General features: G+C 41.3%; 2 protein-coding genes across 8 annotated transcripts; one reads left to right on the top strand and one right to left on the bottom strand.

Moving 5' to 3' along the window:
* Nucleotides 1-3251: 3251 nt before the first annotated feature.
* On the bottom strand, nucleotides 3252-20800 carry tpd52 (tumor protein D52). 2 transcript variants are annotated; one of them, XM_018698077.2, is made up of 6 exons: nucleotides 20642-20800; nucleotides 9803-9930; nucleotides 9077-9225; nucleotides 8392-8493; nucleotides 6382-6430; nucleotides 3252-5325 (listed from the first exon to the last, which is right to left on the bottom strand). In XM_018698077.2, the coding sequence occupies exons 1-6, from the start codon at nucleotides 20658-20660 to the stop codon at nucleotides 5203-5205; spliced, it is 570 nt and encodes a 189-aa protein (XP_018553593.1). In that variant the 5' UTR covers nucleotides 20661-20800; the 3' UTR covers nucleotides 3252-5202. The 2 variants fall into 2 exon arrangements, with proteins under 2 accessions (XP_018553593.1, XP_018553594.1); XM_018698078.2 differs by lacking the exons at nucleotides 3252-5325; nucleotides 6382-6430 and having other exon boundaries at nucleotides 8388-8493.
* Nucleotides 20801-22804: 2004 nt separating this feature from the next.
* On the top strand, nucleotides 22805-45340 carry zbtb10 (zinc finger and BTB domain containing 10). Of its 6 annotated transcripts, XR_001963407.2 has the most exons (7): nucleotides 22805-23753; nucleotides 30731-31763; nucleotides 37103-37168; nucleotides 39846-40021; nucleotides 43876-44059; nucleotides 44426-44675; nucleotides 44798-45324. XR_001963407.2 is itself a non-coding variant. In XM_018698074.2 (6 exons), exons 1-5 carry the CDS (start codon nucleotides 23076-23078, stop codon nucleotides 44008-44010), a joined length of 2088 nt encoding a protein of 695 aa, XP_018553590.1. In that variant the 5' UTR covers nucleotides 22805-23075; the 3' UTR covers nucleotides 44011-44059; nucleotides 44798-45320. The 6 variants fall into 6 exon arrangements, 3 of the variants coding, with proteins under 3 accessions (XP_018553590.1, XP_018553589.1, XP_018553588.1); XR_001963405.2 differs by having other exon boundaries at nucleotides 43876-44670; nucleotides 44798-45340; XR_001963404.2 differs by having other exon boundaries at nucleotides 43876-44675; nucleotides 44798-45340.
* The last annotated feature ends 15608 nt before the right edge of the window (nucleotides 45341-60948 follow it).

Genomic DNA, 60948 nt, shown 5'->3' with positions numbered 1-60948 from the left:
TACAATGTGCAAGCTGTCATACCTCATGCATTATCAACTGGTACATTGACATAGCATAATAAACCCCCCCACCCCTGCTGCTGCTTATAAACGCAGGCGTCTGCAGAGCATCACCCTCCATCAGATAACCAAAATGGCATCTAAGTGAAGGGATTTCACGATGCTTACGATGCTTAACGTGAGGTCCCGTTACTGCTGGTTTGAGCTCACTGACATTTTTACATGATGCAGTGACTGTGGTGGTGCTTTTCCAGGCCTTGGACACTTGCTGTGCACTTGTCTGGTGTTTGAGCAGCAGGTTGAGGTGCAGAGGAGTCGAGGCCATCAGCTCACAAAAGACGTTTGCCGTCTTAGTGGAGCACGGGGGAGCTGTTTATGTGTATGTGCGCATCGTCTTAAGTCGCTGAATAATTGATGTACAGCACATGTACGCACGGCTCCATCTGTGACCTCAGTTGATAGGAATCGTTGGTGTCCATGAAATCGGCAGCTTCCCTTCACTGTGAAGGCACAGGGGGGAGGGGGGAGTAAGAGGCTCATATGGATCAGTTTTATACAAGCAATATAGCTTCTGAAAACTCAAAGAGTGATATTTTGCTGCAACAGCAGGGACTTTAGCTTTGAGAAGGCCAACAGTTAGAAAGCAAATCGATTCTGCCTGTTCACACCACAGCGGAAATGTCTCAAATGTCTCCATGCCAGTGGTCACGAGACCTGTCTTTACACCGGGGCCATAATCTCACTTGTTAAGAGAGGGGAGAGGATGAAACGAGAACTGATTATGGAGAAATACTCTTTTGCATGATTCTCGTTCTGTGTCGTTATTGTAGAGAAAGGCACAAATGATTCCCTGCCCCCTGCAAAGAGTTCAAACTTTAAATTAACAGTTAAACATTTTGGGAAATTCGCTATTTTGCTTTCTGACTGAGAGTTACATTATAAAATTGATACCTACTCAAGTCTGGGAGTTAAATATGAAGCTACAGCCAGCAGCTGGTTAGCTTAGCTTAGCTTAGCTTAGGGGGACACAGCTAGCCTGCCTCTGTTCACAGTTCAGAAATCTGCCTGCCAGTGCTGCCATACTGGACTTTTTTCAGTGTGTGTTGAGAAAATTGATACCACTCTTACAAGTGGTCAATAAATACAAAGTTACTGCTAGTAGCTGGTTAGCTTAGATTAGTAAGACTGAAAGTTACTGGTCTGGCCAAGAAAAAGGCTAACCACCGATAAATCCCCAACATGTTGTTTTTATACTTCAGTTTTTGTACAGATTAAACAAACAAGATATATTGTGTGAATTATTTTTAGAGGTGCTGACTGACACCTATTATTTACCAAAGGACAGAGCCAGGCTTTCCCCTTGTTTCCAGCCTTTATGCTAAGCTAAGCTAGCTGACTGCTGGTTGTAGTTTCATATTTCGAACTCATGACTCGTGACTCGTGTTTCCCAGTCTGTCAAACCGTTTCTTTAAGATGGACATCAAAGTGCGCACACATTTCACCGTATGCAGGGATGGCAAGTAATTTGGGACAATTTCTGAAGGTTTTTTTTGCCTTCTGAGCTCACACATACAAAGCCATGTTTGAACTGAATGTTCTCTTTCTGCACATTTAAAAGCAGGCCTGCTTCATCATAGTACAAACCTAAACAGTCGTCAGTGTCAAACACTGAGTTTATAAATGGAATTCTTTATTAATAACTCAACACACCACACAAAGCACTTGCAATATGTATCTGCTCTGTCACAAATGGTATACTCTATTGCACCAATGATGTTTTGTTATATTCTTTTCCACAGTATTATCAAAGGAATTCTATGAATATATGATGATTTTTCTACAAAAAGAAAAATCAATGCACACTGACTGTTAACTCCTGTACCAGTTTTTTTTTCTTATCTGATCTCTGTGTGTAGAAACTGCCATTGTTCTTGTTGTAAATGGTGTTTACTGACAAATTGCGTTCTGGTGCTGTTGTTGTTTGACTCGGTGTACAGTTTAGACCTTCTCCAGAGTGATCTGTGCGACTAGAAGACTCTGGAGGCATCTGGTTATAACTGAATAAAGATTTTTTGGCAGCTGTTTGTTAGCTGCTGTCATTGTGTCTTTCCTCATCTCTGCTGAGTTCAAAGAGCGACACTGCAATGGCATTGTGTGTCAAAACAAACGCTCCACAGTACAAAAGTAATTCATTTTATGATCGCGGTGAGTTACAGTCTCTGGTGGTGGAATGTAACTAAGTACATATACTCAAATACTGTACCTTAGGACAATACTGACTTACTTGTACTTTAGATTTTCTATTTCTTTATATTTCTTTACTACATTTCAGAGGCAAATATACTTTTTACTGCACTACAGTGACAAGACAGGAAGATTTTAGATAAAAACAATTAGCAGTTTATAAAATATTATTAATTGTTAGAGATTAAGGTAATTTAGATGTCATTCTTCTGCTGCTATCCTGGTAATACCTACCTTTCCACTGTCCCTCTTCAGTAATGCTTTCCAGAGTGGTAACAGTCTGGTCTTCATTAGAGATTACCTCATGTAGGATTCAGGTTCAGAGTAGACTTAAGTAGAGCATCGTCTCAGCCCAGTAAGGATGTAATTCATGGCTAAAACAAAAGTAGCTGTGCACAAATCTGGTTGAAAAGTAAGAATCTTCCCCTACAAGCTTTATGCAGTCTTCTTTTGCATCATGTTTTAAGGTAATTACATCCCAGTAAATCCTAAATCTTAAAATGTCCTCTATTGTTATCAACATTATTTGATTTGCATATTGCATATTGATTTGATAACACAACACAAACAGAAATTGCACATGTGAAATAATCCAAACTGTTAAAACATTGGCTGAAAATGCTGTGTTTATGTTAAACCCCCACTCTGTCAGAAACTTGACTTTTAACTGCAGAGGACTTTAAGCTCCTCTTGGAAGTTGGCTTCTAGAGAGATCTATTAAATATAATAGCCACCAGCTCTTAACTGTGAGTCAGTTCAGTGTTGATACTGAGAAAAATGAAGTCATCATTTTGTAGCTTATGTTCTTGGTCGCCCTCTTGTGTTCAAATCAGACACTGCAGTTGAGCGAGGTTTAGTGTTGTCCTTAACCACAAAAGAGTTTTACTACTCACATTTGTAACAAATGTGTGTTTCCCCACGTTAGACACATCCTTGCACCTGAGGAACTCCCCTTGCAGAAAAACAAGACTGTCATTTCCATTCACTCAAATGTACACTGAGTCAGGTTACTTCAGAGGTATTTTTAATTAGAGTAATTTTCTTTAATCCACCATTCCAATTAAGAACCAAACGAATCATACGTGTGTGTGTTGTATGTATGACTAATTACAAATGAAATCCTCATGCCTGTGATAAAAGACTAATGAATTTTTAATGTGATCATAGCTGGAAAGTGATGTTACATGAGGACATGAGATACTGTGTTACTGTTAAAACCCCGCTGCTGTCAGGGTTGACTCAGAATAGCAAATGCTGTTGTGTCACGGTTGGTAAGAAACCCCCCACCCCACACTCCACACCCCCTCTTGATTTGTTTTCTCACTGGTGTTCTCCCAGGACACTGATCCACTGTCAGCGTGTGGCAAATTGCATCAGTAATGGTTAAGACCGCCGATGGGAGAGCTGGTTCACATTCATGTTTAGCTGGTCGTCTGCCAGCAGGGGAAGACTTGCACCAGGCTTACTGTGCCCCAGCAGAAGGGGGGGGGGGTGTTCCTCCTCGGCCGTGCTCAGATTGGCTCTGTTTGCCCTTCAAGTGTTGTTTAACCTCCATCAGTAGCTCTGTGCATATTAGTCAACTAGAAAAGTCTGCTGAGGGGAACTGTTCAGTAGTTTAATAGTTTAATCATATCAAGCAGCATGAGATTGTAAAGCCCACTCAAGAAAATTGTGATTGAAGATGTAACATTGATTTGACCTTGTTCAAACATTTAACATGTAGAAAATGTGTTTGGTCTGTGTGAAAGCAGCTTTTTCAGCAAATACTGTGAATAATCCTGCAGTCTTTGATCATTTTATGCAACTTCCCAGAAACTTCTTAACAATATAAGGAGGTGGGGGGGGGAGTGTTGTAAAATTTGGCGTACCCTGCTCTACTATATTATCATCCTGTATCAGTGTACAAACATCCAGTGAAGTATCCTCTCGCTTTGGGGGAGGCTAGGTGTTGCCTCCCTCACAGGAACAATGGACAAGTGTTTAAACATTGATTCTGGCTCTGGAAGAGACACATTTATTCTGCTCTCACCTCAGGTCAAGGCTGAACCTTGACTGTGTGTTTGCTCTGCCTCAGTTCTGCTGATCTTGGCTGTTTTCCTGTTAACTATCTGAGCGTGGAGATTGCTTTCTGTCAGGGCTTTAACAAAGGAAACTTCTGAAATGTGTTTTGAAATGCCAGGTTTGGAGTCTGTGGGTAGTTGAGTAGTTTTATGGAAACTGTTGTACCTATTTGACACATAAAGGCATACATTCATATTTTGAACACAGTGTTAGACTACTTAATGATTGTGTGGTGTTCTAAAATTAATACAGTGAAGAAAACGGAAATCAGGTTAGCCCCCAAAATGGTGGCACACAAAACAAATGCTTATAATAATACATCCAACATATATTAAAGGGCCATGCAGAAGCAATAAGCCACCAACTGCCTGTTCACACACAGAGAGAAAAGGTTTTTAAGTGTAAATTCTTCTCCAATCAAATTTGTAAGTGTAAATTCTTCTATATTTGTGCAGTTTTCTAGACTCAAACAAACATAAAATGTGAAAAAAGTGTTACTTTGATAAAGAAAAAAAATAGGAGCACATTTGGCATCTGAGCTTTCCTGGTTAGACAAAGGGCGTAAAATAAGGAGTGCAAGGGGTGGGGGGGGGAGCACACAGCATGGAGGATTTCTCCCACAGCAAGCCAGAGCGGACTCAGAAAATACACAACCGGCACGAGACCACATGCCTGCACCTATCCCATGCTTTCAGTTTCCACACCAGTTAACTAGCAAGCGCACATGTCAGACAAAAAGACCAGACAATTAGATCACAAAGAAGGCTGGGGTAAGTCATTTGTTTCCAATAAAAGGAGACTGGCACAAGGAGTTTAAGGGGGTGAGTGTTTGACGGTCCAGGGGTTAGGGGGTCAAGTGAGGAGGGGCGTGGGGGTCAGGAGGGGTCAGGGCAGGTCTCAGTGCATTGGCGCCTCCTGGGTGGGCGAGTCCTCTGGCTGGTTGGGCAAAGTCTCGGTGGCTGAGCCGGTGCTGTCCTGGTCGTCAGGGTTACTGCTGGACACTGATGGAGTCATCTTGGTCTGAAAAAAACAGGAAGAAGAAAACAGGAAGAAACAGTTATTTAAGTTACCTAAGTTTATGATGTGATTTACACACATGGATAAAAAAAGAGTAAGAGAAAAAGAGTAAGAAATAAAAGAAAAACACAAGTCTTTATTTAAAAAAAGACAAAGAAGAAATAATACAATCTTTTACAAATGAAAAGTTCATGAGCAATTGAATGCAGCGTCACCCCATTCAGTACACAGGAATTCTGCTGTGACGACCTTATGTGGTCTGGTATGACCAGTAGCTTATGGTGGCTAATCTTAGTTAACGTTAGAACTAATTTCCATTTCCATTTACTCATTTGGCAGACACGAGTGAGGGACAATACAACAGCTTCAGTGTAGCAAGAGATCTTGAAGTAAGTACTAAATACTAAATCTGTTCCATAAGACAAAGTGCAAAGAGGTCAGTTAAAGAAGTGCACTGTAAGTGCTAGTTAGGCATGTTAGGGTGTTAGCGGTGTTAGGAGGGGAGGTGCTCTCAGAAGAGATGAGACTTAAAGGGATCCTTGAAGCTAATGTGGCCACAGTGTTTATAGTGGTCGCTAGTTACACTTGATTTCTGTTTTCACTGACACTGTAAAGACTCAATGTGTCTGTGACCTGTGGGAAAGTCTGTTAATAGTTAACTAACAGGGCAACACGGTCGTGCAGTGGTTAGCACTGTCGCCTCACAGTAAGAACCAGGGCTCGAACCTGGGACGTTTCTGTGTGGAGTTTGTTCTCCCTGTGCCTACGTGAGTTCTCTCCAGGTTACTCCGGCTTCTTCCCACTGTCCACCAACCAAAGACATGCACATTAGCTTGATTGGTGACTCTAATTTGCCCATAGGTGTGAATGTGAGTGCGAATAGTTGTTTGTCTTTATATGATGGACCTGTGATGGACTGGCGAGCCTGTACAGGGTGTACCCTGCCTCTCTCCCAGTGACAGCTGGGATAGGCTCCAGCACACTGTTTTGTGCTCTTAACCACTGCCGCAACATTTCATTAGTGTGTGCCTCAAAGTAGTGCTGTTTCTAATCTATTACCTTCAAAGTCTCCACTTTCTCCTCAAATGACTTGAAAGTTGGTGCATTCCTGTGGAGAAAAAGACATAAAAGAGTAGGTGACAAGATCACAGAAAGACCCACACTGATTAAATTTATCTGTGCTCATGCGCTCAGACAAAAGTTTGTAGAAAGTGAGCATGCAGACAACAAGTCTCCCCTTGAAAAGGAAGAGGGAGCAGGACACCCACTGTAATCACACCTTCAGAGGTCATGTTATCTGATACTCAGCACAGACAAAGTGGGATTTTCTAAACTGACCCCATTCTATTGTGCTCTACTGAAAAGGTGCTAGGAGGTGTTGATTTCATGAAAACAGAATCAAGATAGTGTAGAATTAAAAGTATGAGAGGAGAAAACAGTCAACATATTGATTCAACTTAAAACAAGTACATCTAGAAAAAAAAAGCATTTTGGTTCTCCAGAAGCACTGCACTGCAAGAATTTCATGTTTTGATGCAGTATCCTCAAATAGAGCAGAAACACTTAATCAAAATCAGTGACTGTTTTGAAATATCCAAAATTTGCTGTTTCTAGTCCTCAAATATTAAATTTGTGCTAAGATATCATTATATCAAACATTTAATTATGTAATAGATTAAATAAAATAATCAGCTGATAATAACATTTAGTTGCAGCTCTAATGTCACACAACCAGACCTCTGCCTAATCAAACTCATCAATCAAAATCTTGACAAATTAAGCTATAAAATGTGGTAGAGACAGTCGTTGTGTTGTTATATTTAAAACCAGCAAAGCACACTGGGCAGAACTTGTTGCTACTCGTCCAAAGAACCAACCAGAAGAGCCATTTCTGCAGGTGGGCGTTTCCAAACTCAGCTGAGTAATGCTAACATTTATCTCAGTATTTCTGACATGATTTTTGCATGACCTCTGTAAGCTTGACAAAACTACGGCCTGGCTGTGTGAGATTATTAAAGCTGCAGCTTCACTGATAGCTGATAAAGCAGTTGTCTCTTGGTATCCTCAAGCTACACCCTCAGACCTTTTTATGCCATGCATGTTATTCTGTGACATGAATACACAGAACTGAGGCCTTGTAAGTTTTTTTTCCTACAACTAACAAACAAACCTTGTGCAGCATTTATCTCTTTAAGGTTTTATTCAACATTTGTAGCTCAGAGGGCACCACTGTGTGCCAGTCACACTAACACAAACTAGCTTGGATCCCCTTACCTCATGACAGGCATACTAGCCGAGTGTTGTAATGAGCGCATGCTATCCGACAGCGTTATGGAGAAGAAAGGGGGCATTAGTGGTGGTCTTAGCACAGTAAAGACAGTTTTACACAGGAAGAACAAGACAGAAAGACGGGCAGGAACAACATACAGTACAAACCCTCATTTATTCTGCTATATGCTCAAAGAGTGAGTGTATAAATCCTCTAAGTCGTGCTTTATCCTATTAAGATTGATTGTGTATTAACACAGTGGCTATGTGCTAATCCTTTGTATTAAGGGGGGAATATCTTGTCATCAAACACATGCAAGCTAAACAACCACAACGCATATACATACACAAAAGCACATGCTACCCCTTTGACCCCTGTCAGGTCCCTCCCCACCACCTCCCACCACCAGCTCTGTGGTGTAGCTCATCCGTGAGGCTACATTTCTCAGCACACCACAGCTTTGACAGGCCTAATAATCTTGTTTGCAGCTCAGTAATCCAGAGAGAAGAAGGATGACAGGGGAGAAGACAGATTAGGATCTTAGGGGTGGGGTACTGGTGGTGGTGGGAGCTATATCTCAAATGGGACAATCTGTTGTTGGTTTTAAAGCCAGGAAATATTAACAGTACTGTGTTAATAGATATTAAATAAGGTGTATAATGTGTCTGAAATAGAAAATCAATTGAGAACATATGTGGCTATCCAAGACAAAAAATAAATAGGTGTATTTCAAAAATGTTGAACAATTCCTTTAACTTCAAAGTTGCAGGATATGGAGTCCCACTGGTGTGTCCTCTCACCTGACGTCCTCGAGCTTCCGGCTGATGGCTGAGCCCACGTTAGAGAAAGCTGCCGTGGCCTTCAGACCCGCCTGAGAGAGCGTTTCAGATGTCCTCCTATAGCTGAGAGAGGAGACAGACAGAGGGAGAGAGTGAGCGAGGAGTGATGGGCAGGAAAAAGAGAGGATTTGAGACTGATGAAAAGAGTCTGAGAGATCAAAGACTGTAAAGAGGCATCAAGGTCAGAACTAAACCCCTCTGTCTTTTTCATTTTAAAAGGCCTGAAAGCATCAGAACGCAGCTCATTTCCTGTAATGAAAAAAAAAAGCAACCTAGAAATCAAACAGTTTCACCCACACCACAGACAGCCTGTCAAGAGCACTGACATCTTTTTTCCTTCTTGTTCAGATGAGAAAGTACCTTCTTCTCAGTCGTACTGACAGTTAATCATGTTTTCAGGGCATTCAGATACAGAGGAAAATCTCATTTTCAAAGAAGTAGAGAACCATGATACACATGTTGGAGGATGTGAAAGCTGCTGGTCACAAGGTTTCTGTTGTTTTTTTTTTTTTATGAAAGGCCAAGCAACAAAAAGTGACTGTTAAATTGTGTAATTAGCTTATGTCAACTGACAAAGGCTTGACAGGGAAGGCTTCTTGTGTAATGAGGGAAATACAGCGACATGCAGCGGTGGGTGAGCACTTACGCAGTGGAGGTGGTGACCTCCTGCCAGGTTTTGGTGATGTTCTGTTTCAGCTCATTGAGAGGTGTGATGCCCAGCTTCCTCTTAATGTCAGCCAACTGCCTCTCTTTGGCTGCAAGCACCTGGGACAGAGTCTGGATCTCATCCTCTACCTGAACACACACACACAATTATAAAAGTGTCATATTAGAAGTTTTCAATGTACATCAACCACTTTTTTTATGAGTAAAATGATCAGTGATCAGACCTAAACCAAAAACAAGTGTGTATCCACAGCACTATGAAAATAGGCAATATAATTTATTTGGAGTCCATCCCATACACACCATTCAGCTGCCTTATACACTAGCTAGCACATGAAATCTGCACTACTTCCCCAAAAACAGGGAAGGAGTGCCACATGTTAAGGTATAAAAACTTTAAGCACCCAGCTGTTTTAGGACATTAATTAGCCTTTTTTTAATTAAACTATATATTTATGATCTGCTTTAACCCAGTGAGCTTGGGTTGAGTTCCACAATATGTAAAAAGCACAACTGTATGTGTGAACATAGCTTGGCTTTGTTTGAACTGAAAAGACATTGTAAATAGTAAGTTAAAGCCAGGCAGAAAAACTGCGTAATAACTCTAATCCCTCTCCACGGCTCTGTTTAAGTACAACCAGTCATGTCCAACACCTGATCTTGACTCTTAGAAACATGGCCTCTTTAATCCCTGATCCTTCCTGACCTTGACCAACTCTTCCTGCAGCTCCTGCCGCTCCTCCTCTGTCATGGCGGGTGGAGGGGATGCGGAACCAACGGACGTCACGGCATCCTCTCCCACCTCTGGGACTGAGTCTGGATGCTGCTGGGAACCTGGGAGGCAAAATAAGAAAATGTTAGATACAGCTGAGCTTCTGACTTGGCATGTCGTGTATGTTTCTGAGCGTGAAGTGATATTTTGTTAAAGACACGTTCACATGTAGGTGCCCGTGTTTGCTGTGTTGACAGCGAACAGGTGGCACGAGAGAGGAAGCTGATGCTGGTTGTCAAACCCAAGCTGTCAAGCCCTGCCTCTGGAGGATGAAGAGAAAGGAAGCTGGTAGATGATGAATATGTGAAGGATATCAGAGAGCAGGGCTAGAAAACTAAGGATGCTAACAATGCTGTTTGATGATGGGTCGTAGCCATGAGGCAGAACCTTTTCATGACACTAAGAACACCTTCTCCCTCTCAAGCACAAGGCCACATTTCCACTCCACAAGCACACACAGTATATAGTGTAGACACTTGGCTTTGATGTTGCCGTCCCTGAGAGCTGTGCCCAGTAGGAGCAGCAGTGCATCAATAATACAGAGAACTTTCTAGATGGAGACATCCTGGGCTCAAACAGCGTGAGAGAACACAGGAGCAGAGGGGTTGTTAGGATCTGTCAGTCAAGAGGACAACCGTGGGTGAGGATGTTCTAGGCCAGAACTGAACTGGAATCAGGGGCCCCAAAGTGTCCCTGAGGTCATTTTCCTTTTTATCTATCCTTTCTTTGTATGTCAGGGATTCAGAGTAAAAGTACAAATATAGAAAAAGAAGACCAGGAGAGGAGGAGACAGAACTATGACATAAATTGAGAAGAGCGACAAAATAGACCTGAGAGCAGATTTCATGAAAACAGAGGCATTGTAAAGGTCATTTAAATTCAGGCCCCAGTCCCATCATGGTACTAGTCAGAGATAGATTTGGATTGCCCTGGTACAATGCCCCCTGAAATTTCAGTAGGAAAAAAAAATGAAACGAAGAAACAACATCATTGTTTAACTGAATTGCCCACAGAACAAACAAAAATATCTTGTTCTGCATTTGCTGGTTAACTGGTGTTTATCATCTTACTATATATAGAAAAGATGTGGCATGCAAAGTGAGGAAACAGGAGGAAATGGCTGGCTTGGCTTTGTCAAAAAAAGTGGAAAAACTGTGAGGTTCTAAAGTCCCAGCAAAACCCCCCTAAAACCACATATAATCATTTTTACATTTTAGTGTTTAAATATAACATGTTAATTAGTGAGTCACTTCCACTATCCAGACACTATGACTACTGAACTGTCAGTTCTATTAGGTTCACAAATCCTGGGTCTTCCAGCAGTTTGTTAACATTTGAATATGTAGAGTTAAAAAAAAAGGCACAGCTTCATAGTTCCTCCTGGGGGCATCTCTGTTAACATCAGTTCTTCCTGCACATATTTGTTAGACCTGTAGCAATGATTGTTGGATAAAAACACATTAAGAAACTAAAATTAGAGTTACTGACATTTCTATTTTCATTAATTCAGTAATTTCACACAAGGTTGAAAAGCTGGTCTTTTTTGGCTGTAACCACACCCACCAGTGATGTCATGATGCTTACTGTGTCGCACTTATATATCTCACTGTATGTGTTTGTTTTTTTTCATGTTGAGGGTTTTTTTTTTTTTACATAACAAATTTTATTTTTACACGCTAATAGGTCCTTTCTATGATCTATGTCCCTGCGAATATCTTTTTTTCACTCAACAAACCGCATATCCTCTCCTCCCACCTCATTCCACACACTTGGCACCCAGCCCCTCTTTCATGTCACACACCAATACTCCCAGTACATTTTAGCTGAGACAGCTGGATGACCAAAAATCACAAGAACCTAGCAATATCTACTCCCACGAAGACAACACTGGAATTTCCACACAACCGCCTGGAGAGCTGCTGGTGAAATAACGTTTCTCAGCTTGCCAATCGCACAGCGTTACCTAAGAGCTGGGCTGTGCCATTACTCGTTTTTACATTTAATTAATGCCATGGGAATAGGAAGAGCTAATTGGATACATCTCAAGGGCAAATATTTATGTGTCAAAACAGGCTGGAAATCAGTGATAAACAATTTCACAGAGGAAATAGAGGCAGGCATTACAGCAATTAGTTGAGAATAAAAATGGAGGAAATTCTCCACAAGCACGGTTCCTCTGAAGTGTTACACTTCATCTGCCCTCAAACACTCTTTCCCCTCATCTGTCTCTCTCTCTTGTCTTACATTTGCCCTCTCTTCCTATTACTGGTGACACAGTAGTGAAACACACACACACACACACACACACACACACGCAGAACATACAGACACACACCTGCTTACAGAGACAGAATTGTGTAATTGACACTTCCCTTTTTAACGGCTGTGCCTGTGTCACTAAAAGGACAAATCTCCCTCTTTATGAAATAAAATACATTATTCTTTTATTCTGATGATCTTCATTATGCTGCACAGGAATGGTGTTTCTATCTGATTTGCTCCAGCATCAACTCAGGGTGAGAACAGGCTGACAGAGTTACTCAGAGTGACTGAGTTATCTGCTGTGTAAAACTCAGTAATACATTCCTCTAGGCAGCGATGTGAGATCTGTATGTATGTGTGTGGAAGGTGCTGAGAAGAAGTGAGAAAAAAAACAGAGAGAGAGAGAGAGAGAGAGAGAGAGAGAGAGAGAGAGAGAGAGAGAGAGAGAGAAGTTTGGCTTGCTACACCAAACCACTTACCCACCCACATTACTGCCCTGCCCCTCTGGCTGTTTTGCCCCATAACAGCCTAAGCCTCTACAGTTGTCAAATCTACAACAAATAATTGGAAAAGCTAGGTTTTAAAGACAAGGCCTGAAAAAAAGGCCTGCAACATTTTCACAGACCTGCCAAACTGCCAGCACATAATCATCTCTTTTTTGTTATAAGTCAAAAGAAATGCTTTGCATTTTTGCTAAGGTCCACTCAACTAATTTAGCCTTATCACTTGGTAACTGCATTATAGTAATGTTGTTATTGTGACTAAGCCAGTTTTGTTATCTACAAGTGGCAGAACACAATGTGGTAATGACAGATTACTTTCTTTAGTCTGGAAACTCATTTAAGATGTATGAGTATAATACAATCACATTACAGTTCAAATAAAACATGACAAGATTGAAATAGTGAATACATACACGTCCATAATCTGACACCTAAAAATAAAAACAGCACAATCTGGATTTATTTAACAGATTAGAGTGTGATAGAAATACAAAGGTGGCTGAAAGTATTACAGAGTGGATATTATGTGGTCACTAGGCTCTAACTAGTTTCTGACACACACAACATAGACCAGGACTTCAGTGAAAATTTCTAAACATGTCACTCAACATCTGCCCAGTACACCATGTTTTATTCACCAATGTTTTTGCTTATCTTGGGATCCATAAATATTAAGACATGGAGGATATCTGTTTTGAAAGCTGAGTTAGAACCATCCTGATGAAGGCAAGACAGCTGAAAACATTTGGTCACCAAAGCAAAGAATCAGAACCACAGAAAAATAAACAGAATCTCATTTACAAGTATGATAATTTCCTAAATTAAAAAATACATGGTTAAAAAAAACAGACTAGAGGTCGAAATGAAAGTAAAACGAAAATTGTCGAAAGCTGCTGTCACACACCACCACCAATTACCGCTTGTTCCCTCCCCCTTCCAGTTTGTGTTCCCCCAAATTCTTCCCGTCCAATGAGCCAAACCCATGTTTTGTCTGTTTCTGTCCAGCGCGCGTGCACACACACACACACACACACACACACACACACACACACACACATACCCCGCTCGGCCTCTCCCTTTCCTCTTTGTGATTACCTCTGGTTTTGACAGCTGGCGAGCTGGGTGGCGTGTCGCTGTAGGCTGGGGAGAGGTAGAGGTAGCTGGTGTTGACTCCTTGTTCAAAGTCAAACGGAGAGTGGTATTCCTCCAGGGGCTCCATGTTTACTGCTTGTGGGTGTGCTGCTGGTTGGAGCGACTACCGCCTCCCTGCCACCACCACTACCTAAGCAAAACCAGCCGAGTGCTGATTGTCTGCATGTGATCCAGGCGCGTGCTGGTCGTCTGTGTCTCCTTGTTTACAGCGTCCTGGACTCTTGTGCGACAGAGAGACACACTCAGTATCCAAGTGTGTGTATGTATGTGGGAGGAGGTTTTATATTGGCTTTCAGGTAGCGGTCAAAAGGTCAGAGTGTACAGAGCACAGTGAAGCTGGTTTTCCATTTTCCATTTTTGCAGTTGGCCAAGGTGCTGTGAGCCCTCTGCTCCTCTCTTGCTGTTAATAAGTTACCTGTCCCCTTCAAGCAGCTGTTGCAGCAGACACACACACACACACTCTCTCTCTCTCTCTCCACACACACACTCCCTCTTCCTCTCCACTGTTATCCCAGAGTACAATTCTCAGTCCAGCCTTCAGACATCCATTTGCGCAATCAGTGCCGTTTCCAGACGCTAGCCACTGTTAGCAGAGCTAGCGCTTGCAGTGATGTTGCGTGACACTCCAGTTTCAATACTCTCTCAGGTCTCTCTGTCAATTCCCTCCCTCACTTTCCGTCATCAAGCCTGTCATCCAAGGAGGAAATAAAAGAGGTCCCATTTGTGTGGGCTGGTCACGTGATGTGTGTGCATGTGTGTGAGTGTGTATTTGTGTGTGTGTGTGGGGGGGCATTAGATGAAAAGCATAATCTGCAGTGTCCCAGATTACAGCACAGCACTAATCCAGGGTAGCCAGTCCAGCTTGGAGCGGCAGTAATGCTAGTCAGCTAGAATGGAGGGGATAGGACGCCAGAGGCTACACTTGGTATTGTGTACATGAGGTAAAGTGCTCTGTGTGGTAGGGAGAACATGAGCATGTGCTGTTGTGTGTGTCTGTGTGCCCATAATAGAGCTGCAGCTAATCATTATTTTCATTACCAATCAGATAATAACCAAAGATACTTAAGTTTAATGTCACAGAGGACTAAGAAACCAACAAATACTGGTTTTCAACTGAACATCTCACTGCTATTTGATACATGCTGTATTGTTCACAAGAACACAGATTTACTCAAAGGGAGGCTTTTGAAAGGTACGTCCTTGGTGAATACATTATATAACCACATGAAAATCAATCAACATTTTTCCTGTAAATCATGAAACTAGTCTTCATGTCATGTCACAATAAAGTGCTTACAGGAGAGATATGAGGCAGGAATTCAAACTGCACAAAGAGAGGATAAATGTAAGAAGGTCACGCCACTTTTAATTCAAAGACATTCACAGACTGTGTACAGATAGCAGCATCTCAGTGTGTATGTGTGTGTGTGAGCACCTGCTGATAGCCTCAAGACTGCAAGTGGGAAAGCAGCCTGGTGACATTCCAGCAGAAATTTTACAATTAGATGTCTTCAAAGACCTTGAAAGCTTTGAGGGAGGAGGAATCAGGTAGTGAGAGTAGAGTGGAGCGGGTGAAATCAGGATGATCATATGTTATCTATTAGGACATCTTAAGAGAGAGTCGAGCCCACTCCATGTTGCTAAAAAAGAAGCTAATCTTCGAAAATGTTGTTTCAAATGTCAAAAGAAAAACGAATGAGTACATCGGCACAGAAATGTTCGCGACTAATAAGTCAACTTAAAGCTAATGCAGATGGGCTGTGTTCTGTACACCGAGTTCAGACGTCCTCAGCCAACATTCCTTTGTTGTTAGGAGCTAGACGAGCATGTTTATGTGATCTTCTCTAGGAAATACCTAGCTCTAAGAGAGACAGATAGGACACTATCCTGGAAGCATTGAAGCACTGCAGGACAAATTCCATTATCAGCTATGTCAAAGTGAAGAAAGAGGAGTTTTCCACCTTCCACTGAAGCTGTATGTACTCTAAAATATATGACAAGTTACTCATTTTATACAGATTCAGTGACATTATAATAGTGGTGACGGACAGACCATAAATGATGAATATGCCAAGCTGTACTGTGCATGTGACAATTCAGTAAGATAAGAGTTAGAGGCTGTGGGTCATGCAAGGCTTATTAATGTAACTCCACTGTGTCCGGTGCTTTCATTCAGCAAGGTCAGCCCAGGAAGTGACACGCATACAATCACTCATAACAAACTACCAAGTGCCACACTGCACAAAAATCAGGGACAGCGATTCTTGTGAGCTCCTCTCCTCTCTGACTCCTCAGATTTTTGGTCTTTTGATTCATTTTTGTTGAGAAGGTTTTGCCTTGTGCAACACTAGTGAGTCCCTCTTCACCGTAAAAGGCTAAAACTGCTCTTCTTCTGAGATGAAATAATACAGGGCTGCATACAGGATGAGCTCAACATCATTTCCACTCTGCTGTGCTCCTGACCAGTGGAGCCACCGATTCATGAAAGACACAGGATTCATGTGACACTTGTTAAAAGGGAAACGACTGGTATGATTGAATTGGATAAATGATTAAGTATTATGAATAAAAATTCTTTAAGTCACAATTTGCTTTGAAAATATTCTCTGATGGAAAACTTCGATTAGATTGTTTGATATATTTAATTTATAAAGCAAAACAGATGAGAGCACCCAAAACCAACCCAACCCTATCCGCCTGCACTGTAACCAGGAACAAACAGCCATTTTGAAATGGATAATGAAGCACAGCATGAGATCAATTACCTTACTATTTGTGGTGTACCCTGTCACATGATTAGCCTAAAACAAGAGTCATGAGACGTGAAGGACTGTGGATGCAGCGAGTGTGCCCACAAAGTTCTCATGAGATGTGCATGAGTTCCCTGATGTTGAAAGGAAATAACATCAGGGCCCCTATGTCCTTGGGGATGAGAGTTTCCCAAATACTACATGTACAGTCCCCCAATTGTCACATCATGGCTGAATCTCTTTAATTTGATAGAAAAATGGATACAGGTAAAGCTGGGATTGTATGGCTTGTTTCTAAAGCAAATTTCCAATATGTGAATTACAGAGCAAATCCTGAAAGTGATTTAAGACTGATTTCTATGTTCACTATGCTGTATTTGACAGTGAGGCCCAAGGTTTCTCTCTACAGTGTCATTTTGGAAGACACCAGAGCTACCAGACAGGTGAGAGCTCAGCGTGGTCAGATCTCACAGGTTAATGAAAAATTCTCCATAAAGGAGCACTGACAGCAGAGGGATGAAATGGCCATTGTATTATTTATCAGTCTTTTGTAACAAAGACTATAAACGACTGTATTTTCAAACATTACATGTGTGGTATTGCAATCTAGGTCTCAGTGCTAGTCTGTGAACACAGTAAACGCCGCATAATGCAGCAGCTTTAAAGGCTAGAGAATTGCCTTCTGTATCAAATATAGGTAATATTTAAATCATAAACCACCTTTGCTAACTTTAATGCATGTGACTAAAATAAGATCAAAGTTTTCAAATATATGTGGGGGATTTCCGTTTGGAGCATGCAGGTAATTCAGAGAGGCTAAAGATTGTGGGTAGTGTGCTCTTCTTACAATAATGGTCCACGTCAAACCCTTTCAAAGAGCTCCTTTCAAAATGACTTGTGACATCCACGACTGCTGCCATGGCAAACAAAAATCTCCTTCCACCTACATTTACACAGTACAAAGACAACTGTTGAGTTGTATTTGACCTACAACACTGGCACAATTCATTTAATTGTGACTAAATTCTCACAAGTCTAAACCATTAGTTTACTTGTGCTGAAATCTGTCAGATGTTAAAACACATGTGAATATATAGTATTTTGAAAGTATTATTTTGTTCTAGTGTCTAACTTGACCAAGTCAGCTGTACATACGGTACATGGTTGGGGGATGTTTCTGTGACAGCTGAAAGCATCTAACTGTGCCTCATTGAAATCTAATAAGCAAAAAATGTTGGACACTCTTCATCATGATCAATCTCATTAGACAACAGAGTTGAAAAACAAGATGTACTGGTGAGCCTGACCGTCACATTTTTGAACATCTGATTTGAGCAAAAACCATAAGCTTCTATCAGGGAAGCAGAAAGTACCAGAAACAGGCAACATCCAAACAGTCAGATGTCACAGATCTGGAATAACTTCCAGGCCTCTTGCTTATTTCCATACATTTTAACTCTAGGTAAAATGCAATAATCGAACATCATCTCTGCTTTGTATAGAGATATTTAAATACCCCAAATGCTGATAAATAAATCCAGTTTTCCACCATATATCTTACAGTTAAACTATGCTAGTCCTCACAGACCACCTCCAGTTCCAGACAATGTACTAAAAAGTGACAACTACTGAAGCAAAGAAATTCCCTTTCAAGCAAAAAAGGACCCATATGATCTACAGTCACTACTGGAAACTCAATTGAACTGCAGGGGAAATCAAGCGCAAAGAAAGAGATGTTTGTTATCAAAAAGGTCATCTACACACACACAATCAGAGGAGGGCAGACTCCTTTGAGAAGTACCAGTCAGAAACACTCGATATGCACACTGACCTGCCCCTGTTAAAAACCTGCTAACCCAACTCCTTTTCAGTCCATTTATTTGTGATGTTTCACTTGATATACTGACAAAAGACTTTGGGGAAGCACCTAATCGCTACCACAAGAAAAAAGATTACGATTTTAAAAGGGAAGATGTGTAATCATATGCTTCAAAGTACCTTTTTCGTTTCAGATACTGGTAACTGTGCAGGCTGATACCCGACAGCTGACAGTGACAAGGTAAAAGATTAAGAAGGATCCAGGTACAGATGGTGGCAGGATACAGGTACCATAGATACCAGCATAAAACTGTGACAACGATATGAACTTCACTGTCTGTTGTCGTGACAGCATGACTATAGAAAGAGAACTCATCACTTCCCATGATGATATTTAAATGGATACAAAGACAATTAGGACAACTTACTTCTGCTGACAGAAGAAGCAAACAGATACATTAACCCCGCAGTGACAGAGAGTTTGGTGAAGCTTGTAGAGTTTGCTTTTTGTCAGACTTCTTTATTTGTTTTGCACATAACAAACATATGACACAATTTTGCTGTTTCACTTTGATGCATCAACAACAGAGACAGTGGCTACTGTAGGCCACAAAGGAAGCACAAGCATTGTGATTTTGATACCAGTCAGCAGTGCTACCCAACAGTATGACCTTAAATTACATTTGCCATATATTTTTTCCATATAAGGCAACTTCCAGAGCTGCAAAAAGTGTAATATGGTGAAAACCTTTGAAGAATATATATACACAAAGCACAGGAAAACTGCATTTCTAAAGAGGAACCACGGTCACAAGACAAGTTACCCCTCGCTAACAGTGACTAAGTGATTGAGAATACCATCAATATGAAATACCTCTCAACCAAATGAATATGAGCTAATATGAGCTTTACCAACTTAGCATTTACTGCAAGTTGACTGTATTGCAAGATATTTCTGTTATTGCATACAATCCATACAAAGACACTGACAGCAGAGTGTGACTAACACAGACTTCATTTGGACCAATTTTAATAAAATAAATATCAGCCAGTAAAAGTTTTCATCTTTTGACCCTGGGTCAATATACAAAATATGTTGCACCTTTTCCCTTTACAATATTTTTCACCTTGGGGCAAAAAAACAAAATACAACATGCAGACATCAGGAAATTAGATTTCTGAAACCAGGGGGGTGAAAATATGAAGAGGAATGAGGTCATGGCTGTGCCCTTTTTATCCCCTTGAGGTAGACAAATAAATCTCTGAGTCTCACATACAAGCTTCATTTGTTGTAAATGTCCAGTTTTGTTGTGATGCAGCAATAACACACATGCCTCCCTGAGACGCAGCTGTCACAATAGGCGAGTACACAGACCTGGGTAAACCTGGATAGAGATTGGTGTTGAGGAATCAGAGAGCAGATGGCTGCCTAGCAGGAATGGAAATGTCCAGGTAGGTGCAGGAGGGGACAGGAAGCAGGAATGACAGGTAGAATGCATTTACAGCATACGTGTGCTTCATCCATTGATGTCCTCTTTCCACAGTATATTTAATATTAAAATACCAGACAGTCCTGAATGTATGTTTAGGCCTGTTTGACCTCACTCATAAACCTCACAGCACTCCAACAAACACTGATACAGACAAGGAATGTGCTACTTTCAAACAAAACTTGTTTGAGAACTCATTGTTCTGTTCAAAAACAGCAGACAGTGTGACCTGACTAGAACAAGTATAGTGGGGACAATTAGAGAGCACGTAGTAAACTGTCAAATGGGTGTAACCTATTTGTGCAGGTTAGGTTCTCAGTAACACAACATTTTCACCAAATCTAAGAACAATCCCAGGATCAGCTCATCACAGTGTCTAGTTTGATCACTTCCACAAAATATGTACATTTCAGTGTCTGTTGAACTTTAAGCACATCTTTAATTTTACTTTACTAAACAAATGACAACTTCCTCGTCTGTGTTTTACTGAAGTAGCTCATCGGCTGATTACATTGGAACAAATGCTGTGTAATATTGAACTTCCGTCTTACTTATGGTAACGCTGGCACTCTTAAAGTGTAGCCCAAAGATTTATTTTCTTCAAAAAGCCCCGTCGGTATTATCTCTACTCGATTCACTTTAATCAAGCTTGAGAAGTAGCATATGTTCTCAACGGACTAACTTAAGAGATTGCGCAAAGTTAGCTGGTTTGCTAACTTTGATGAGAGACAAAAGACAGTTTGAAAAACTAATCGGTTACAACACTAGCACAGTGAAACATTTCAACGAGTCAATTACCTTTTTCTGCATCCTCCATTGTACGTCGGATCGTTGTTTCTGGTAGTTTTAAGTCCAGAGTCTGCAGGTTGCTCACTTTGCTGCTGCAGACCTTCCTGTTCTCTTACTCATGTTGCCAAGCAGCTCGCCGTGCGGGGTGGGGTTCGCTTTGACGTCAGCACGTAGCAGTGTAAACAGAAGCGAGCACGTGGATCAAGTTTGAAAGCATCAACAAGACGCAGCTGCATGGCAACGACACCTCGATATTTGTTTTTTGTTTTGTTTTTTTTAATTGTGCTATTTTAGCATAAACTACTTAAACTACCCTGCTTAGTTATGTGATAAAACAATTCTAGAAAAATATTAATATAAACAGCACATTGTGTTGTAGCTGTTGATTAACTTTGGCACAGTGAGAATTTTTTAACATCAGCAGTATTTATGAACATTTTATATTGTTTTGGACGCATTTACTGTTTGATATCCTAGATGAAAACATAGATTTTGATTCTCAACTATATATTATAAGTCTTGGTTCAGTGTCATATTCACATTTTAGAGGTAAAGAGCTAATCTTGGTTTTCATGAGGGAGATCAAACAGTATATTGACTTGATGCACTTTTCTAAAACTCCAAAGGCTATTAAAACTATTAATACCTTTTTGTTTGTTTGTTTGTTTGCCTGTTTTGTTTGTTTGTACTGCAAACTATATGCTGTTTATGGTCATTTTGTGACAAAAAAAATTATACCTGTTCCCTTATGTCAATAAAAAAAGGAAAAAACTCACAAAATTAAATATGCATATCTGTTATACCCTAATTATACATTATACATTATACATTATACTGGGGAGTTTGTTTTGAATTGGACTATGAAGTTTTCTTCTTCCACTTACCACCATATTTTTAAACAAATCTAGTAGGAATATAGACAATGTTTATAACTTAACTGACAGCAAAATACTGGTAAAGACTCACTTATTTCATATATGGGAGAACAGTTTGATTCACTGCAGGGAAATTAAATTTGTCAGATTCATTCCATGTGTAATGTGAAGTTGATAACCAATGCTTATATGACCTGGAGTCACAAATAGATACACTAATCATACATGGTATGCCATATTGCCCCCTTGAGAATCCAGTGTGTATCCCATTACAGTGGGATATACAACCCCCCACACCCCACCTTATTGTAATCAAAACCTGGGTTAAATCCCACTGTTGTTCACATGCTGTTTGCAAAGCCCTTAATTGAACAGTGCTGAAACTATACACCCAACTATGTCAAGCATCACACACACACACACACACACACACACACACACACACACACAACCACATTGGAGATAGAGAGAGAGAGACGTTCACATGAAAGAGTGCCACCTGCTGGACCTAACCTTGGTGACAGGGAACAGAAACAGACTGGGGGATAGTACATGTTGATATGTTAGAATACTTTACTCTAGGCTATAACATCTCAGTGGTCTCAGGAGGATGCCAGTTTCACATCCAAATGACCACACGTGATTTTGGTGAATTCACATGTTTTGTTTTGTGTTGTTAAATTAAAATAAATTTATAACTGATAGTTATTATTTATATATTTATTCTAATTTAGATATATTATACTATAAACTGTCATATCATGATAGTATACATTACATATCAACATCATATGCTTTGGAAAAAGAAAAAAGGTTGTATTACTATATTGTATTACTATATTGTTGTATTAATATAATGTAATGATTTTGATTAAATATCACAATGAATTCACACATAGCTATATGTTTATACATATATGTTGTCAGTCATATGTAAGCTGCTTTATAGATATTTACATTCATATTATTCAACAAATCGTTTAATATTTTAAATTGTTTTTTTAATAAATAAAATTTAAAAAAATCTACAAAGTACATTAGACACACTCCAAGTTCTTAAAGAATTCCTGTAGAAATATTATAGGAATATTATGGTAACCCCGCTTAACAGAAAGGCTTAAGTGGGGCACACCAGTCAACATTTATGGTTTGAGAAGACAAGCAAAGCCAAAAGATCAAAAGCATGCGGGAAATGGGTGCAGCCTTCAAACACAAAAGACCCCTTGGTGATCAACAGCACCCCCATCTTCCTTTAAAAGCCGCCCCCCCCCCTCCCCTCCAACCCCCCCTTTCTCTGGTCGAGGTGCATTGTGGGGAAGAAAGTCGTTGCCATTCGACCTCTGCGGGGCCTGCGCGGACGCAGCGAGAACCCTGAAATTCATTATGCGTTTAAAACCTTTATTTATTTCCGCATAACCTACATTCTCTCACCGGGAGGGCCAAAGCGGAGAAAAGAAACGACGACGGGCCATCTCTTTCGGAACATACATCGTTTGCAAATACATTATTATTTTTGTCGGAGGGGGATACTGTTGAGAAAGTGAAGATTCTAATATATATTCAGAAAAATGTCCGGTGAGAGAAACCGCAGGTCGTTGGCTTTCCGAGGAGGTGGATTAGCTGGGTTAACGGGTTCCAGCGGTATCGGTGGGGGGAACTGTAACAACAGGGAGGCCCCGGCCTGTCAAGACCGACATTTTAACGGGAACAGGCCGGATCAAGAGGAGGACAGGGATCTGGGGGCGAAAGGACCATCGCAGAGGAGAGTGGAGGGCGCTGGGTCTGTCAGCGATAGCACGGAACCCGAGGCGGAGGAAGAAGAGGACCCGGAAGGGGGCAGCTGGGCAGCCGGGGACGGCGACGATCGTGTGGAAGGCTCGGTGGAAGGGGACGACGGGTCCAGGGAGGGGAGTAGCTGGACAGCGGGGAACGGTCCCAGCAACGCCGACGGCCAGGAGTCGGGAAGCGGTGCCACAGGAGGCGAGACGGGATCCAGGAAATCTGGGGTAGAGATGAGACCGCAGACGTTGCTTCAGAAACACTCACTATTCCATGCTTCGTGGTTGCAAGAGTTTCCATGGCTCAAATTTTGCCAGGAGACGGGACTCATGTCCTGTTCTTGGTGTCACAACATTGCCACTAAAAACAGCGACGAGCTTGTCAAAGGCAGTCGCAACTACAAACGGGCCTTGCTGCTGAGACATCACCTGTCCTCTGAGCACGGGAGAAATGATCCCACCAAACAGGTAACGTTAGCTCACGTTAATGACGCTTTCGCTTAGTTACCTGCGTCGCATTAAATACCTGCCTCACATTAGTCACAGCATGTGTCACTGTCTGTTTTGTTTGTCACTTATAACGATAGTTTGTACAACTTTGAAGACACAGTGAATGCGAAATTGGGTTATTCCCTGAGCTTCACAATCGCCTCTCCTGGCTAATTAGCTAGCACCAGCCTGCTAACCTGAGCTAACAACTAGCCTAGCCAACTAGCCGCTCGTAGCTTTGCTGTCTAACCGGAGGTAGATGGCTAGTGACGGTAGTGGAAAGCCCCCAGTGAGGCTAATGTCGACTAACTGAGTTACTGAATGGCAAAACACGCTCAGCCACTTCCCAGGGTGAGTGACATAAATGTTCGATTCATCTAAAGTGTGGGTGTTTGTCCACTCAGTAGTCAAGCACAAACCTGCTCCAGTATGACACCTGCCAGCCACTGTCAAACTGGAGACTATCTCTCATAATGAGGGATGAACTGTTTGCCACAAATAACTGTTAATCATTTTCAGTCGGCTATAAAATCATTAACATGTGATGGACATTAGTACTTTTTTATATGCACACTGTACAGCAAACCCTTTTGTTGCATCGGCAGCTGTCTTGATTGCTAGCTTACTAGAGGTCACACAATGGCAAGGGCTCGACCCTAGCAGCCTTTGGGGAACCGCACCCCTACCCAACCCCCCCGCCTTTGGCCTCTCATGCAGTTCTGCTGGCTCGCAGTCCCGGGTGACCTCTGGCGCATTTCTTCCTCCTCCACCTCCTCCTCCCTTTGGGGAGCTAAATTAGAGGCATTGTGCTAGAATGACCCCCCAAAATCCATAGATGGTGTCACTTGCAGGGCTGGACAAGAGGAGGAGAGTAAATCATGTTGCCTGGAGCCTGACAGCTTGCCTGGCCCATATGCAACCTTTTGAATAGGCTTGAATGAGGGAAATTGATGTCAGTAAATAGCATGACATGGCATCACCTGACCCTGTCATTCACATATTTCTGGATTAATGGGCTCTAGTTTTGTACCTTTCAGACATATCTTGTGATCAAGGCCCCAATCTGTATGCACAAGACTGGAACCATATATCATGCTAATTAAAAATTACTCCTCCTTATTTAATTGACATATGCTTGAGGTAAAGTTATTGACTGTATGTTACATAGTGAATTGAATGCTTTCAGTTGAAAACAACCAAGCCAGCTTTATATTTGGTGAACCCTGTCGTTATTGATGTGTATGAGGTCTTTTTATTGGTTCATTATTTTTATTGCAGTGTAGGCAGCATTTCTATAGTACTCCCTCAGTGACCTCATAAAAAGAGGGAGTACATATTTGCCTGAACAATCAAATGTCAAAGCATGTTTCTCCTATCAATCCCATATAACAACAAAAACTTATTGTTACTTATTGTTACTTGTACATTTCCACATCCAGCCTCATATCCTGACAATAGTCTGAACTGTCAGGGGAATTAAGTGCAGGATGCTATTTGACTCTAATTTGTGAGCGAAGAGGATTGCACTACTACATTTAGTTCCTTCCTTTGTACACGCAATCACTAATCAGAATGACTTAAAGTGATCCACTAACTTGTACACATCTCTAATTGGTAAGGAGAGCAGGAAGGAGTGGATTAGGGGCTTGGTGTGGCTTTTCCCTAGCAACAAGGACCCCAGACACTGTACAGAGAGGTTATCCAGGCCATTTCCTTGTTTCCTTGAAGGATAATGTCCCATTGCTGCATTGCTGGAAATTATTTAATTCTGTTTTGTATTGAATTATTTCTTGCTGTGTTTGACGTTAGTTTTTTAAAGACTGCCTTTTAAATAAAACAGTAACCCTCCTCAAATATACAGTATTGTTGAAATAATGAGTAGCAGTGTATGTTAAGTTAGGCTGCATTGTGAACTGTGCACTAACGGGGAATTATGGTGTTTCGAGGCAACATCTTATTCTGTTCACCCATTCCTGACGTTAGTCAGGCCTCTGCTGCATTCGTTAAAGCTAACTTGATTAGCCCTAGCACACCAGGGCAGCTGTGGTAAATGTGGGTCTCCTTGGAGAAGGGGGCCGTTGTCTTTAATTCTCTAGATGCCGTCTTGTGCTCAAATTGTTCCTTATGCTCACTGGGAAAAGGTTAAGATGAGGCAAAAGTAGACCATTGGTACTCTGTGATCAGATATGAGAGCATGTATCTGGAACCTGTAATAGCCAGTTTCATTCTCTGGTAACAGTTTTTCCCTTATGTTCACACATTGGTAAAAGGTTATGATGAGAAAGAAGCAGACCACTCCTACACCTATTTTCATACAGAAGATGTGTGTGTGACTAAACATGTTACAGCCACATTTGTTGCCACAGAGCAATGCCTTTTCGTCACCATTTCAGAGAGACTGTTCTACAACCCTAGGTTCGTTATATCAGAACACAGAGAGGTACATTGCATAATTATAACATGAAGTTAGTTTCAGTTTCAGCTCTCCACGGTCAGCCTCTTCATACACTCCCTGTTTTCTCTCTCACCCACCTCTGCGTTCCCTTGTCTCTCTTGTTTTGTTCTTTGTTCCTTTTGTTTGCATCAATAACAAATTTAATTCCCGTCTCGAATAGAGACACCTGCTCACCAAAGCCCAACAATATCTGAGCTATGTTCAACCCAGGACAGGAGAAGGGTCATTTAGTCACGTTAGAAAATGTTTGTGGACCCATTCAGTTTGACGGCTGAATGAATGTTTTACCTGCATTGCTAAATGGGGTGTATGATAAGATAATACAACACTTTGCTGATCCCCAGGAGAGAAAATTCAGACATGGGGGAAGGCTATACAAGTCATTTTCACCCCCTCATTTTAGCTGACTCAAACAGTATACACATTGTTAAGAGTCTCCCCGTGTAGGGAAGGGGATCCACCCATTGCGGTCTGGTGTCTGCCAGATAGATGGGATGTTTATTGGGGGCCACAGGTCAGTGGAATGGGGTGGGGTGGAGCCAGAGGGAGAATTCTTCTCGTTGAATCCATCAGTGACTCTCTCCACCCTTCGCTCGTTCCCCCCCTCCCCCTTTCTCTGCTTCTTCTGTCAGAGCATTGTTAAGAGGCCGGGAGACACTTGGTGCAGCCCTCCCACACCTTGGGCCAAACGCACACTGTGGTATTGTTCTAGTATCTAGGGACAGACGGGTTGGGTGAGGAGAAGGGGGTGATTGAGGGAGGGATACAGTAGATATAGGGAGTTAGGAAAGGACTGGTGGAGTTGGCCTCGGGGCTAGGCTGGACATGTGACTAAATTGATGGTGGGTGGGGGTAAATGAGAGAGGGTATGAAGGCAAACGTGTGTGTGTAAAAGGTAAACAAAAACTGGCTCCAGTGGGCCATTATGTTGCATGGGGACAGTGCTATATCACATGATCTGTTAGAGGTGTGTCTGAGTGTTTGTCATGGATCTGCTGGCCTTGGGGCTTTGTGGTTTGTTTGGGTTTGTGGTTTATTTTTGTTGAGGGGCTCTCTATCCTCTAAGTTACAGCATATGACTTGACTGCATAGTCAGTGTGTCAGTAAGCCTGAATTTATGGCCATCTTGGTTTGCTTAATCCACCTGTAAATCAGTTCTTATTGGCCGTTCACTACAGATTTTGAAGCATCCATGTTTGACCTAGATCAAAGGATTCTTCTTCTCTGGCGCCCTCTTGAATTCTCTTGAAGTCTCTACCATCTCTGGCTCAAAAAAAAAAAAACCCAGCCACGTCATGACTGGGGGAGGTTGATATTGTCCCCACATTCTCTGTTGGCCCAGGCTGGTTTTGCCTCCAGCATCTGCTGTGCAGGGTTGGTCTGCTGGTTCCTTGAGCCTCCTAGCTCACACGTGGCACATCTGGAGAAGGGATGATGCTGCTGATGAGGCCAGTATGGAGCAACTTATCCAGTACCAGGCTGTCCTAGCCTGACTCCAATAAGTGCTCACACACACACTCAAAACTCATATCAGACCTGCCAGGCAAAGTCTTACCTCGCTTGCCCATTGCCTTTCTCTGTGTAATGGATAAAAGCTGTGGGGAGTCATGGGGTTTGGGGGTGGGATGGCTATTTAGCTGAAATGATAAAAGGGGTCTTCATATTCTCCAGTGCTAGGGGACTGGCCTGAAAAGGCTTGTTTATTTATAGCATTTCTGATGCATTGACTTTTTTTTCTGTCTAACTCTCATTGTCTTGTGTCTGTAATGTGTGTTTGAAGATATTTTTGTCACCAGATGTTAAATATAATTAATCTCCCATTAGCATTGCAAGTTAAAAGCTTTTTAGGTCTGAACCTATCATAAGAGGAGAGCTGTAGCCGAAAACAAAAACAAACTGAGCACGACCACCGGCAGTCTTAACTTGAAAGCACATCCAACTCGTCTTGTTGTGATAGCACTCCTGCCTTTCACCACACCACACCAATATATTCCACCAAAGTACTCAACATGATGACCATACCCCTCCAGAGGCTTTGATGTGTATATCATGGAATAATTTTTTCTTCCTCTCCTCATCCTCTTTGCCTCACCCACATTGCACCCTGGCTCTTTTTCTATGCTTGCGAGTGGGAGCTGCTGTGTAATAAGAGAGTGAGTGCTGAGCCCTTTCACAAAGGCCCACAGTGAGTGGACAATAAGCCTCGGGGAGAACACGGGCTATTGTGAAGGCTAAAATGGGGTGACCCATCTCCTTCTCTCCTCTGCGCTCGCTTTTCGTCCCCCTCTGCTCCACATTTTCTCCTTCGCCCTTTTTCTCGAGGCCCAAGGTCTCCCTCTCTGCCCCATGCTCTCGCTGGTTTTCTTTGTATGTGTCTTACCAGGCTTTTCTCTTTTATGCTCCAACCATTTCTCATCTTCTTTTCACACTCATTTCTACCAGCTCTGTTTCTGCTTTTCTTATCCATCAGAACTCCTCACTATAGTTCTTGTCTCTTATTATTTTCTCTCCTTCTGTCCTCCTTTTATTTCTTCTAGCCTGCAAAGCACATCCACTTTTGCCCTCTTCATCTCTCCCTCATTCTGCCTTTCATTTCATCCCATCTCTCTCCATCTCTCCCCCTCCAGCTGTGGCCGAGGATGATAAGCCCCCCTATACTATACTATGTGCCCGGGCTGCCCTGGACAAGAGCTGCAGTGTGGAGGGAGTAGGGGTGGGGGCTGGGTGGGGACCTCAGAGAAATGGATTTAATCTGAATTACTCGAGCTGAAACCCCAGCTGTGTGTATGTGTAGGCAGTGTTTGTGTGTGTGTGCGCGCAAAAGAGATGGTGGTGAGTGGGGGCAAAAATGCAGGGCTCGAGCAATGTGAATTATTCTGGATTAGGACATCTGCTGTGCAATTCTAAAATGAGCTAGAGATGTATGCCGCTGAGTGCGCTGTGCGAAAACACTATAATATAGATCTCTTCACATTCTGGGTGTACATGTATATTTATTTTTTATTAGACTGTGTATTTACGTCTGGCAGCATTTAGACTTTTACCTCTCTTACCTACCCCAAACTACGTGGGTTATGCTGTATGTGATGCCATGTATTTGGTAAGCATATGCACATGTGTGTGTACTCCCCTCTCCCCTCTCCGTACCAGGCTGGCCCTTTGCCCTGTTACGGGGGAGCAGAGGAGGGGGAGTGGGGCTGTTACAGGGTAGTTCTATGCTTCTGCCAGTTTCCCTCCCATCCTTCAGTCAGGTAGTGTCCTGCTTTGGACACTTGTCAGCCCTCCTCCAAGCCTTATTATGGCCTTTTTTACAGCTAGCTTTTAAGTTCAAGAGAGAGAAAACTGTACAGAAGTTAAATGTGTGGGAAATCTTGAATCTCACAAAACTACTTTCCAGTCTAGCTTGGCTTCTTTACATGACTTCTAAGACCAAGACATGCTTTCGTGTTACTTCAAATTAGGTGTTTAATTACGCTCCTGGCAAAACTCTATCACTGTTGACTTTTAAAAGAAATAAAAGCCTCAATGTTTTCCGACACATAAAATAGCCAGAGGGGACAGACAGTGGTCTTGGATGCATGTCTTACAGATGCAGTGTCCCTAGTTTGAATTTTAAATAGCATTATGATGTACTTGATTCTGCTTCTTTTGTTGTGTTTTTATATCTTTTGTGCAGCCAGTGTAAAGCTCACTTCAAGGCTCACTGTTTTGTATTGTTTTTCAGCAATCATACAAGCAGTGATGCAAAGTTCTCTACCAACTGTAGCACGGTCACAAGATATGTTGTCTTTTTTCAAGAAAGAGGTGTCACTGTTACTTTAAACATTCGACCGATTGAAAATGTTACTATCACTATAGCTGTACCCTGTCAAGTTGGAATTACAGAATGCAACAGGTTTGGACTCGTTCTCTGGGGTTTGTTGTCAAAATGTATTCTGGAAAATGTAGGAAGTTGTTTTAATTTAAATATATGTAGTTTATGAGAAACAAAGCAAATTTATAAAAGAACTCCTGGAAATCACTGAACACTGCACTTGAATGTATTTGTTATTCTACAATACATGGGCTGGATGTCTCCGTCTGTTTTAACTGAAAAAGGGAAAAACTGTCTTACATTAAATTATAGCCCTTCAGATTTTATTAATCTGTTGTCTGGCTTAATGTTATAGTTTTTATAGTGGTAGTTATGGAGTATAAGTGTATTTAAGGAAATAAATTGACAGTACTGCTCTGTAATACTACTCTGCTTAAAAGTAATACACCTTTCATTGCCTCTTTCCCACCTCCCCCATAACAGAAGCCTGTCAAACCTGTTCCACCCCTAGGGCAGGTGTGTTGGTGTCACATTGGGAACCCCGTGTGTGTGTGTCTAACACAGAGTTACAGGAAGGGCAAATATGTTTGTGCCTAAGTGTATTTATGCTTGCTTTTGCAAATTACTTGTTTGAGCATACAAACATTCTGAAATATTTTTTTCTTCTTCCTCTCTTTCACCTAAAAGGAGACAATGAGGCCCTCAGACAGCGCCAGCCCCTCCACTAACTGCTCAGAGGAAGATTACCGCAACAAGCCCAATGAGAACTCCTACTGTTACCAGCTTCTTCAGGAGCTGGACAAGCAACGCAAAAGTGGCATCCTGTGTGACGTCAACATAGTCGTCTCGGGCCAGGTGTTCCGTGCACACAAGAACATCCTGGTGGCGGGCAGCCGCTACTTCAAAACCCTCTACTGTCTGACCAAGAGTGAGGCTCAGGACCAGGCCACGGTCACGCACCTGGATGTTGCTGCTGTGCAGGGCTTCTCAGTTATCCTCGATTTTCTCTACTCCGGGAATCTGCTGCTTACAAGCCAAAATGCCATTGAGGTGATGTCTGTTGCTAGTTACCTCCAGATGACAGAAGTTGTACAGTCATGTAGGGCTTTTATAAAGGACGCCCTGAATATCAGCATCAAGCAGGAAGCCCCTGATTCAGTGGTGGTGGACTACAACAAGAGGCAGATGGTGGCCAAAGAGGGACAGAGAAGTCTGGACCGAAAGCCAAGCAACTTCTGGGCCACAAGCATCCTGTCGAAGCTGTCAATCAAGGCAAGCAACAACCAAGGAAAAGAAGCAATGGAAGAAGACGATGAAAGCGGCAGGGTGAAGGAGGAGACCAGCGATATAGAGGTGACAGTGGTCGGGAGTGAGGGCTGTGCCCTGGTGACCCCTGGAGCCTCTGGTAGCTGGGCCCACCACAACGAGAACTCCTCTGATTCAGCAGAGACCAATGAAACACGGGCGGTGAGCGGCCAGGCGCAGGTCTTCGTCTGGAACGAGCCTGCCACAGGTGGCGCCGCAGCAGCACCCGCAGCAATAAAAAGAGAGGCACCGGATGCTGCGGCTGGAAGCGGACGAAGGAAAAAACAGACCACCACACGGCGCTTTGTCTACAACTTCCCACCAGAACCTGAAGAGGGATTCGATGAGGGGATGTTCATCCAGCCCTCAGCCTCCTACCCCAGAGAGGACTTCTCCTCGCTCTCTGAAAATGCTGGTAAGACATACATGTCCACCTTAAACACACCTCACATACTCTTCACACCCGGTCCTTTCCCCTATAATTAATGTATAGCTTCACAGTTAACTCATGAATTTCTTATTCCCATTACTTACACCGTAAAGTCCCTGAAAGTGAAATGTGGAGACTCTTTTTTTGGTAGAGAGGTGCATACAGAATTTTTGTGACATGATCAAGACTTCATTTCAGTGTAAATCCAATATGTATGATTTGAAATGCATATTTCCCTACATTATTTATGAGACGCAGTAGCCTGATAGCCTGGGTCTCTGTATTGCATTGTATACACTGTAGAACGCTGAGCTAAACGTGCCTTGTGTGTTTAAGTAGCCTGTAGTGCATAAAGCTTAACAACATGGCCTAGATCAAAGAGCAGTATTAAAGGAGAAGCTGGTAGTAATGTTTTATGATCACCGATCCTGCCTAACCTTTCTTGGCAAGGAGATACTAAAGGAATCATGGAAATATTGTGAGAGAAGTATATGCCTGAAAATTCATCTCTGTGCTGCTTTACAGATGCATTGTCTCACATGCAATGGGAGACACAATAACCAGTCAGGTAGCATAAAACTATAGGTTTGGCCTGTAACAGGTATTGCCTCCATGCACTGTATTTGTTTGCTGGCAGTCTTCCAGCCTCTAAAAGATCACACTGTTGTTACTTGGAGGCAACATTGCCTCATTTTTATGAATGATCTGACACTATTTTGTGACACATCAGATCATATCAAACATCCATGATCATCTGGCGTAATTCAGTGCTAAGAAGCTCAACTGCAGCTGCCTGCAGTGGGAATCACTGGCATGATCACTGGCTTTCACAGTCAAATTATTGATCACAGCACAGAAAGTATGGATTTTTAGCTTTCAATCACCATCTTGCTGTTACACCTAACAGCAGGGATCTTTGCTTATCAAGCTTTTAAGTTGCTATGCATAGCCAACAAGTGACTCACTCCCAGCCATGAGCTCCACTAATCACTCCAGAGCAGGGGGCTTTCGAAAGTTACGCCCACCTGGAGTGCTTTGTGTCAGCACAGAGATGTGTTGCCACATCGCTGCTGAGACTTTTTCTAAAGAAAAGATGAGACATTTTGTAACATTAAGTGACATACATTTACTTCTTCATTTAATGATTTAGTAGAAAATTATTAAGAATAAAAATAACCTAAATACAAGGAGATAGTTGGGGAGAGAGTTATAATTTCTACACACAATGAAAAGTTTAATTGGTCCTGTCCTGCATTTACTTAAAACCAACACTATACATATGCTGTGGTTGGCAAAAACACTGAACACCTCCGACCTTTTAAGTGGCTGTCACTCATTCTCACTCGACGATACTTTGGCTCTCCTCTCCATCTTCTCTCTGTCTGTTTACCCTTTGATACCTTCCGCTTTCCATCTCTTAATCTATCCATCGCTCCATCCATCCTATTCACATCCAGTGTGCTGCTCTCAATAATCTCTTCTCTCAGCTCCAGCCTTCTCTTTCTGTTGGCCCCATTAAGCATGGCACTCCATGTAACCATAATGATATCACATATTAAGTGGAGTGGTATGGACGGGGGAGGCAATGTGTGAGGCATAGAGTGTGTAGAAAAAGAGAGAGAGCTACGTTTTGTGTTTGTGTGTGAGAGCAACAGAGAAGCCCTCCCTAATGCAGGATAATGAAGAAAGCAGGGGGAACATTTCTTCCCCGAGGCCTCCCTAAATGCACTTGAATGCTCTTAGTGCCTCCAGCTCCTCCTAGGGCTCTTTTTAATGTGTGCACGAAGTGATTCTGGGTGTTGTAATAGCCTGGAGAGACACTCACTCTGTCTGCATGTGCGTTAACTCTGCAACCTTCTTCTCTTCATGTGTCTTTGCTGTTTAGCTCCATGTCTTTAATGTGTACTTCTTTTCCAAATAAGGTTTCGGTTAAGATTTTAAGTAGGCCGTTAGTCACAGTAAAAGGTTTCAGAGCAGCCATTTACCCCTAAATTCAGTCAATTTACCTCAAACAGTACAATTCACTCACAGAGTATATAGTAACAGTTGAAATATAGATTTGTGAATATTAATTCTCTGTAAGGGCTTAAAATATTAAAGATTTGTCCACAAAAAATAACTCTTTCCCAGTCAAATCACTGTGTTAAAGAACACTGCAAGTCTGTAACTGATGGCCGCTCTATTGTCTAACATGTGGGAGAGGTGGTGTCCAGAGAATTTGAAGCTGAAACGTGCAACAAATTATCCCAATGCTCTTTGATGTCAGGGTGGGAGGATGGCCTTTTACCCATTTCTTAAGCTAGTGGAAATAAACAAGTGACCTAATTATAAGTTAAATGTAAAAGTTTCATTTCCGTGGACAGATTATCAGCACCGTCATACTGTATACAGTGTTTTTCAGTTCCTGTTGTAAGAGAAGTGGGGGTTTTTTTTATTATTTTTTTTTTTTTTACATTTTCTCAGTTCCCTTTAAGATTGTTCCCTGTAGTGTGAGTTTTTTGAATGAACACATATTTGAGATTTCTAGCTAGATTTACTTTGTTCATCTATAGTGACAAGGGGAGACAGGCAGAGAGAACAATAGAGCCACAATTAAATTATATCTGAAGAGGAAAAAGACAACCTTTTGTTTCTCTGTAGTAATTTAATGTGCTGTCAAAAACTCTCTTGTGTGATACTAGTGATTGCATATTTTTCTCCATGATGTGGACGTTGACTATCCTTACCATCACATCATACCAATGTGATCTTGACAATATTGTGGATGAGCCACTGAACTAATTTTTTGACCTGAACTTGTGTTCATTTGGGTGGTATAGGAAGAGGTGGCATCCAGCTGTGTGGTGTATGTAATGTTCTGCATTTGTTAACTACCACTACTGGCTTTTATTTCTAAGTACTTGTGGGTAGAAAGCTACCGTGTCATTCAGTTCAATTCAGTTCGTTTACAGTCAGAGCATGCAAAACCATATTAATGCCATGTAGATGAACCAGATGGTCCAGTACCATGTATGGACAGAAAGTCATTTGTTGAAGGTTTCAGTTTGTGACAGTGTTTCCCACAATCTCTCCCTGCCGCGCAGGCTTGATCTGGCTTGTATTGCATACAGTGCAACATTTGTTGTGCCTCGCTCTGGATGTGTGTGGGTGTCACATGATTTCTAAAATGTTAGTTACGCTTTAGAAAAAAAAAAATTAGAATGCATATTTAATAGTCATGTCTGCTGTATGTTATTAGATTATCCTATAAAACTGTTAACATACAATCAGCCATACAGAAGAGACGGGGAAGGGTTTACCATTTTGCTCGTGGGCACTACTAGGCACCAAAATCTCATCCTTGGGTGAGAGATGAACTCTAAAACTGGACAGCCCTCTTGCACCATTAGTCATTGTTTGCTTGCATATTTCAGTTTGAGCCCATAAACAGTTATCCTCCACCATACTGACTGTCCCAGTTTCCCACAGTGATGTCGCACGTTTGGCTTTTATTTTGCTTCAGTTTGATCTGAGTGGTCACGCTCCAATGATGGAAACACAGTAGCCTAAATGGTGCTGCTCTTTCTGTTGCTTTGTTTATCACTTTTAAAATAATTATCGTTTGGAAGAGATTGTTCACCCAATAAAATGTCCAGAGATCCTACTTACAATTATCATCTTTATTGATTAATCTGCTGTTTATTTTCTTGATTAAAATGCCAAAAAACCACCTGTCACAATTTCCTGCAGTCCAAGTTGATGTCCTCGTATGTCTCGTATTGTTGTCTAACCCTAACCCTAACACCAAGTTTATAATTTTATTAAACATGCAACCATGAAATATATGTCATTTTCCTTGAAAAAATGTCTTAAACAATGAAGATATTATCAAATGGAAGCAGATAAATTTTGTTGCTTGAATATTCAGTTAATCAGTAAAGTGTTTCATCACTAAAAATGTTATAACACCATAACACGTTAACTTTAAAGGTGCTAAATGTATGTTTTTGCTATCACTACATAGCCAACATTTGCATTGACAGCTGTTACTCACTAGTCTAGGAGAAATGTTGCAAATTCAGAATCAAACTTCGTTCCTCTGCTCACCAACAGCTGTCTCCAGCAATGGAAGACAATGGTAATGTTAACTCTGCTTTTGCTGCTTTTCCTCTGCTGAAGTTAGCAATGCTAAGTCACTGTAGCGACTGGTCTGCCCTCAGTCTAACTTGTAAGTAGTGCTGCCCAGATGGTGTATTCAAATGTCTTGTCTGAGGCTTTTGGTAAATAAACAACTGGTAATGTTGGTAGTGATAGCAAAAATTTACTTGTAGCACCTTTTAATGTCATATCATCTTAAATCAGCTAGTCATTTTTTTTCTTTTTCCCAGTGGTGGATATCTAATTTTAAAATGAAAATCAAGTACTGATGATGATTCACCAAAAACAAGAAACAGTGGTGTCAAATATAAATGCAGAGGCTGGTGTTGGATGTAGACACTTTACAGAGTCACAAGAAGACTAGTGTTGTGGAAAATTAGAATAGTTGAAAGTGAAGGGTGGTTTCAAGTCTCTAAGTACTTTGCCATCGCTGTCTGCTTTTAACACACTGAGCCCACAGCCAACACTCACTCGTGGTCCATGAATTCTTGAGTCTTCTCCAAACAACACTGTTGGATTGTTTTAAGGGTGGGAGCGGCACACAGTGCAGGTGAAATGCATTTGCATACACACCAGTCTCTGTTAAAGTGTGCACACAAACACATACCCACGCACAATAACCTCCCCCCCCAATCCCTGCGAGGTGCAAAGCCGCCAGGGGCAGTCCCTTCCCTCCCTAATCCACTCTAATGCACTGGGGCTGTCCTCACTATTCCAAATATTGACCCAGGGAGAATAGACACACACACACACACACACACTCACAGTCACAGGGGCGTGTCTTTAATGAACTCTTAAGCGCTGATGCTGTAGGAACCGGACACGCAAGCACGCACACACAGGTGCTCACAAAAGCTGAGTGAAAGCTGAGCTGGTGTGAGGACTCGACTCTGTCATTCTCTAATTAACCCCCTCCCTCCCTACTAGAGCCCTGGTTACACCATTAGTTTGTTGGCTCTGGCCTGGAGATCACACTGTTTTACATATAGTAGGGACCTGTGTGTGTGTGTGTGTGTGTGTGTTTGTGTTTGTGTATGTTGTTACCTGAAACTTCCATTGTTTCATGTGGGGGATGGTTAGTTGGTGTACACAAGGCGTTGTAAGGTGTGCACCCCCCAGGCTCTCAACCACCTCTCATCTCTCTTTTTCCCTCTCACTTCTCTTGCCCCCTCCCCCCCTTTTCCCAGAGCTGGCCAATCAGATCCAGTATAGCATCATCCAAGACTTACAGCAAGGGGAGTCCTGGGAGAATGGTAAGACGCCGCACTCTCTAGACTACAACTAAAAAAAACTAGCACAGGCGGCTCCAGTGAAACTTTAAAACCAAAATGCATTTTTTCAAATGAGTGTGGGCAGTCCATTCAGTAAACACCCCATTTCTAATAAGGGCTCATGTTCAACCAGCGTTTCAATGCGCACTTGATCTGCATGAGCCTTTCACACAAAGTAATGACCTGTGTTACCCCCATGGCAGACTATTTACAGAAGATATGAGGGTGGATGGGTCAAGTCAGGTTTACTTACAGAGGCCAAATTCATAGATTTGTCTGGTGGTGGAGGCCAGTGTGTCACATAAGTAGGTGGCCATTGTCCACCAGACTGAGAATCTTTGGCTGTGTTTCAGAGCCATACTAGACACTAATTCTAAGCATGTTTTGAGTACTTTTAGTGTGTTCACAAGTTTCGAAGTGAAGTAAAAGGAAATTTTAAAAACACTATTTTCCCACAATGCATTGCAGAAAGGCAATGGAGGATGGTCACAGCTGGAAAATTTTTAAACTAGTTGTGATAATGGTGGGAAAACAGCTGTGTGAACACCCCAGAAACAAAAAATAAATAAACTATTAAATCTATGGAAAAACATTTTAACTGAATAATTGTGATATTAGATTACGGTTTGACGTGCAGCTATTGTATCACTTCCTGTTTTTTATACAGCTTTTGCAGTAATACATACATACTTAGCATTTTCTGCTAAGACAATTAATACTGCATAAAGTACACACAGTATACTTAAATTATGTCATATGGAATTGGGGCTCCCCATTTTTAGGCTAATGTGATGTGTGCAGGTACAGTACTTATAATAGTGGCTCTCCCCTTTAAATTTAAAGGCATCTGAAAACAGACAACCGGGTGTAATTATATCCAGACTGAAATGGTATGTGATGTTGCAATAGAGACACTTCATCAGCTGTGGGCAGAACACCAACTGAGTTTAGATCTGTCCAGAGGCTGCTGGGTTTCACTTCCTGCAGACAAAACGCTGAAGACTACAACTCAGTGTTTAGTTAATTTATTGATAATGTTATTAACCCAAATTAGATTAGTTCCTAAAAGGAGCATTCACAGTATAAGTGGGTAGAGAAAATGAATGGATGGATGGATGTAAAGTGCTGTACCTGCTGTCAGCCAGCAGTTGCCATGTCTTCTCTTTTTTTTTTCCCCTCCAAATGGCCGACTTGAGGACAGATCCTGATTGAGAGAGACCCAAAGGTTTTGCCTTCATTGCTCTACCAAAGTCTGATGGACTGGTATTCATAGGGTAGGGTCTCTAGTGTGAATCAGCCTCAGGCCCTTCAGGCCTTCACATGCTACATGAATGTAAAAATACTTTTTTTTTTTTTTGTTTGGCAAAAAACAAATGAGATGCTTGTATTTAATATAATGATTTAGTTTCAGTTTGTATCTGTTCAAGGCTGCAATTTGTTGTCCGCTCTGCATATATGTACAGGTGACAGTAAAAATCAAGTTTCATCCTCTCGCCTAAATAAACTGCTTTTTACACCTCCAGAAGGTGCTCCTCCACTATGTACAACACACACACACTGACACACACGCATATGTAGAGTGAATACACAGGTGACCTGCTTCTCATCAACTCTCCTCCCTCCCTCCCCTTAGCAACCTACCCTGACAACGCCTCTGTTGTGTGCTCCCTCGCTCAAACAAAAGGCCCGGCCCTGTTACCCCACTCTCTCCACAGTGAAGACTGATGCTCTGTTTGGAGCCTTTTCATAATCAATAGATTGCTTATTTCATTTTAAGCCCAGCTGTCCTCCGTTGCTTGTTAGCATAAACATCCCAAGAGGAATAATGAAGAAAGTGCTGGTGTGGGGACATCTAGATTTGTGTCCTCTACACACTGAAGTGAAAAACACATTTACGCCATTGCCTTTAGTTATTGAGCGCTATAATAGCTAAGGCTGATGAAAATTCATGATAAATAGTGTTTTAAGCTCATTTTTATATGTTTTAGCTTTTCTGTTGCTTTATACTGCTTTATATGAGGCTGAGTCATTAGATTATTAGTTGTAATTTACATGGAATTTCCACCAAACTGCATTAATATGTTCATGTTGTACAACGATAGGTCCATGTTCCTGCTTTACATTCACTGCTAATGAGTGCTTATCCTATCCAACATTGTCATTGTGAGACCTCCAACATCATTTAAATTGAGCTGCAGACAAGCACCAGTTACTTAGCAACAGTGACAGAGCTGGATGCCACAGTAATCTTATGCATTTCTGCAGTTTAACAAACTTCTATAGCTTCAACTAAATGAGCTTTCTGTGATACATCAAAGTGAGTGGTTTGTCTTCTCTCTAATGGTTACCACATCCTAACTCAGTGATTTGATATAAACAGGATATTGGTTCTTGACACACCCGTCTCTCCTCAGAGGATCTATAGATGTAAATGTAGCTTTTATGATAATTGCCTTTTTCCATCTCGATTCTATTAGTTTAATGTAAGTCCAGTCAAATTAAATTAAAACTTCAAGTCAAAGAGCAAACCATAGTTGTGTGTTTTTAAGATGTAAAGCAAAAAATCTGATCTTACATTTGAGCCGATGCTACTTAATCTGTCTCTCGCTGACCTTTCGCTGTATCTCCCGATTTGTTGTTTTTCTCTGTCTCTGCTTAGGCGAGTCCTCACACCTAGCCCTCAATAAGCTCAAGTGCCCCCACTGTAACTACATCGCCAAGCACCGGCGCACGCTCAAGAGGCACCTGATCATCCACTCAGGCGTGCGCTCCTTCAGTTGCGACATCTGTGGCAAGCTGTTCACCCGCCGCGAGCACGTAAAGAGACATTCCCTGGTGAGTCCGCACACGAACACTCACAGTATCATCTCTTCTCTTATTAAACCATGTAATGTGCCTCCACTGTCTTCTATCAAACACTACAGTGTCTAGGCCACCCTCACATCATTGCATTTCACCTCAGGGTGTTTGGCAAATTTTTTGCACAAGGGGAGTGAGTGCAACAAGATATTTTTCAGAAGTAGAAGTTTCTGGCAGTATATTATCTTGTCTTATGCAGGGAGTATCTTAGGGTTCTCGCAAAGTGGTACAAAACGAATGGATCGTCCCACATTACTTGTGTTTAAAAATAAGGAGGCTTAGTAAATTATTTCACTGGCAGCACATCCTGAAAGAACAAACTAAATACTAATGTAATGTGAATTGTTTTATTGAGCTAAAGTCAAACCTCAGACTATCAGATTGAGCTTAATGGGAAAAAATACCCTGGTTCCCTGTGTAGGAAGAGGATAAAAGTGCACTTGTTCTCCATTAATGTTTAAAGGATTAAAGGTTTGTCACTTTGGGAAATAGGCCTTTTAATATTAGAAGATTGATACCGCTGTAAATACGAAGCTACAGCTAGCAGCTGTTTAGCTTAGCTTCTCAAAACTGATCCTGTAAGCGTCATAATGATATATGACCACGGAATCCAAACTTAAACTATTAACCAGACTCAACCCACCCCCTTGGCTGTCTTATTGCCCCCCCACACCCAATCCCTCTCACAGGTGCACAAGAAGGACAAAAAGTACAAGTGCATGGTGTGCAAGAAGATCTTCATGCTTGCAGCCAGCGTTGGTATCCGCCACGGCTCGCGGCGCTACGGTGTGTGTGCGGACTGCGCTGATTCGCACCAGGCCACTCAGGAGGGCCTGGAGGGCATGGAGTTTCCTCGCGATGAAGACTTCGAAGGCGAGGAAGGGGAGGACCTGGAGGGGGAGGAGCCTACCGACAACGACCAATCAAATTGGGGCGAGGGCAACACTGGTGCTGCCCCAGAAAAGGACTAAGAATTTTAACAAGCTTGAGAAACAAAATAAAAGTTGATGTTTAATATATATGTATACAAAAACCTAGCTGGTAAACAATCAACTCCAAAGTGCTATCAAACCTTGAGGTTACTTAATTGTGCAAGTATATGACAAAGAGATGGATTTAAAGAAAAAAAAAAAGCTTTGGTATAGTGGGAACTCCAAGATGTACAGATTTTATTATTGTTAAAATGTGTCCAACTCTGGGCCCAGAGCCCACAGGAGAAAGATTCTAATGACGAATAATATGATAAATCAGGTTTTTGGTGATGTATTGCTATTTCCTGTTTTTTGGGGGGGGGGAGTTGGGCAGGGTGATGATGTAGTTTTTGAGTTGGGGGTAGGCCAATCATCTAAAAAAAGTTAATTATTTAATTTATGAAGAGAGGTTATTATGGTCTTATCAAATGCTATAATTTTATTTCTGTTTTTGTCTACAGCAGAGGCACAGTTATGGCTGTTGCTTTCTGCTCAGTCTGAGAGTATATTGCTTGGTGCTTGTAGAAGTACATGGAAGAAGAGCATTATTGCTGACAGTAAGATTTTGAACTTGCTCTGTAGAACTTGTTTAGATGCGCTAATTATTATATTATTCTTTTCTCTTTTTTTTCCTTTCCCTGCACTAATCTTGGAACCAAAAAATCTGTTTTGTGACTCTAATGTATCACAGCCATATTTATGATTAATTTAAGAGGGCTGTGATATTGTGCCAAACAGACCGCACACCAAGATTTAGCAGGAAACAAAAACTACTGAATACGCTTATATTAGAAAAAAAGAAAAAAGACAACGTGAGTTTTTTTTGTTAAGCGGGGAAAAAAGATGAATTTTTAAAAAAAGCGAAAGTACAAGGGGAAATGTTATTGCTAGCTTTATACAAATCACGGCGTCACAGTAACACTTTATTATTATTAAAGAAAAGCATCTGACTTTCACTTAAAGCTTGAATTTTGCCAAATGACGAAACGTTTGGTGCTGTAATGCTTGTCGCAGAATACTGGACCTACAGGCTATATATGATGTTTATAATCATAAAGCTTAAACTGACTCAGTTATACATATGTAATCAGCTTAAACTATAGAACACTGTTGTGCTACGGCGACTATCAGGTATGCTTTGCCATTGTTTTTAAGCTTTTTATTTTATTTAATGCACACACATACATACACACACACACACACACACACACACACATACCATTTTGTAGAACTACCGGCAGTACTTGTAATTGACGTTTTGAGGACCTAAGTGGACATCAATACCTGTATACGTTTGTTTATATTTGGTACTGAGTTATATAGTAAATACAGTATATATATTTTGAATCACTTGAACGTTGGTTGTGAGGGAGAGAAGTGTGCAGAAAACCATCATGTGTAATGTTTTAAGTCTGAAAGAACTCCATTTTTCATGTGTAAAAGGTATACAAAATGTCATCTGTTTAATTTGATGTAAGTTTGTTTTTATTTTTTAGGTCTGCCAGGTAGAAAAACACTTTGTTCCACAAAAAGTGAAGCTCTATGGCGCCTCATAGACATGCACTTACTTTTGCGTTCATGAATTTTTTTTTCTTGCTTCCCCAAAAGCGGGTCTGAATGGAACTATATAAAAACTGTTGTGTCTTTCTTCCAATGCGCAACTTTTTTATTAGATGTTTTGTTTTGTTATTTAATATTATATATTGACTCCAAAATGCAATCAAGACTGTTAATTTCTATTTGTCCAACCAAAATTGTTGTTTTTAATTATTGTTGAAATATAATGTATGAGAAAAGCCAGGTGAAAACTTGCTTAGTGTAGAAAAATCCTTGCTCGTGTCTGTAATTGTTGAGATTTTTAAATGTTTTTATGCTACAGAATCATTCACTTTACCCTAGATACATATTTTGTTTAATTTTGTCCTTTCCACACGTTTTCCTTTCTCCTTTGTTTTTTCATTAAGCACATATTTTTTAAAGAAACACGGATTGTTTGCGGGTTAAAACCTTGGAACAGCAGTATCTGTTCATATGCAGTGGAATATACAGTATGTACTGAAGTGCTAATGATACAGACGATGTGTAACTTCCCTTTACTCTCAGTGCAAGAAGATATATTTTAAGTCATAGAGATATTCATCCTCTTGGTGTCACTTTTACCTTCAAATCACTGTGGGAGGGGTTATATTACGGATATATATATATATGTGGAGAATATATGAGATAAATATATATATAAATATATATATATATGAAGAATATATTATTTAACTAGTGGATTTACTTAATGGAACACATTGACAGTCAGCTACAAACCACCTGATGTGGTGGTTTATTTCCGTGAACTTTAACCTTCCTCTTTCTCTCTCTCTCCGTTCACGCTGTGTGCTTGTTCATCACACCATCCTGTTGTCTTGTCTGTTCTTTTGATACTATTTACCATCCTACTGATTTTACTGTAATGAATGAAACTCAAAAACTATGATGTATCATTTTAGATTTTATGCTGTATTTGTTATATGGACAAAAAAAACACAAAAAACAAAGCAAAAACACTACAGATGTAAAGCAGAGGTTTTTTTTCCCCAGCTGTATTTTTTTACGCTGTTGCAAAAGGTTGTATTTTTCAATTTCTCTCGAACTTTAACAGTGATGCAAAACTCGGGCCGCGCCTCAGTGCCCTCTGAACACAAAGCAAATTCAGGTTACTCTTTTTACGTTTTTATCAAAGGTTTTCAAAGATGGAACTACATTCTCCTCTTTTCTCTCTGAATTGTACTACTGTTCCTCTCTATACTACATTTTAAGAATAAAACTTTGATATTGCTTTAACCTTTTTGTCCACTCATTTTCCCTTAGTGTGACCTGCGCTCCTCTGATGATCAGCTGAACAAACCTGTTTCTGTGTGGAAAAATGAAATGAGATTCATCTATTCGACTCCCAGGCCAAACATTTACTTTTCAAAGACCCTTGAGGAGATTCTCTTCAGATGATTAACAAAGTAAAAGTCTCACAGCAAGAACGTTCTCAGCAAAAGTAAAGGTAATCATTCCCCTGTAAGAATGATTTTATTATTCTATTATTGTATATGACATTATTAGTTGATGTAAGATCAGCGTGTGAGCAGCATTTTACAGTTTGAGATTGTACTAGTTTGAACTATGTTAAGCACAGTTACGTGTTTTAGTCCTGTGGTTCTCAACCCAGGGCTCAGGCCCCCCTTAGATGGTTCACAAAATAAAGCTGAGTGGTTGTGAGATGATTAATGATGATATAATAAATGTGCCTTAACTGAACACTCTTTTTTTTTAAGGTGTCACAAACCAAAAAGACTGGGAGCTCTTTCGCAAACAAAAGAGATCTTAGACATAAAAGTAACTAATAATTATATCTGTCAAATCATTTTAGTCATTTGAAAAGTGCAACGTTTCCCTCTGAACTTCATCTGTCAAATACCAGCCTGTCCTGATGAAGTGCCTGAAGTGCAATCAACAGCTTGCACAGTGGCTCAGACACAGTTCATACTGACACACCTGTGGTAAAGGGATAACAACAGGGTGACGTACAGCCGGCAGTCAAGAGTATTCATTCCTGGTGATGAGATGATATTTTCAGAGGGACTTTTGACTCTTCCAGAAATTTTACAGCTCCAGGTCAGGTCAGCAATTTTTTTTTAGTGTGGCTTGTGTTCTGTCAAAAAAAGAAGGAAAAAAAAAGGCACTGGTGGCAAATGCTCTTTCTTTCTTCAATTGATCCAACGTGCTCTGATTTTCTCCCCAGATTGTCTGGTCCAACCCAGGAATGTGATTTCTGCTGACTCCTGACAGATAGCTGATAGATGGATGCTTTTAGACGTTGTAAGTCATGAGCTGCTCCTCCCTCTGAAAGCCAAAGTGCTGCCATCTGCTGTTAGGACTGAGACTGAAAGCTCATTCGGCTTTTTGTCCCAGCTTACACCAGGTGGCAGCACTCCTCTTTACATTTCCCCTGCTGCACAGTCACGCAGCCAACTCAGCTCCTGTGCTGTCCCAGTTATTTAGTGAGACCACTGATGGAAGAATTGATGCTTTGATGAAATATGGGTTGTGGGTTTCCACCAGCGCAGCACTTGTTAACTGTTTCTGCCTGCAGTAATGCAGTGATTCTCCTGTACAATTTTTGCAGCAATAACTGTTAAATACCATTAAGCTTTCCATTTAATATGTTTTAAAATTCCTAAATAAAAGCAGTCATGAAAACAAATTCATAGCATAGAATCTTTGTTCACAGATTAGATATTCCCCTTCCCAAGTATGCATGATTACAAAAAACTTTGTCATTTCGACATGCTGGTTTGTCAAACAGGACCATACACTGGTTTACACAGTCAGATTAACATATCTGATGGTGCAATTTTCTGTGACAACTCTTCTAATGTTATCTTAAAAACTGAATGCAGCAAATTCTACTAGTTTGGCTCTTAGACTGGAAAACAGAGTGAAACAAATGAAAAGAATGCATTAAAAGCACAATCTACTGATGTGTGTTTGTCACGCTGATTTTCTGTGGTACACACTGTCCTGTAAGTCTAAACTGTGTCCTAACCTCAGTTTATTGTAGTGTGTTTATTTCCTCATGGGCATGAGCGCTGCTGGGTGTTTGAGTGTATCTGTATACACACACAGATGCAGTCATCAAACATTGGCCTTGTGGGCAACCACACACTGCTCTATTCTTTTCTGTGTATTTCTGTGTGCGTTCATGTGCGTGTGTATGTGTGTGTGTATGCGCAAGCCTCCTTCCCATTCATAGAGCCTTTTGTGTGGGTGTCTGTCAGCGGTGTTGTCTGCAGGCAGGCCCCCATTGTGTTGAACCACTGCTCCTTATTGACACAGGGCCCCTGGCGCTTCATGTTCCCATGGCCCCCCAGCCACGGCGGACGGAAGCCTGAAACCGGAGCCCCGGACCTGGGGAGAGTTTGTTTGCACTCCCCTTTCTCTCCCTTGGTGCTCCTGGAGCTCATGTCCGCAGGGACGGGGCTAAACGGATGGTGGCGTCTTGCAAGTGTGTATGTGTGGGTTGTAGTAATGGGAAGTTTGAGCAGGGGGGTTCTGTGCTTGTGTGTGTGTGTGTGTGTGTGTGTGTGTGTGTGTGTGTGTGCGTGGTGGTTTGGACATTAAAACCTAAGGTGGAAAAACAGGTAATCATGTAGTCACAGCTGCAGCTGTTGAGAGGGGAACCCCAGTGCCACCAATTGTGTGGGTATGTGTGGGTGCGTGTGTGCTTGTGGGTGTGGTTTTGACCTTCACGGTGTGTTGGTCCTCTGCTGTCCTCTGTAATGGCTTGATGCTTCACAGTGAGGCACTCAGAGGTCAAAGGGAGAGCAAACATTAATGGAGAAGATTATTCTCTGATCGCTATTATCTCCTCAGTGACCTGCTGTGACCCTGCACTGGTGACTGGAGACAAATCTGGTTCCCATGTGCAAAGTGTTCCCAGCAGGACAGCTTAATACTGCGCTGCACATGGCGTGCGTCCACACTTTAAAACTCACATTCCTACCGTGACACTGCAACAATTTGTACAATAGAACTATTGTCATTTAAAACATATGGACAACAAAACTTTTTATGTTTCTGTCTTTCTGACTCATATTTCTTCATTTTTCTTTTTTTCATCTTTAAAGGGCAACTCCACCAATTTTACCCATAAAGGTCACTTTATTTGCTTTATTTATGTTTGTCATAGACAATGTTACTCAGCCTGTGAAAACAGTTGTATAATGTTGTTTGTAGGTTTAAAGGGAGCTTTCTAAAATCTGAGAAAACGACCCTGATGATTTCATCTGGGTTGTCTTGATTTAGGCTAGAGTCATTGAATATTTGACAGAAAACCATTATAAACTGCAGGTATTAAAGATATTAGCTGCATTAGTGTTGCATTCTGAGAAGCATAGGGTTCTGTGTTTTTGCAGCTTGGTCCATATTAGCTGCTAAAAGTTTGAATATTGTTGTGTCTTTTATCTATTGCAATACTTAATCCCTGGACTAGCTCTTTCAGCACAAACGGTATTTAACCTGTTGAATGTAACAAAAACATATGCATATTTAAGTTTGTTTGTTCTTTTTTTTTTGGTGACTTAATGGCAGATTTTTATTTGAAAAGTAAAAGCATTTAATGTCTTAGAAGCAAAAGTAAAAGTAAAAGCTCAACCTTTGCTCTGATACAGTTTGTTGAAATTCAGTCAAGTCAAACCTTCACACTGTTTCATAGATATTCTTTATATCATTATAAGAAATGTGGAAAAAGGACCTTTACTCTTTCATGAGTGGCTGAGATGGGGAAACACTGGTTGATGAAATAAAATGGGTGTATGAGAGGGAGGGGGTGGAAATGCTCCATCTATCCTTTCATCCAACCGTGTGTACAATGGAGCTCGGGGGTAGCGGAGTGTGTGTGTTTATGGCAGGTTGAGACCCACACACTGTTTGGCTGACAGGCGTTGCTGTGTGAACCTGGCAGGGGCACACAGGCACAGGCACACACACACACACACACACACACACACACACAACACACACCACAAGAGGGTAAGCATTACCATGTGAAAACGAAAGGGCAATTAAGATGTGGAGAGTTTACTGGCTTGTGGCTGGTCTTCTGTTCTTTTCTTTTCAGCCTCGCTTTATTTAGAACCACCATCTTCAAGTCAAGGCCAACACCATCAATACACACACACACACACACACACACACTGTGTATGGCAGTGTTTGTGCCAGATATAAACTTGCTGCTTCAGGCTTCCCTCTCTCTGGTGTTCATGGGTGACAGAAATGTGTGTTTGTGTTTTTAATCCTGTGTGTTTGCAGATGAGTATCTCTGTTTATGATTATGTCTGTTAATCCAGCCACACACACACACACACACACACACACACACACACACCAAGTCATGTTGTGTTCATACTTGATTTTTATTTGTGGGATCACATAGTTTTTCTTTGATGTCATATTTCCGTGTGTGTGTGTGTTCCTGAGGGTCTGCCTGCATCTGTTCATGACCGTGTGTTTGTTTATAAGCATCTGTCGGTGCGTGTGTGGGAGAGCATGTGTGTGTGAGAATGTGTATGCATACCACATCATCTCCTCAGCGTGTGTCCCAGTGCTATCTATGGTGTCAAGAAGTGACACCATAGATACACAACATGTCTGTGCATATGTATGTGTGTGTGTGTGTGTGTGTGTGTGTGTGTGTGTGTGTGTGTGTGTGTGCATGTGTGTGTGTCTAAGGGAAGGTGATGGTTCCCACAGCTCAGATCTAATTCAGCTGTAACTCAATCTCCGTGTGAGTGCCGCTCCTCCACTGCTCTCTTCTCCCTCTGGAGTGTGTGTATGAGTTTATATACGTATGTGTGTCTCTCTCTCTCTCTCTCTCTCTCTCTCTCTCTCTCACTGTGTGTGTGTGTGTGTGTGGCAGGGAGACATTTCCCCTCTCAGACCCCTTAGGATCAGTTTACTGTGTCAACGCCAGGAGCTTGACAACAGCAGTCATGTCCACACACACACACACACACACACACACACACATATATACAAACCGGACACCCTATACCATTCAGACATCTGGGAGGTTATGGGACATTGATGATGTGTGTGTGCATGTTTGTTTGTGTATATATGAGTGTGTGTATGAGTGGGGGTGTGGGTGGGTGGGGTGTCATGACATGATGCACAACAGTTTGACAGCAGAGGAGGGATTAAAGGTGTTAAACTAACACTTTGACTCTTCCAGAAATATTTTGTGAGCAGAGATCCTTCATCACTCAGTTATCAATAAATTTAATACTTTTTCATATCTTTTTTAAGTAGCTAAATCTGTCCGCCACATGAACAGTGGCTGGCTGAGACATGTAACAACTACATCATAATCCTACAAATGAACACAGGAAGAAATTATTCATGTTGAATATTGGCAGGACATGGTAATTATGTTTTCTGTTTGTTTTTTTTTTTCTTTGTTTTTGTTTGATTTTTTATATAACTTTCAGCAAATGGTGAGTGCAGAGTGTTTAAGGTTATTTTAAAGAGTCCTAAATACACTTATGGTGAGTAGGAAGAGTAATAGCACAATCTGACTCATAGAAAAAGGGGAATAACTGAAGAACTGAGTTCAATTTTCATTTGATTTTTTTTTTATCAAATATTGCAGAAAGTAGGATTTGTGGGGGACACAAATGTATTAACCACTCTGGCAATGGTCAGAGAATATTTGTCTCTGATTGGCTGAGTGGTGTTTGATAAAATCATATTGGAGCACCTTTACCTTAATTTTGCTTAGCCACTGTTGTGAGTCATTCTGTAAAAGATAAATTGCTGGTAACCACAGTAAAATTACTAATACAGTACTAATGCTACTTTACCAATGAACTCCTGCCGGCTAACTATGCCGACCAGTGGGTTAGATTATAACTGACTTGCAGGAAACACCATTTCACTGAGTCATAGCCTCCATTTCATCCAATATTTTATTAAGTTGGGACTTTGTTCTGCAACATTGTTTACACTAGAATCTGCGATGATGATCCTTTATCAATGATAAAGGAGTTTCAGATATCGAAAGAAAGGATTTTGGGGAATTTGCTAAACAGAATGGTGCAGGGATGGTGTATATTTGTAGGCCAACCTGGAAGTTAGTGTCACCCTGTTTCCCTCCCAAAAAGCCAGTGGGAAAGTTTGTGATACTTACGTTTTGTTCAGCAAGGTAATCTTCACAAATGAACACCACTGTTATTATTTTTGAAGCCTAAATACAATCTCCAGAAGTAAAAAGCTAATGTTAGGCTACAAACGAACTACACCACAGACACATGCTTGCCTCATTTACAAAAGCCTTTCTTCTTAGAACGTTAGTATTACTTTGCTCTGTCCAAAGGTAACATAGTTCTCCTACCAGTACCTCTAAAGCTTACTAATTAACACTTTGCATCTCATTTGTTTAAGTCACACAAAAGTGAAAAAAATGACAAATTCTGGTAGATTATGTGCCAGACTATTTCTGTCTCTCTTTCTTTATTACTTTCTTTCTGACCAAGAAATAGTCACAAACATAACCCACTTTAAAACAGTGATTTGTCATCTTTACGCTTCAGGTTTCCTCAGTGGTGTGTATAGAATATGTACCCATGACTGCCACCTAACAGCAGAGGGAGAGTGGTTCATTTGGCCTACTGTGGCTATAGAAGAGAGAAAGTAAGGAGACAAGGAGAGAGTGAAGGATGGATGGGGGCAGGGGGGGCTTCTTCAGACAGAAAACAAATCCAAACAGATGTGAGCAAGTGTGGGAGCGCTGTGCTCAGTGTGTGTGAGACAGTGTGTGTGTGTGTGTGTGTGTGTGTGTGTGTGTGTGTGTGTGTGCGCTTTGTGAGGACAAAAAAAAACAAAAAACATGAGGGATCAGGCAGGCCGGGAGGGTGTGTGCAGTCGAGAGCATGTGGGAGTGTTTGTGTGAAAATAAACTTGTGTGTATGTTTGCAAGTGCATGCCATTGTTCATGCAAATGCTGGTGCTCGGTGAGTTTTAATGGTGGTGTTTTTATGCAGTCATTGGTGTGCGTTCAGCACTTTGTTATTGTATTTGTGCAAGCGTGCGTGTGTGTGTGTGTGTGTGTGTGTATTGTGCACTGACTGAATAGCCTGTGGTAGACCAGGCAGGAGGAATGCTTGTCAACCATTGCACGTGTGTGTGTGTGTGTGTGTGTATGTGCTCTGAGCCCTGGAGGTTGAAATGCTACCGTGGCTGAAGGTATCATTGTTGTTCATCTTGTTAACAACTCATCCGTCCTCTCCACCTCACACACACACACACACACACACACACACAGTTTCATTTGTTACATAAGATGATGGCTCTCAGGCCCAAACATAACAAAATGCCCGCTGACACATTTACACACACACACAGACCAGTGAACTGTGACATCAAACATTCAGACTTTGCCCTCTTGGCCTCATGTCACTTCATTTTCATTCCTGGATGATGCTTGTTGGCAACAAATACTCATTATTTCATCTAAAATAACCCTCAGAGTTATTATCACAAAAACACAAAAATCCTTGATTTTACAGGTTTGTAATTTCCTAGAAAGTTTCCTGGAAAGAATAACATAATTTCATCATTATAGGGAAAATCTGAAAAGCTCCATTTAAACCCATGTAGATATTCAATCTTTAATTAAACTTTATCCCAAATTGTTAGGTAGACAAATCTTACCTTTTTAAAAGACTCTTGATTATGCCAGCAGTTAACTGGAATTAATTAACTGGATCTGTACCAAATGAACACTGTCTCCATTTTCCCTTTAATTAAAATCAAAGACAATAGCTCTTTCCAGGAACTTTCCTGGAAATTAGTAGTAAATTCTCTTCTGCTTATGAATATATAATTGACTTCATGAGCAATAAAACACACCCCTGCTAATTTCAACTCAGGGGTTTTGCTGTTTACTTGGTCTGGTATGACCAGTAGTTTGTGGTGGCTAATGTTAGCTAATGTTAGCATACTAAAATTTGATGGTGTGTGATTGACATAAATATATTTGTTGACTTTATCCCTCTTCTCTACATGTGCTTCTGCTTCTCTGCATTTTAATGTCACAGATAAACATGATTGCGTCATTAAAGCTACAGACTCAAGAGATTCTTAATAGGTGAAATACAATGCACCACGATCCTGTAATTACCTGTAACTAACATGCAAATATATGAGATTTGCAAGGTAGATAGATCATCCTTACTTACCTTTTAAAAAATAATAATACTAAGCAAAGTTTCAAACCTTTTTGAACACTTTTTTTTTTTTTTGCTAGAGGTGTATTTCCTCTGATAGAATGTGAATGCAGGGCAAGATGACTCCCCACTCTCTATGAACAACTTTGAAACAACACCCTACATCCTGAGATACACACAGGCTGTTCTTATAACTACGGCTCTGTGTATGTGTGTGTGTGTTTGCGTGTAAAGACTTTCAGTTGTATCTGGTCACAGAGGCGGCCTTACTGTAGCACCTAACAATGACAAGAGCCAAGATGTCTGCTTGATTGGTTTTTAAAAGACCCACCCAAGAGACTGTTGTCCAGCCCTATTGGCTCCCAATTGTGTGTGTATGTATGTGTATGTGTGTGTGTCTCCAGGCTCAGTATCCCCTGGGTCACCAAGCCCTATATTCAGGCCAATGTTATCCTGCATGGCACTGCTTCCTGCTGCAGTTGTTGACTATAGAGCGGCAGCCACTCAATACAGAGTCGATTATTGAACAGAACAATCAAAGAAATGAAAGGCCGACAACATGCACGCACGGGGCTGAGACACACACACACACACACACAAAGCATGTGTAAACAATAATGTGAAGGCTCCTGCCTTCTTCCTCTGAGTAAGAACATGAACATCCCTGACTCTCTTTCTCTGACACACACACACACACACACACACACACACACACACACACACACACACAGACATGTATGAGCACTGGCATTGTTTTATGTGTCTGTCTATAATGATCATGTAAAACGGTGACTAATGCAGGGTGACATTAAAAGGAACAGGCGTACAGTACATATCAAGCATCAAGCCAGACACAAAATGACCACAAACAGATGCAAATTGACTACAAAGAAACATAAAAGGACTACAAATGACACCACAGGGTCATTTTTGTGTATCTGCTTCATTTGCAAAAGGACTACAAATGTAATTCTGCGTCTTGCTCAGTCTGGGTGTCTTGCTCCTGTGTAGGAGAGGAGGCAGTCTTTTACATGTCTGTGCCCAGAGACCTAATTAGCAAAAGGGATTTCTGTTCACATTATATGCTCAGTGTCTCCTTTAATTGTTAATGAAACCTTATATGTACTCTGAGAATGAACCAGTTCACCCTCTGCTGACAGGGCAAAATTTGCTGGTTTAAAACTGGAGCAAGTGTGAGTGCTGTGATCCTTCACCATGGTAACACAGAGACATCTCATCATTATAGTGCACATATATCGAACACCTAACTCAGGTAAATACTGAAGTAGTCGCACTTTATAACATACTGACTCACTCACACAAGAAAGAGAAATGGCTCAAGGGAGGAAAGGAAGCACAAACAAACAGACATAAATAAAGTATATACAACATGTTTAACACAGTGTATAGTATCATAAAGCTGAGGTAAGCAATTCTGCTCCGTATTTAGTGTTTTGGAGCGGATGACTCCTTGCAATTTTTCCATGGAAAGTACACAATTTCACAGAGAAAAAAAAAGTTTTCATAAGCATAATCTCTCTTTTCCCATGCAAATTCCCCTGATTTTTGTTGATACGTGTTGTTTTGGACAAAAACCATTTACACCCATCTGTAGCTTCACGTTCATTTGCCAGACAATTACATTGACAGGAGGAGGATTTATGTAGTAAAGTGTTGAGTGGAATCAAAAGCCACATGTTTTTTTTTTTTTTTTTTTTTTTTTTTTCTTTTTTTTTTTCTGGGAGAGACAGAGGAGAGAGAAAACATAACAAGGTTTGTACAGAACACTGAGTCACCCGATTTATAAGTCAACTTGTTTCTCTTCTGAAGGCCTGTGGGCTCTTTTTCCCAGTGTCTGCTCCGTGCCAGCTGTCCACACACACACACACACACACATGCACACACACAAAGCAAACACTAACACACCTATACAGTTGCATATACAGACATGTGCTGATAGTAGCCAAGCGGATGTGCACACACACACCAGTAAACACACACACACATACCTCCACATGCTTAGACACAGGTACACTCAAACACACACACACACACACACACACACACACACACACATAGACGTACAGATACATGTTGAGGAGCTCCTGTTTTCCCACCAGCTCAAGCTTGTGGGAAAATCCTTGCCGGTCAGTAATTGATTCCGCCCTGCCAGCTCCATTAGTTTACAGCACAGTCGCATACACACACACACACACACACACACACACACACAGGGTGAGATAAAGGCTTCTCAGACGTGCTCTCCTGCTATTCGTCATGCCGCTTCTCCTTTTTTTCTTGTTTGTTTTCAGACTAAAATTAATTCTCTCACTCTGTTTGGCTCCCCGTCTCTCTTGTCATTTATCCACCTACTTTCCTTTTAACATCACAGTAAATGACAATTGGCACCATTAAAAGTTTGACATTTAAGTTAAGGCAATTTTATCTATATATCATGATTAGAGTTACAATCTGCACACATAAAACACTCACTGTTCTTCTTCATGAGGACAAACTGCTCCCTACAGAGATTTTGCTGTGGACTTTCACACCAGTAACCATATGCTACTATTTGCCAAATATTGCCTAACATAAACTGATTTTCTTCTTGGAGAAAAAGTTATTATTTCAAAGTCATGATGTTTATGTGTTCACATCCAAGTGAAACCATCTAGCTGCGGTAGGAATTATCAGCGTTGTCCATCGGGACCAAAGAGGGAAGTCAGGTGATGTTACTATAGAGTCAAAAAGTTTGCAGAGGGAGGAGGAGACAGTTGTTCGTCAACAGTCAACATTGGTTTATTTTAACCATGATCGCTCCTAAACCTCAACCAAGTTGTAGTAATTGGATCCAGGATGACAAAGCCTCACTAACCTTATACAACATAGTCATTTTAACCCCAACCACAAAGTTTCCCTAAACCTAACCAAGTTGTTTTCGTGCCAAAACATCACCAAACCTTAACCACAGTGTTGTCGCATCACAAAACATAATTTGTAATGGCTTCAGAAAGCACAGATGAGATGCTGTGCTGGTGGTAGTGGCGCCAGATCAGAAAATGCTTCCATGTGTGGTTCCAAAGGGCATCAATGCTACATTTTTTTTCCATCATCCTTCTCTTTTCTATACATTTTTCCATAAATTAGTCCTCTTTATTCCTCTCCCACACCCTTTTTTTTCTCTCCCCCCCTCATTTCTTTCTCTCCACTTTCCCCCTTAATTGGAGTGACAGCGTTTATTGGTTTTTCTGCCACTCTACCACCTGCTGCACACACATAGACTTTGACCTTTACACCCTCTTCCCCCAACAAACCCCACACACAACCACCAGCACCACGTGCACCAAACGCTGACAAAAACATGCTCAGGCACACATCATCTACTGGAAGTATACACCCACAAGCTTTTCAGCACATACACAGACACACTCTCTAACACAGACATAGTGACATAAACAACTACACACACACACAAACACACAATTGCCACTTTTTTCTTATCATCGCTGTTACAACCGCTCCCTTTTATTATCACACAGCCCGAGGCTCGGCAGCATCCAGTCTGGCCTCCACTCAGCACTTCCTATCCCTGATGAACAGCCATTTACCGTTCAGCTCACCGTTATCAATTACCATCATCGCCATTATTACCACGACTCCTCTACTTCAAAGGCCTCATCAAAGCCATGTCATCAGGGAGAACTTTCACATGGGATAAAGATTTTATTTTTGATGTTTTCACGTACAAAAACAGCAAACAACAAAGATAGCTGTTTTGACTTTGGCATTAATTTTCATTCCAAAATGAGTTATCTGCTGTTTGAAACATGTGACGCCCCGTGATGTCGTGTCAGGAGATTACTCACTTGAGAAGAAAGAAAGCTGAGAGTTAAACTTACAGCAATATGGTAAAACAAACCAAAAAAAAAGTTAGTTAGTTAACTTTGTGAAATATGTATAGTTACCTTAATTGTTATTGATTGATGTCATTGATATGTTATTATCTATATGTATAGATAAGAAAAAGATTTAAATTTGAGAACTTTTGCTTCTTTTAATTAAGGGAAAAAGTAAGGGAAAAAGTTTGTGTGTGTGTGTGTGTGTGTTAATAAATAAAAATAGGCGTTTAGTTTAATTAAACCTGAGGGGGACATGAAAGTGTTTACCAAATCCCAACATACTCAATACTGAGACATTTCACTCAAAACTTCCACTAACTTGGCTAAAACTTTCAAACGATGCCAAGTTTTATTTTGTGTCAAAATTTATTATAACTGATTATGTCTAAGCTGAAGGGCAACAAATTCATCAAATTGCAATAAAATGTCCAGGAAACATCACAGACTGAAAAAGGAACAAATGCCAGTTAAAGTATTAAGGACAGTGTTTAATTTTATGCCTGACAGTAGAAAGATGACAGGAAATGAAGGGAGGGAGAGAAATGGGGAATAACATGTGACAATCCATCAGAGCCTTTTATCACTGACTATGATTTAATTGTTATTTGATGAGTGGATGTACAGTGAAAATACAGAAAAATGGTGTGTGTGTGTGTGTGTGTGTGTGTGTGTGTGTGTGTGTGTGTGTGTGTGCGTGTGTGTTGGTCTGGGCACTGGGGTGTGATAATGTGGTCACTCCTCTACATGTGACTGTTGTACATACATAAGTTTAGACATGTGAACATACACACTGAAAGGTGTGTGTGTGTGTGTGTGTGTGTGTGTGTGTGCCTGTGTCTGACAGGGTGTGTGTGATGTTTAGAGAGGGTGGGTAATTATGTCAATTATACTGCTGTCATGGCAAGGTTACACACACACACACACACACACACACACACGCAAGCCTGTCTGTGCTCTCCATTTGTTAGCTGTGAAATATTAATCACAGTCAGCTGCCAACCTGACAAGGAAAGGATGCAGAGCATGAAACCGTCCACACTACACACGCACACACACACACACACACAAACCTGCGTCTAACAGACATGTTCACATTCACATGCATATCAGTAACAGGTTCTTCAGCACACACACGCACACACACTCTGCCCCCCCCCCCCCCTTATCAGTCTGAACTCTGTCCTCAGTCCCTCTCGCCTGGGCATCTGTGGCTCCGAGGGTCCCAGCTGTCTGAGGGATTATGACAATTGAAGGATGATCCTTGAGGGCAGTGTGTTCATTGACCCATTATAACTAGCCTGATGAGAGTAAAGACATATTTATTTCTTCACTGTACCCAAACTACACTGTGCTTTGTCAAATCTAAAAGCAGCTCTGCCTTCAAGGAGGAGGTCAAGAGCCATGTTTTCTCTCTCTGTGATAAATCACAGTTACAATGCAACCAGTCAAATACTGATTATTTTTTCAAGCATAGCAGAGGTTTTGCATGTTTTTCCCTTTTAACCACAACTTGCATATTCTTTACATTACTGTTGGCCATTTTTCAAAAGCATACCATAGACTTTAAAGTCATAAATGCATTTTTTCCCCCCATCTCGTTGCAAGGCGCTGTTTTCACATCTGGTGTCAGTTGTATTTTGTCAAAGTTACTTTATCTTGTATAATACATGTGTTTATAATAATCTGTCCTTGTTGGCATGTTTAGGTGTTTGTAGAAAGTTCAGCCCGGCATTCACTGGAAGAAAATTACTACTGGACAATTCCTCACCTCATGATTTACGTCTCATGCCAATATTCAGAAGTAGCTGCTGAACTTTAGTGTAAAGTAAGGGTGGTGGGGCCATGGTGGTGGGTGTGTAGATACTCTTGTTTACAAGCTGAATATGCCGCTAAACAAACAGCAAACATGATCTTTCCTTAACTCACCTCAACTGTTTTCTCTTACCTTCGCCATTTTTCATTACAAATTACCCCTAACTGTAAACATACTGTAGTCACCTTGTGCATATATTGTTGCCATTGAATGTTGTTACTGAACACAATCTGAGGTTTTTCAGAATCCTGTCCAAGTTCTCCTCTGATGATCGGGTTGAGCTCCAACATCAGGTTTGTGTTGGCTGCTGTAAAGATATACATTTCCAAGTTTTGCAGACACAAAATCTTCCCCAAAAAGCCTCGGGATCCCGCAGGAGGAACAGGAAAACACTGTTGAGGAGAGGGTTGTTTGACAGACCCTGCTGAGCCTGCTGCTACTGTGACCTGACTCCAGATAAGCAAAAGAAAATGGATGGAAAATCAAACTAATAAGAAGACAAACAGCAAGCAAACATGGACATTACTGCAAGTTGGAAACTTCTGAAAGTTGGTTTTAAAATAGTGCTGACATGAACTTAAACCTGCGGTTGCTTGGAGGGCAGGAAAAATGCATTTGTCACTCCAAAGATCTGCACTGTTCTTTGGAAAATGGTGAGCAGTGATGTTCACAATTTGTAGTTAATGGGCTAAAACATGAAATACAGTGTTAGGATCCTTGAAGTGGTGTGGAGCTACTCAGTGACCGGCTCTGCTCTACCTAAAAAAAAAAAAAAAAAAAAAACAGAGTTATGTGAAGCCACATGGAGAATTGACTGTGGAGGGCTTTGGCATATATTGTACCTCTGCATGCCCCCTGTCACAACGTGTGACATGGGAACAACCAGGGCTGTTTTAAATCACGGGCCTAACCACTGGCCTGCCCAGCCGGGAGGGTTCCTGGATACTTGGCATTCCTGCAGTGACTGAGGACTGTGAGAACCAAACGACACGGGCAGAAGTATTCTTAGGTCTTTAAGGACTGGAAAAAATTGATGCAATGTGTGTGTGTGTGTGTGTGTGGATGGGTGGGTGGGTGTACAGATGCTTGCTAAGTTTGTATATGTTTGCCTACACATGAACATCGAAGTGAGTACATGTTTGACTGCTTTTGTGTAGTACTAAGGCTGCAGTTTGTGGGTACCTTTTCACAAGTTCAATAGTCAAATTCAATTGACTACTGTGTATGTGAACATGTGTGTATGTGCATGCATGCATTTCTGTCACTAAGCCCCACCCCCTTTGTTACTGTTGCTACACCTGTCAAAGCTTTCTTTGCTTGCACAACACATAATGCGGTTTATAGTGATAATGGAGGCAGATTTACCTTTGAAAATCTTGGTAATTCTTGAAACAACAGACCTTCAAAGAGGCAGACAAAAACAGATGACCCATTTCTGAAAACCGTTCCTGACAGATTTTATCAGCTATAATTGGCCAGCTAATTCAGCTCAGGTTAGCTCCATGAGTTGGTTGAGAAATTATATTTGGCTGACTTCCTAATGTTTCAAGTGGACTTGTTTTAATACCAGAATCTAAATATGCCATTAATGGCCACATGCAAGATATTGTGCTAAAAGACTGAAGCTAAAGCTAAGGAGTCCCAAGCAAAAAGTAAGCATGCTTACCAGTTGATGCTCCTTATAAACAACATAAAAGACATTGAATAAAGAAATGGTCTTGGATAGCAGTGTAATGCTATAGTTAGCTAGCCCTAGTATTACAAAGTGATGTTCAAAAAATTTAAGATCCGACTCTGTTCCTATTTTCAAGTATTTCATTTTTAATGGTACAGGGTAAAATGCTTTTAGGATGGAAATGTGATGTGTTTGGCAAAACACTATATCAGGTATTGTTGAATGGGTTTAACTTAAACTTCGAGGACTGGCTGCCTCACAGTGGCAAAATACTACAGTACACAGTGAATGTGGGAGTTGAATTTTTTCTCTTTGTCATTTCATTTTTGTAAACTCAAGTGGAAAACCCACATTAATGTAGTTAGTTAAGTTACTTTGTTCTCCTTAGCTTTGTAGTAAATGAATGCTAGATTGTATTAATAATTAAGTAGTAAGCTAGTCAGCTGGATGCTAACGATTGCAGCTTATGCAAAATCAGATAAACACCCATTTAATCCTTACACCGTTCATTCTTCACACTTTTGCTCGTTTTTTTTTTTTCTTTTGAAATGGCTAAAAAAAAAAGACACTTCATGATCAAAACTCTTTAGATGCTGAATATCTATCTTACTACAGCCCCATGCTCACCATGTCTGCATGAATAAATCCAAAGCCTGAGAGGCGTAGTTACAGTTGCCAAGCTATGATTGCACATGCTGTTACTCATCATTAGAGCAGAGGCCAGGATGGTGATCTTATGAAGTGTGTGTGTGTGTCCATGTGTGTGTGTCCATCTCAGATGCTTAGTTTTTTAAAATGTGTGTTTGTGTACACTTTGTCCATTTGCATGCGTTTACGACATTCCTCGCTGGCCGTTGGGGGTGTCTTTCCATTGATGTCTAATCATCGTTTAACCATTACTGATGGGGGTAACCAGCCTACCGGGGTCCTGACAGCTGAGTGCGCTCACTTTCCCATGCTGTCAGAGGTTAAAGGTCACCCCGCAGCTACTGCCGCAGTTGTTACGACCCCTCGCACACAAGGCCTCTCCTGTGTGGCTGTACGCATTACTGGTTGCATGAAGCTGAAACAGGATAGGCAATGGGGGGCTTTGTGTGTGTTTGACTGAGTGTGTGTGTGTGTTTGTGTGTGTATGTGTGTGTGAATGTAACACAACAATGAAACCAGGCTTGGCAATGGCCTCCTATGTTTGTTAGAACATGTATGTGTGTGTGCAAGGCAACTGGTAGCCTCAGTAACCATGAGCATGGCCTTGTGAGGGTCTGTGAGGCCTCTTGTTTGTTTAAATTGAATGACTTACTCTGTGTGCATGTATGCATATGTGTGTGTGTGTGTGTGTTTGTGTGTGTGTGTGTGTACCCTCCCCACCACCGCTGCAGCTCTTTGAACTGTTGGCATTCAGAATTCAAAGCTTCCTCCTTTTCTTCCACATGAAAATACGCCAGCTTTATTTGTTTTTCTTACCATCCGTGTTTAGGTGACCACATCTCCACTCCTGGGGCGACAAAACAATTTCAAACCCCCGCACTTCAAAAACACACGTCAAACTTGGTCTTGACATGGAGCACTTGAACCCCTTTCACTCCTCCTTCCGCTCTGCCGGAGAAGATTTTGAAACAAATTTCGAGGACGGATAGTCAGTGCAGGTGCAGTTGGGTTTCGTTATTGGCACTGTACGTCCTGCCAGGTGGATGGCAGCATGTTGGTTGAGATGAGTTTTATTCTCTTCGGTGTGCTTTGTAAAGCTCTTTTGGCACCTGGGAAAGCAGTGTGTGTGTGGAG

This window comes from Lates calcarifer, linkage group LG3 (assembly GCF_001640805.2).
Source record: "Lates calcarifer isolate ASB-BC8 linkage group LG3, TLL_Latcal_v3, whole genome shotgun sequence".
Lineage (NCBI taxonomy): Eukaryota > Metazoa > Chordata > Actinopteri > Centropomidae > Lates > Lates calcarifer.
This window is presented reverse-complemented; position numbering and strand designations above follow the sequence as displayed.

Bases quoted from the DNA above. Each gene is read 5' to 3' on its own strand.
- tpd52 (XM_018698077.2), bottom strand. The intron at 9,226-9,802 runs GTCAGGAAGGAT...GTGTGTGTTCAG, and splicing joins TGCAGGAAGAGTTGGTCAAG to GTAGAGGATGAGATCCAGAC. The intron at 5,326-6,381 runs GTAATAGATTAG...TGTTTTTTTCAG, and splicing joins AGAAAGTGGAGACTTTGAAG to ACCAAGATGACTCCATCAGT.
- zbtb10 (XM_018698072.1), top strand. From the start codon at position 23,076: ATGTCCGGTGAGAGAAACCGCAGGTCGTTGGCTTTCCGAGGAGGTGGA. The intron at 23,754-30,730 runs GTAACGTTAGCT...TTCACCTAAAAG, and splicing joins GAAATGATCCCACCAAACAG to GAGACAATGAGGCCCTCAGA. The intron at 37,169-39,845 runs GTAAGACGCCGC...GTCTCTGCTTAG, and splicing joins AGGGGAGTCCTGGGAGAATG to GCGAGTCCTCACACCTAGCC.